The sequence below is a fragment of the Ictidomys tridecemlineatus genome, chromosome 13 (genome assembly GCF_052094955.1).
Source record: "Ictidomys tridecemlineatus isolate mIctTri1 chromosome 13, mIctTri1.hap1, whole genome shotgun sequence".
Lineage (NCBI taxonomy): Eukaryota > Metazoa > Chordata > Mammalia > Rodentia > Sciuridae > Ictidomys > Ictidomys tridecemlineatus.
Genome location: NC_135489.1, coordinates 99,517,342 through 99,588,595, shown reverse-complemented (window position 1 = coordinate 99,588,595; position 71,254 = coordinate 99,517,342). Strand labels below are relative to the sequence as shown.

General features: G+C 48.6%; 1 protein-coding gene across 1 annotated transcript; it reads left to right on the top strand.

The window, feature by feature from the left end:
- The first annotated feature begins 17,454 nt into the window (after positions 1-17,454).
- Ror2 (receptor tyrosine kinase like orphan receptor 2) lies at positions 17,455-63,967 on the top strand. Its single transcript, XM_078029841.1, has 9 exons — positions 17,455-17,500; positions 17,887-17,988; positions 37,529-37,816; positions 38,688-38,718; positions 52,745-52,872; positions 55,161-55,475; positions 57,189-57,434; positions 60,152-60,354; positions 61,461-63,967. The coding sequence occupies exons 1-9, from the start codon at positions 17,455-17,457 to the stop codon at positions 62,904-62,906; spliced, it is 2,805 nt and encodes a 934-aa protein (XP_077885967.1). The 3' UTR covers positions 62,907-63,967.
- The last annotated feature ends 7,287 nt before the right edge of the window (positions 63,968-71,254 follow it).

Here is a 71,254-nt window from a genome sequence, read left to right as displayed (position 1 = left end):
CCTGTGATTCTAGTGGCCTGAGAGGCTGAGGCAGGAGGACCTCAGTTCTCCAAGGCCCATTCCACTGTCCTGAGGGGGATACCACCTTCTCAGGTTGAGAGGCGCTGGGCGCGGCTTGCTCAGGGGACCAGATTCTGCCTCCCGGAGGAGGTCATCCATCTCAGGTGGATGTCTCTTTCTCCTTGTCCTTTTTCTGTCTGGAGAACCTGAGTTCTTTCCGTTTTCACTCCTCCCTTTGAGCACAAGGCCTTGGGGTCAGCTAGAGTCTAAAGAAACTGGAAAAAGGATGAATGGAGACTTTTTAGACTATGGTCTGTGAACCTGCCCTGCAAACCTGACCTGGTGGACTGGTGTTCAAAGCAGCTTCTGGGAGCTGGTTCCAGAGATGCCGAGCTGCATGGAAGACTGCTGGGTCTCCTCTTCCAGGACTTGTGTTCAGTAGACTTATCCCAGTGTGTGTGTGGGGGGGGGAGGGATGGGGGTGACTATTGCTCCTCAGCCTCCCGGGCGTCCTTCCCAGGCCTAAGAATTAAACAGACATAAGACAGGTGCACAGGAACTTTCCCCAGAAAAAGGGAAACTTCAGAAAAGCAGTTAGACCTGAACACTCCTATACCAGGTTGGACAAAGTGGAGTGGATTGTGAAAACGTGGGAGACCAAGGGATTGGGGCCTGGGCAGTTAACCATGGAGAAGGGATTTTAAATTTTTCCAGGTGGACTGGGGAGATAGCTCAGAAGGCCCTGGGTTCCATTCCCAGCTCTGTAAATAAACAGCACGTAACAATCACACACGAAGCTCTTCCAGGCTTAAAATTCTTTACATTAAAAAATAATAATAATAATAATAATGGTGGGAGGAAAAGGGAGGGCTGGGGATGGTGAGATTCACCTTCTGGTGTTGGGGTGCACACACCCATAGAAGGCAGGGGGTTCCCCGAGGCCCTTGTGGGCTGCCTTGGCCCCGTGTCCTCCTTTCTGTGAGACTCTACCCTCCAGGATGGAAGTTTTCCAGACCTCTTCTCCCCGTCGACTTTTACATGGTGCTAGACTTGGCATCTCTTTCGGTAAATATTTTAAATGGGGCTGTGGCCCATTAAGGGCTCCTTGCTGTCTTCGATCCAGTGCATATGGAGGAATGGCGTGTTTGCATAAATCATGAGTCTCTTTGGAAACACGGCTGTGAACTTTACTGTCGTGCAGTGACTATGTGAAACCAGCTGGGCAGGGACTTGAAGATGGAGAGGCTGTGCGTTGGATCAGGCTGTTCCTGGGGTGGACGCCTGGTCCCCGTCCCCCCCACCCCACCCCCTCTGCTTCTTTCCGGCCCCGGGCTGTGCTTCTCTCTGGCGGCCGTTTGTTTTGTGTTTCAGATTTTATTGCGGTCGAGCTCAGCTACCCTCAAAGGGGAGGCCACGGGAATTGGTCCCCTCTTGGCTACAGGCCCTGTGATCCCCTCTTGGCTACAGGCCCTGTGATCCTTGACATAGTCCAAATTTCTGGGCACTTGGAGTCTCTTTCCAGCCAGTGACCAACCAGCTACAGATGCTTTGCCAACTCAGATGCTCTTTGACCTACAGAGAGGTTACATCTTGATAATGATCATAAACAATATCATTAAGTGGAAACGCATCAGATACAATCAGCCTACAGCGCCTCAGAGCTTAGCGAGGAGCACCTTGTAGAGTCCCCACCCCCACCCCCTTGGCAATAAATTCTTTCTTTCTCCCCCTTGGCCATCAAACTAACTGGGAGTTGCAGGTCACCGCTACCGACAAAGAGCCCCATTCAAAATCCTAAGTATGGTTTCTACCAAATTCTGACGGGTCGGGCACCACCATAAAGTTGAAAAATGATAAGTCAGACTGTTGTCAAGTCGGGGACGCTGATGCCTGCGATTCTCTACGAAGCCAGCACTTAGGAAGAAGCATACAGGGCTGGGGCTGTGTCCCAGTGGCAGAGTGCTTGCTTAGCATGCCTGGGGCACCAGGTTGGATTCCTAAAAAAGGAGGAGGGCTGAGGATGTGAGGAAAGCCGGGCTTAATTACTGGTCCTGCTCCACTTATCCCGTCCCTTCTCAGGCACAGTTGTCCTGGGTTTAGTGGTGGCAGGTCACACATCCCTGGGGTGGTGTGCCTGGTGCTGACAGCCCTGGGTGTCCCATGAGGAAAGAGCTGTGGCCACTGTCAGAAAAAGGTCACAGGGGTCCTGGGCATTGCTGGTGTCTTTCAAATGAACTGTTGCAGGAGGGAAAACGCCCAGGAAAGGGGAACAGACTGAAGAAAGGGGCGTGTGTGTCAACTCTAAGGAATGCGAAGACGACCATCAAGAAGGTTTCACTGAAGCCCCTCCCCCCCAGGGAGTGAGGGCTCTTTATCCTCATTTTGCACTTAAGGAGACTCCCCCGCCCCCACCCTTGGCCTGGGTTCAAAGCTGAGGTGGCAGAGGCAGGATTGGCACAGGGCCTCTCTCCTGGGGTGAAGGTGGGACTTTCCCAGCACACCACGTCCTCTGGGGTCTCAGCTTCCCTCTGTGAACGAGAAGAATAGAGCCGGGAGGTGAGAGCCGGACTGAATCACACCTAAATTTTATTTCAACTCTGAGGAGTGTGGACTGCAAACTACGCAGAAGATACCCGCGGTGGACTGGACCACGGCAGAGCTCCGCAGCCCCAGACCCGTGGACGCTGCCTGGGTGGGAGGGCTTGTACCATATCCCTGGCCCCCACCCAGGAGACGCCAAGGAGTAGAGGAAGTGACCTGCGGAAGGTGGGAAGGGAACTGGAACTTGAAACAGAGAAGGGTTCTATTACAGCTTCCTCCACCCCCCAGAGGGGCCCCGAGTAAGGAGAGAGCGAGGAACGGAGGAAGGGAGGGAGGGAGAGAGAGAGAGAGAGAGAGAGAGAGAGAGAGAGAGAGAGAGAGAGAGAGAGAGAAAGCTCTCTCCTTAACTCGTGTCTCTGTGGAAAGTCCTCATGAGCAGGCCCCCCGGGATGGTGTTCTCTCTGGGCGAATCTCCTACAGGTGATTTTCTGTGCCTGGTGTCCTCCGTCCCTCCTGTTTCCCTGACCCTAAGGTCCAGCAGCGTCATAGACACAGGGTCAGATTATAGCAGAAATGAGACCCCCCCCAGGTTGTGTCTGGCTGGGGTTTCCTGGAGGCAGAACAGGAAGCATCTCATAGCCAAGGAAATGTGAGCCCGGGCATCAGCCCCCCACCCGTGCACAGCCAGCTTGTGGTCACCCAGACCCGGAATCTCAGCAGGACACCTCATCACAGGCATCCATGATAGGAGCCCCAGGGTGGGAGTGAGGGGATGCGGGGAGATAGAAAAGGTAGAAAGGGTGTAAATGGGTTCTCAGGATTAAAACAGAAAGGGCTGGAGACAGGAAGCACATTTTAGGAAAGTACAGATCACCTGTGGGGAACATGTGCCTCACAAGTGAGCCCCTGCTGAGCTCATTTGCCTCTGAATCAGCTGCTCAACTTGCTGCAAGTCAGTGGGGTGTGAGTGGACTGCCTTCCTGGGCTGCCCCTCTGTGGACATTCATCAATGTTTTTGCAATAATAACCGAGATTCCCGAGTGCCACTTGGTTGTCAAGGCAAAGTGCCTTTACAAATACCCAGCTGAGGGCCCACCTGCAGTCTGGAGAGACAGGCAGGCGCATCTACCCTGCGGTAATTGCCCGTGACGTGATGCCATGATTGATTAATTTAGGGCTTCTGACTGGGGAAAAAAAAACCACCATGATTTATGAGTTTACGAGTCTCAATTAGGTAAAACAATGCATTGAAGAAATATCCTTTTTCAGAGAGGCATGGGGAATTAGTGGTGTCTGGCAATATGATTGCCAGCTTCATTCTTTCAGTAGATTCTTTTCCTTTAAAAGGAGACATTTAGAAGTGATTGGTCCAGAGAAAAAAAGTTGTTAGCAACGACCAGCATTTTTATGATAACCACTAACTAGCAGTGGTTTAAATTGGTTCCGTATATTCAACTTTGATATTACAATAGGTTCCCCCCCCCCAATACAAAAGCTTACATTGTCACTGAAAAATCTTTGCTTTTCATACTGCAGAAATCAGACATCCTCTTAATGGTACCTGGTATCTAGACATGGTGAATGGAAGATGTTCAGGAAATGGAACACGCGGGCTGTTTTCTCAAACTGTCAGATGTGCACGGGGTGGGGCAGGGAAATCTAAATACAAGACCTTTCATTTAGTGCAGGAGGTGTTTTAAGTTGTAGAATTCATTCGTATTTGAACACTCAGAACTGAAGTTAAATGAGGTGTCATTCACCCCCCCATCCTCCCACCACCCAATTATAAAGGGGATGCCTAAATGCACTAAAGTCTTTCCAACTGAAGCTTGCCACCTTTGCCTCCCTAAAGCCTCTGTACAGACCTGTTTCTTGTGGGACCTGCAGGGACAGTCAAGGCGTGCATGGCCAAGGGTGCTGTGGAGAGACATGCCACGGACAGGGGGTCCTCACCTGGCTTAATTTAATCCTGCTGCAAACCCAGTGACGTACAGTGGTTTCTGCAGTGGTGACCGGCATTGACAATCAAAACTCACATCTTCATTTTGAGGGTTAAACAAATGAGTTGTGGTTTAGCCAGTGCCCAGCGTGGGTTAAGTGCTCAAAACTTGTGATTGTTCCTGTCATTATTGTGCATTTATTATATGTCATTATCTGTTACATTTAACCATTGTATGTCTGTAATACAATCTCTTACTCAATTCGGGCTTGATTAGTATTTGGGTGTTTTCCTGATTTTTGCTTTGACAATCATGACTGGAACAAGTATCCTTAAGATGAGACTTCCGAAGTAGCTGCAAGATTAATTCCTGCCTCTGGAATTGCACACAGGTACCTTGTTGCTTTGGGTAGATGGCCCCAGGGTGCCACGGGGATTTTAGGAATTCTCATGCCCTGGGTCAGGTGAGAAATTCAGCTTCTCACCCTTTCCAAGGTGACAAACGAACTGGGGTCTCTCATTTTAATTTAGCTTTTTTTTTTTTTTTTTTTTTTTTTTTAGCTCTGCGGTTTTGAGTCTTTTCGTATTTCTTAGCCATTGGAATTTATTTTTATTCAAACTTTTTGTGTCCTTCTGCTCTCTGAATTGCATTGTTGATCTTTTCCTCGTTATATGAACAGAGAGCTTTGTACTTAAATCTTTGATCACTTAGAATTCACTTTTTCCATGAAGTGTAAGACAGGATTTTAGCTTAATTTTTTCCCCAAACAATATTCTGTCCCAATCTTCTTTTTGGGAGGGTGAGGGATGCCAGGGATTGAACTTAGGGGCGCTTGACCAGTGAGCCACATCCCCAAGATCTCTCTGAGTTGCTTAGCGCCTTGCTTTTGATGGGCTGTCCCAACCTTTGATGGAGCCATCTTCTCATTATAAAATATCCATCTTTTTGCCTTAAAGTTTATTTTGTCTGAGATTAGTGTAACCGCTCCAACTTTCTCACGGTGGCTCTTTTCGTGACATACCTTGTCAATCTCTTGGTATTTTTGAACCTGAGGTCTATCACATATGAGCAGCATACGGGTGGATAGTGTAAATCCAGTCTGCTGATCTTTGGGTTTTTTACCTTTAACATTATTTACTTTGATGACCAATATGGTAGATTTTCCTTCCACTGTGTTTTTCACTGTTTTTGTGTGTGTGATATGTCTTTTTTATCCTCTATTTCTGCCTTGTTTTGTGTTACATAGTTCCTGGTTTTACTTTCTTTTAAAATTCTCTCTTGTGTGTTTTGTTATTTTCCTAGTGGTTGTGTCTTAATTTTAAGTCTGATTTAAAAAGTTTTAGATTAATACTAAATTTCAGTAGTACACACAAGTTAACCTCCACACTATCTTCATTTCTTCCTCTCTCCTTTGAACTATTAGTGTCAGACACAATGTATCTTCATGAGTTCATCAACCCTCAATTTTATAAGTAGAGTTTACTGTAGGAGTCCTTTAAAACAAACAAATGAAGAAAAGAGTTACGGAAAACATGTGTATGCTATCTTCCACAGTATCTTCATAGTTGCTCTTACCAGTGCTTCTATTTTTTCCTCCATGGGACTTACAATCCTTGTCCCTTGTTCTTTTGTTTTTTTCTTCACTATTTCTTACAGGGCAGTCTGTGAATGACAGAGTTTTCTCCTCCTCCTCCTCTTCTTCTTCCTCTTCTTTTTCTTCTCTGAAGAAGAATTTAGTTGGATCTAGAATCCTTGGTTGATAATCTATTGTTGTCATCACTGTCACCTCACTAGTTCCTGGTGAAGAGCCAGCTCTCCATCCTACTGGGGAACCTTGTACCAGATGAGTCACTTCTCTGGCTATTTTCAAGATGCTCTCTTGGTCTTCTCACAGTCTTCTTTGCTTATCATCTATGTAGTTATAGATATCTTAGGGTTTAGCCTACTTGGAGTTCCCTGAGTTTCTTGAATGTGTAAATTAAAGCCTATCTCAGATTCGGCAGGTTTTTGGCTCTTGGTTTTTCAGATCTTTTTTCTGTCCTCTCTCCTGTCTGACTGCAGTCCCTTTACATACGTGTGGTACTTCTTTTTTTTTTTAATTAAAAAATAAATGACAGCAGAATGCATTACAATTCTTATTACATGTGTACAGCACAATTTTCCATATCTCTGGTTGAATATAAAGTATGTTGACACCAATTCGTGTCTTCATACATGCACTTTGGATGATGATGTCTATGACATTCCACCGTCCTTGCTAATCAGCAATAAAAGAGAATAAAATCATGGCATTTGCAGGCAAATGGATGGCATTGAAGAAGATAATGCTAAGTGAAGTTAGCCAATCCCAAAAAAACAAATGCCAAATGTTTTCTCTGATATAAGGAGGCTGACTCATAATGGGGTAGGGAGGGGGAACATGGGGGGAATAGATGAATTCTAGATGGGGCAGAGGGGTGGGAGGGGAAGGGGGGGCAGGGGGTTAGCGGGGGATGTGTTGGCACTTCTTGAGGGTGTCCATAGATCTTGTAAGCTCTGTTGATTTTTCTTCCTTCTCTTCACTGGATAATCTCCATTTCTCTGTCTTCTAGTTGACTGATTCTTTCTTCAGCCTGCTCAAGTCTGTTGCTGAGCCCATCTAAAGAATTTCAGATATTGTACTTTGAGTTCTTAGAATTTCTATTTGCCTCTTCTACTCCTTTTATTGATATTCTCTGTTTAGGAAGATAAAAATCATTGTAATTTCCTATAATTCTTTTGATACCCTTTTCTCTAGTTTTTTGAACATATTTATAATAGCTCATTTAAAATCTTGGTCTGTTAAGGTCAAACTCTTGGCCCCATTGGGGACATTATTTTTGTTCAGGAGTTTTTGGGTTTTTGTTTCAATTTCTTCCCTTCCTGTGGATACGTCTTACTTTCTTGTTTGCCTGTATTTCTTGGGGACACTCTAGATGATAATAGAGTAACAATTTGGATAATGAATTGCTGTGCTTGCTTTTCCTTTTTTTTTCCCCTTCCCGTTTTGGTTGTTGGTGTTTTTTGTGTTTGCCACTTCCCTTGGCGAGTCCTGTGGTCTCTGTATTTACTGTAATGTGTGACCACTGAGCTGCTTGCTAGATATTTTTTTAAAGTCCCTTTTATTTTTAAGCCTGGATTCCTTGGGGCCACATCTGGGTGCGTGTAATTGTCTGGTTAGCCAGTCGTCGATCAGATTTCCTTACACGCCTTTCCTGGAGCCTTTGGCCAAGACGTCTGCATTAGACTCGGGCAGTTTACAAAACAGCCTTCCTTTTCACTCCCTGTGGCACAGGGCCTTCTGGTCACCAGGGATGAACAGTGGCTGCTCCTCCTGTCCCATGTCACTCCAGGGCCTGTGCAGGGTCCTCTCTGTGTGCAGCCTCTCCCATCCCCGCGAACCTGTCAGAGCATTTGAGATTCCTTCTGTCCTCTGATTCTTTAAGACTTCCTTTTAAATTCTGGGCCTGGCTCACGTTTACTGCAGGAGTTGTCCCAGCAGCAGGCAGCCAAGGTGTGGCCAGCAGTTGGTGGCTGTTTGGGTAATGCCACAGGGGTATCTGCCCCCTGCCACCTTTCTCTTTCCCAAGCCCCAGCTGAGCTGAGTCAGATATCGAGATTCCCCAGGATGCTCTGAGTTTGGACAAAACATTGCCCGTGCTGTAGGGATGGTACTTTGAACAGAGCATCAGAATCCTCAGGTCTTCTGTCCATCTTGCAAAGCGCGTGACCTTTGGCTACCTCGCTGCTGAGCTGGGAGGGAGGGGTGATAGAAGTTGCCCGAGGTAGAACCTCATGGATCTGCCATCTGATCAAGGTTCGCTGCTTTCTCCTGGATGGATGGCTTTTCACGTTCTTCTGTAGCTGCAATGAATTCTTAGACTTATCAGATTGTTGATTTTATGTGTCTTCCTATACTTTTGTCTTTGAAAACGGGGAGAGAGTGAGTTCATCCTGCCTTCACTCTACCATTCTGGAAGTGCACTCTCCAGTATGTTGTCGTTGGAATCTGGTGTCGATCACTGAGCGAAATGTATTGGAGATGCTTCCATTCTGTGTGTGTGTGTGTGTGTGTGTGTGTGTGTGTGTGTGAGTGTGTGTGTGTGTGTGAGTGTGTGTGTGTGTGTGTGTGTGAGAGAGAGGGAGAGAGAGGGAGGGGAGGAAGGAAGGAAGGAGCTCTGGATTGTGATAGCCGTGTGCCTCTGGAGAGAGGAGGTGACAGCACAGATGAAGTGACTTTGGTGCAGTGGGTACCCTGTCACCACCAGCGTTAGCTCATCTGTCAGATGTTTCTCTAGTGCCTGGTGCGTGCTGGACACAGCTCCAGACTCTGCCATCATGGTGTTTACTGTCTTCTGATGCAAGGTAGAGAGTGTACAGGTGCTGCACACACGGTGCTGCAAGTGGGCCAAGGTTCCTTAGTGAAGGTGGCCAGGGAAACCTTTGTCTATGAGCTAAAGTGGACTAGAGGTCCAGAGGAAAGAGGGGCACCCGCTGGACGTCTGCAGAAGAGTTTCCAAACTTCCAGGGTGGGAGGGGCCAGGAATTAGAGACAGGAGGAGCAGGGGCCAGGCCGGGGGTCCGTGAAGGGCTCTGGCTTCAGCTCTGAGTAGGTGAGAAGGTCGTGGGCATCTGGACATTCGTTCCTGCAATCACTCATGCAGGGAGCAACTGTGGAGCCGTGCCCTGATACTGGGGATGGAGCAGTGAGCAGAGAGACAGGACAAGATACGCAAATGGTCTCTTAGAAAGTGGGACAAAGTCAAACAGGGAAGCAGGTCAGAGTGGTCAGGCGAGGACGGTGAGCGTGTTTGTGGAGGGCAGTGTTGGATTCTGAATAGGGAAGGGCCTGGCTCCAGGGAGTAGCATCGTATGATGGAGCTTTGTAAAAAATGTGTGCACCTTGTGCCTGAGTGTGGTTTAGTTGACAAATGTGCATCCGTGGTGAGTGTGTGATTTGAGAAGTTGAACATCGGTGCGCCCACCTCGCCTGCAGCCTCTCCAGCACCGAGTCAGGAAGTCTCCTCCTTTTCCTTCCCCAGCCGGGACCTGGAGGTAGTATAGTCCACCCCCACCCTGAGCCAGCTTCTGCCTGTCCTGGAGCTTGGTCAGTGCTCTTGTGTCCGGCTTCTTCCCCTCAACCTTCCGCTCACCTGTGGGAGTCACAGCGTCTCACCCCTCGGCTGCTTTAAGGTTGGGGAGCAGGTCCGGGGCGGGGGACAGACTTCTGGAGGTGGCTGCGGAAATCCTGCTGAGTCGGGGCCCGGCATGAGAATGGGGGTGAGGAGTGGATTCTGGAAGCATCTGGCAGATAGAGCAAGCAGAGTCACGTCTGTGCAGTCGGGTGGATGCTGGGGAACGGGTTTGCGAAGGGGTTGGCTTGGTGGTGGACAGTCAAGTGCGATTTGTGTCTTAGACAGGAGTGGAGGAGGGAGCGGGCGGCTGGGTCATGAGTCGGGGGAGCTGTCTGGTGTGGAGGGAAAGCGTGGGGATTGTGAGTGTTTTGACGTCATTTAAAGCAGGTCACCCAGGGGTCGAGGCTGAGGAGAGAGGGGGAAAGATTTCCAGAGTAGGAGAGAGGCCACGTGGAGAAACTGTCAGGGGAAACGGAGGCAGGTGAAGAAGGCCGTGAGGTCCGTGTGCCTGTGATTCGGGAGCCCTGGGTAAGCGTCCAGCAGGATCATTACCAAAAATGGTCAGGCAGGCCGGGCAGTCCAGCTGCACATCCATCTCCTGGGTGTCTGCAGGCCTGAGGTGCTGCTGGTCGGAGGCAGGGAGTGGCCCTGGTGTAAATATTATGAGAAAAGGAATGTGGACGGAGAGGGGGAGAAACCCTGCTTCTGGGAGCCTTGGGGCCAGGGAGGGAGCGTGAAGGAGGGCCGCACCTCAGCTGATGGGCCGGAGGGTCTGGGGCTCAGGTGGGGGCATCTTCCTGACGTCAGACGTTGGCGTCAGGAAAAGGGAGTTTGAGGGTCTTGGGGTCCCGAGAAGCTTGTTGGCAGGTCCCCTGGCGCCAGGAAGACCCAGTCCCTTTGACTTTTCTAACTCATCCAGGGACCTGTTATTCTTCCTCCGAAGGCACTGTAAGATGAACGGCCGTGTTCGCTGCAGCACGATTGTGTGCTGTCCCTCTGCTCCCCACCCCCCAAAAAAGGTATTTTGGAGTCCTAACCTCTTGGGTCTCAAAATGTGGCCTTATTTGGAGGTAGGGTCTCCACAAGCTGAAGCAAGGTCATTAGGGTGGGCCCTGACCCCCTGTGGCCAGAGCCTTTGAGAAGACATGTGGACACAGGGACAAACAGAGAGGAAAGATGACATAGAGAAAGAACAGGAGAAGACAGACACCCGCGAGCCACAGAGGCCGGGAGCAGATTCGCCCTCCGCCTGGGAAGGGACCAGCCCCGCCTGACACCCTGCTCCTGGGCTTCGACCTCCAGAACTGGGAGAGACCAACTGCCGTGTCCTAAGTCACCCGCTCTGTGGTGCTGTGCTATGGCTCTCGGGAAGCTCCGACAGAAGCCATTTGATGTTTAACAAATCACTGCAGCCACCTCCCACAGCATCAGACGCTGATCCCTCATGGTTTGCTGCCAGGAGTTTTGAATCTATCCCACGGGTGGAGCCCTTGGGGGAGGACGCAGCCAGGACTACCAGGGCCGTGACATGGATCCCTGGTGTAGGAGGCCGCTGCGAACCCCCTCTGGCTTTATTCATCCTCAGCTCAGACTCTGTGGTGCATCCCGTGCCCTCCGCTGGCCCTGTTCAGAGGGACAGTGTGTGCCACTGGGCCTCAAACACCCCCCACCCCCAATGGAGGGAGCTTTCTTTATTGCCGTAGGAGAGTGCAGTTTCTTTCTTTCCTTTTTTTAAACGTCTTTCTTTCTGACCATCTTTCATTGATTGAAAAACTTCCAGAGCTTCAAGGTGAAAAATGGACTCTCTGTAGTGGAGACATCGGATATTCAAAAGAATCTTCCAGGAAACCAGATGAAGGTGCCATGGACTTGGGGTACTGACCTGGCGTGTGTGTCCACTCTCTGCTGGTTTGGGTGCAGAAGTCAGCAAGCCATATTGGAAGAGGCAGGCCTCGGGGTCCTCCGTCCGGGAAGGACTCACCTTTCCAGCTGCAGCTGGTGGGGGTGGGGGGTGGCCAGGCCCACTGCAGCTAGCTGCCCAGGGCTGTAGAGGCGGGAAAAGAGAAAACCCATGAAAGACTCCAATTCAGCTGCCTTAGGGGCCTCTCTCCCCCTCAGCCAAATACTCACTTGGCCCCCGACAGTGGGCTTTTGTTGGGGGTCTGGGGCCGTCAGAGGCAGAAGGTAGAAAAGCGTTATGAGGGCAATAGCGGAGGAGTTGGCTGGTGCCTGGATTCATTGAAGCTTTAATATGTTTGCTGTAGCAGCAGGATCAAAGCCAAGGCTAAACCGGCGGGAGGCACTGGTTACTCCATGCTTAGTTGTTGAATTTCATTTTATATTTCCAAAGCAGAGTCAAGATGGTCCTTTAAGGAGTATAGACCCAGAGGCTAATATTTACTCAGCTCAGAGTTAGACATAATGAAAATAAAAAATTACAAACTGTTAAGACCACTACCAATTAGATCCTGGCAACTCACCTTGAATGCCGCGTGGGTTTCCAGCTGGCAATTAAAACACACATGGAATAATGTTTTAATAGGAGTATTTCCCCAAACATTATCGGGTTTCTCTAGTATTGACACACTCTGCCTGGCCCAGGTCCCAGACTCATGGACTCACCTTTTCAGGACTTGATATGCTGCTGGGTAACAATTATCATTTTTTTCCCTGAACTCTTGCATTTCCAGCATCAGGGCTGGTTTTGATTTGACACGATGCTGAGGTAAGTACTTGTTCTGGAGCACCTGACTGGTACTTCAGTTGCAGGCAGACAGGTGGATGTGCTGCTTCCAGACAGCCCTGCCCATTATCAGGGACCTCCTTGCTCCCCAACAGGCTCCTGGTTTTCCAAAGGTTCAGCCTCCTGACCTGTGCTCTTTCTTGCACATCCTGGAAATCTTGGGACAAACCAAATCTGAGAAGGCCAAGCTTTGGCGAATAGAATCCCCTCACTGATTAAAAGGAGACGGCTTTGAAGGTTTCCAATGTTCCGTCTGCAAACTGCATCTAATGACATCACAGTGAGCACGCTGGTTCAGATCCACAGGTGAAGAGATTCATGGATGAAGAGTTCGAATAGCAAAACGTGATTAAAAGGAGCACCAGTCAAAAACAGAGTAACAACATGGATTCAAGTCCAAGGGCATAGGTTGAACTTCCTTAGTAAATTCTCGCTGGATTGTCTGTCTGTGGTGAATGAGAGTGAGATTATCATATTACTAAAGAGTGAGCCTGGGAATCAGGATGCACTCTCTTGCTACTTGGCAGATATTAATTTCTCCTATTGATTCCATCAGTCAAGAGGCCACATGAAAGGTTCACATTAAGAGGGTTTCCTTAAGGGTTTTGCTCGCATGGTATACAGTGTCTATTTATGAAGAAAATGTAGGCCCAACACTCCAACATGTCAGCTTAGGAACTGATTTCCTCCACAAGACTCCCAGAGTGCAAGAAGTAAAATTTAAAAAATGGATCAGTGGGATAGTGTCAAACTGAAAAGCTTCTTCACAGCAAAGGAAGCAACCAAGAATATGAAGAGAGAGCCTACAGAAGGGGAGAAAATCTTTGCCACCTGCATCTCAGATAAGGTGTTCATTTCCAGAGTATTCAAAGAACTCAAAAAGCTTAACATCAAAAAGAGAAATAACCCAATCAGTAAATGGGCAAAGGAACTAAACAAATACATGAAAAAATGTTCACTATCTCTAGCAATTAGAGAAATGCAAATTAAAACTACACTGAGATTCCATCTCACTCCAGTCAGAGTGGCAATTTTCAAGAATACAAGGAACAATGAATGTTGGTGAGGGCGTGGGGTAAAAGGCACACTCATGCGTTGCTGGTGGGCCGGCAAATTGGTGCAACCACTATGGAAAGCAGTATGGAGATTCCTCAGAAAACTAGGAATGGAACCACTCTTTAACCCAGTTGTCCCACTCCTCTGTATATACTCAAAGGATGTAAAATCAGCCTACTACAGTGATGCAGCCACATCAGTGTTTGCAGCAGCTCAATTCACAATAGCTAAGCTATGGAACCAACCTAGGTGCCCTTCGTCAGATGAATGGATCAACAAAATGTACATACACCCCACAGAATGTTTCTCAGCCGTAAAGAAGAATGACCTTACGGCATTTGCCAGTAAACGGATGGCTCTGGAGACTACCCTGCTAAGTGAACTAAGCCAGTCCCAAAGGCCACAGGTCAAAGGTCTCTGATGTGTGGAAGCTAACTCACAATAAGGGGGGTGATGACAATAGAGGTTCAGTGGATTAGACGAAGGGGAATGAGGAGGGGACTGGGGATAGGAGTAGGAAAGACAGTGGAAGGAATGGGACACAACTTTCCTATGCACATGTATGAATACACCACAGTGAATCTCCACGTCTTGTGCATCCACAAGACAGAGTTCCTAATTAAAGTAAGATATACTCCATGTTTTTACAAATATGTCAAAACAGTCTCTACTGTCATGCATAACTAAAAAGAACAAATAAAAGAAAAATAAGAGAACGGATATCGCCTTGCCAATGACGATTAGTATAGAACTTGGCTCTAGAGACGCCCACATTCTCCAGAGTATCTTGTTTCTGAGCCCTTCTGGAAGGTTGTGTGGATCACTGAATGCCTGTCTCCAACCCCAATTAGTCTGGGTCCTTTCTGTTTATTTGGTTGGCATTCATGCTTGGCTTTGGGGCATTTCTAATGACTGTGTCATTAGGAGGTAAGGTTTTTGGAGACAGGCTGTTTCTTACCTGTGAGCTTTGTTATGGGCTGGAACAGGAAGATGGAATGTGCAGTTTTCCCACTTGTTAACATGTGACATTAGCCTGGTACCTGGGTCACACCACGTTAATAAATCATTCTTGACCAAAATCCATACTACTCATATTTCCTTTTTTAAAACCTAATATCCCCTTTCTGACCCATCTTGGATTCCACATTACACTCAGTCTTTCCTTCAAGGCTGTAATGGATGTTTTCAACGCGGACAAAACTATACATTCCGCACACTCGCTTCATAATAACCGGGCGCACATATATTTTTGTTTCATATTAAATGCTTCCCTCTCTTTAGACATCAGGAAACCAGCAGGAGCTGCTGCACCACCAGTTACCATGTCACTCTTCCTGTGGTTTTCCAGCATATCCAGTGGAGGGGGACATCGGGAATGCTGTGCACATACACCTGCCAGTCTTGTTGACATATGTGGTCCCCTATCAGCATCTCACTAAAATGAAGGGCATGTGATTCACCCAGAGCAGTGTCCTCCTCTTCAGAAGATGCATAAAGAAGTCCTGGGGAGCTAAGACAGATAGGTCTGCTCTCAGACTCTGTTCTCTGGCAACACGGAGGAATCCATGTCTTTCTGTAGCCCTTCAAGGTGTGTCCAGCCAGTTACGATGGATGCAGGCTTTGCTTCATGAACTTGTCATCAGCCAGGTGACTGTTCCTGTAGCAGGGGAAAGCCCAGTGGCCTGTGAGGTCAAGAAGCCCCATCCTCTCCACCCCCATGTGAGGAAGACCCTCTTAAGACCCCCAGTGGATTCCTTTAGGAATGGCAGATAGTTCAGGATTCTACAGACGCTGTGTTTTTCCTGTTTGTCCATACCCATGATCAAGTTTTAGTTTATAAATCAGGCACAATAAGAAAATGACAGTTACTAATAAAGTAGGAAGTTACCACAATGTGTTGTAATAAAAGTTATGTGTCTCTCTTTTCTTTCTGGAAATATCTTCTTGTACGGTATTCACCCTTCTGATGTGAGATGTGAGATGGCGGCTTCATTTTTCAGGGAGCCAATAATAACAGAACCCAGTTTTGCTAGAACCTAAGGTTTCTGTTCTCGGGATCTTGGTGATTTCACACCAAGATCACATTAAACACACCTGACTTGCAGAGGGAATCACGCTCGGCCTGTACATCCTTTCGTATCTAAGTCCCAAAGCTGGTGGGGCTCCGGTATCAACTTGGAACGTAACCTGTCATTCCAAATATGATACACTCCTTTACTCAAATTACCAAAATCGTTGGCCTTAGGGTGGCCCAGGAGGCTGCAAGAAACAAAATCAGACCCCAAAGCAACAGACCGTATTCCTAGAGACTCCCAGGGTTGATAGCAGTGGTGTTGCATGTGCATGCAGAGGCTGCACCTGCCAAGAATAAAAGCAGCAGGTGAATCTCCTCCATCCCATCCACAAGGAGCGTCCACAGGGAATACGCCTCTGCTCCCAGATGAGAAGCTGACCGAGAAGCGCCTGGAATCTGTTCCACCGTGGACTTGGGATCCTGGAGCTTATTTTTCTTCGGGGCCTATATTTATTTGACTGCCTCCCACCATTTGTCAGTTTCTAAGCAGTGAGTGCTTTTTATGCCTCCTTTCGACCTGTGTGTATATAGTGCAAGTATGTTTGAGTTTATGTGGTCTTTCTACATTTAAACAGTGCTGAGTGCCAGTAGGTGTAATATGCCAATTTAAAACTTCAAATCTAAACTCGAGTCCTGTTTCTTGAGCAGAAATTTGTTGGCTGCCTCGAAGGGCTTATACTTCTGTCTCGGTCTTAATGACCAGGACCACTAGCCCGACCCCCTGAACGCAGCACCTGCTTCCTCAACCTGTTGTACGATGTAAGTGGATGCAACTTTTAACTGGGGGAAGAGGTGTGATTGCCCTAGAAGAAGTATATGGTTTGGAGGAAGATTATAGGGTCCGGGATGTTTTATTAAAGATGGCCCCAGAGGGATGTTTGTGCCAGAAGTGAAAAGTCCCGGGTCCCCTCCTGCCCATCAGGTGAGGAGGGTGCTTTCTTGAGCCCCATGGGGCAGGGACCAGAAGCACCCAGAGGACCAAGGGACTAGTCTGGAGGTCCTTATTTAGCCAGACGGTCTGAAGTTGTGCCTTCCTGGTTCTCTCTGCAGACCATTTGCCCTCATGGTCATATACGGAGCTCTTCCTACAAACCCTCCTCTTACAGAGGCGTCTCAAAATGCCCAGAGAGTTGTTAATTATGGGCTCTCATTTATTAGCCAGATGGAATCACCTGTGATAGAATCAAAAAATTGTCTCTGATATATTTTTAGAAATTGTGATAAGTACACATGCCAAAAAATTTGCTGCGTGAACCATGTTCAAGGTACAACTTCACGAGCTTACGTGCATGCGTGTTGCTGTGCCACCGTGGCCACCACCTGTCTTCAGGAATGACTTCCCCAGATGAAGCTCCGTCCCCATTAGACAGATCCCCGTTCCTGCTGGCCAGCCCCTGGCAGCCACCGTCCTTGGCTCTCCGTCTTGGTGGACTTGACTGCTCTGGATACCTCATGGCAGTGGAGTGGCACACGACCTGTCCTTCAGTGCCCAGTGTTGTTCTAAAGGGTCGTCCCTGCTGTAGCATGCGTGAGGGTCCTCTCCACTTTAAGGCAATGAGCATTACCTGTGTCTGCTGTTCTCGGACGGGCTTTTCATAGCACAAACCCAGGTCCATCCTGGGTGTGGTCACGTCACCCCTGACTTTAACCTTTCCACCCACCCCTCAACCAGTGGGACCCTGCCAAGGTCAAGGTACTGGGCAAGGCCAGAAAGTCAATGTGAGTGGCCCGGGCAGGTGGGATAGGAGAAGAGTGCATGAGGCAGCTTCCTGGGCATCCGCCACCCTGCCCACCCTTCTCCCGGGACCCTGGGATTGTGGGCACCTCACTGTGCATATGTGAAGCTGAGTGTTCAGACTAAGTCTGTGCTTGTCGCTGTGTCTGGGTGCACCTGGGGTGGCTGGAGACACACCCAGTGGTCTCTGTAGAGTGGGCAGCTGGGGTTAGATGGTCATGGACAGTTGTGGAATCCATCCTTGCTGGGCTACTGCTGGTGGGTCTGGGGTAGGGGAGGAGAATGAGTCACTTCAGAAAGTCCCCAATTCTGACTTTGTCCCCTGATTCCCAGGAAACCCCATCTGGGGGGCTGCTGAATCTGGCTGCAGACGTGTGTTGTTTGCCAGCCAGCGCTTTAATTTCTTCGGTTCTTTCCCCCTCTCCCCTCTCTCTGGGCCACACCGAGGGCTTCATACTGCCTGTGCTGTTCTTGGGATTAGCTTGGAAATCCCTTTTACTACTGTATCAGATCCGGTTCTGTGAAAGCCCCATAGAATTCAGCCCAACGTCTGATCCCTCCACATTTTCTACGAACCGTGGGTGGGCGGCTTTGCTTGAATACCTGTCTTTGTCCTGGCCTCCTCAAGTGGACCTGTGTTTAAGGAACCTCTCTGTTGGCTTTCCCAGGGGAAGTGGAGGTTCCAGATCCGAACGACCCTTTGGGACGACTTGACGGACCAGACAGCCCTCTTCCTACTCTGAAAGGTAAGCTTGGGGAGGGGAGGGCTCTCTTCAGGTTTTCCAGAATCTCCTACGGACAGCGGTGGGTCTGCCTTTCCCTTCCAGCTCTGCCTGTGTGTGTCCTGGCCCAGTGCTGCCCCCCGTTGGCCGGCACACGGAATGCCCACCCTGATTCCTGGGTGACGCACAGTATTGGGCGCTGACAGGGGCTGGTCAGAAGCCCAAAGGTGGGAGGGAGCAGAGGAAGGAAGGAAAGTGTGGGCAGACGGTGGTCAGCTGTGGAGTCAGAGCCCTGGGGGCCTTGAGGGACTGGAGTCCAGCCTTGGGAGCTGGTCTCTTGTCTTGGCCACCAACGAGCCTATTGAAATGCATCTGCCCTCTGCATGAATTTTCCCAGTGAAACGGTCCAGAGGTGGGTGGCCCTCTCCACACTGCTGTCCTGGTGGGTCGTGCGTCCCTTGTCGCCTCACACTCTCTCAGAGGTTTGTGGTGACACCATGCTCCCCTGACCCGCCTCGAAGTCCTTGTGGGTGTGGAGAGCTGAGAGGACACAGCAGCCCGAGTCGGCAGAGGCGGGCCAGTCGTCTGAGGAAGTGCTGCCCCTTTTGACCCCTACCCTGGGGCGTGGATTCTGACATTGGAGGGAAGACCATCAGGTTATTGTAAAATGTCATCTCGTGAGTAGCCCTTGATCGGTCATCTCGGTCAGCTGGGCCTTCCGAGGCAGAATTCCCCGCTGGTTTTCCCCCTCTTCTGCAGCCCAGACGTCTCACCGTCAGGAGTTCTCCTGGTTGGCTCTGGGGGCGGGCTCCCTTCCCGTCTTGTGGAGGGAGCCTTCTCACTGTGTCCTCACGTGGCGGACAGAGAGGAAGTCTCCTCTGATTTCTCTTCTTACAAGGACACTAGTGCCACCATGGGGACCCACCCTCAGGTCCTTGCCTGAACCTGAGCACCTCCCAAAGACCCCGCCTGCAGGTACCACCGCGGTGGAGCCCAGGCAGCGCCTTCCAGAGCCCAGGGGACATAAGGACTCGGCCTGGAGGACGTCAGAGCGCTGCATCGTTTCTGTGTTACCTGCAGGGCAGCGCTGAGACCCACAGTAGTTCTCAGCCCCTGCACCTTGAGAAGCCTGTTTGCTCCAGGGACCTGCTCGTCTCTGAGGCCAGAGACCACCAAGGCTGTGGAGTCAGAGCAATAAGGACTAGACCTACCCCCAAAGGTGCACCTCCACATACGGCCCCCAGAGGAATTTGGGAATTAACTTGTCAATTCCTGAAATTTAGGGGGGGTACACACACCCAAAACAGAGCACCTCACTGTTGCTCTCCAATTGCTCCCCGGGGCATGTTGTCTGCATAAGATCAGGTGTGTGTGTGTGTGTGTGTGTGTGTGTGTGTGTGTGTGTGTATGTGTGTGTATTTGTGGAGTTGGGGGATCAAATCCGGGCCTCACACACGCTGGGCAAACACACCTCCACTGAGCTGTATCCCCGGTCCAGGCCTGTTCTGAATCGAGGGAAGGCAGAGGTCAGGGTAGAGCTGGTCTCTGACATTGGAGACTTCTCAAGGGGGTTTGGCCATCTGGGGGGTGTTCAGTGGGGTGAACGCATACCACCCCTTGCTGTCCGTGCTCAGTGGCCATGGCCCACCTGGCAGGCCCAGCTGTGTATAGGGGGTGGCACTTATTAGAAGAGGGAGCTCCGGCCTACCCAGCCCATTTGCTCTCATCTGTGTGAGCCTTGGCCGGCATTTCCACCACCCCACGAAGGGCTGTGACCTGAGGGCTGTTGAGCCCACGGCCCAGAACTCCATTTCCCAAGGAAGGGGCAGGTTTGTTTTGTTTTTGTGGTGCTGGGGATGGAACCCAGGGCCTTGTTCATGCGAGGCCAGCACTCTACCAACGGAGCCAGATCCCCAGCCCCAAGAAGCATAGTTTTTTGATGGGTAGGTTTTCGACTCATCTCCCAAGAGCCCGACTCCACCCCTCGTAGAGATGGTCCAAACACCTTGGCTGGTCGGTCTGTGTGGTCAGCTCTGCACAAGGTCCTGGGGTGTGGGGGTCCCTGCCTGGAGGAGGTGGCAGGACTGCAGAGCTGACGTCTGAAGGGAAAACCATTCGGTCATTATGAAATGTTATCTCGTGAGTAGCCCCAGGGAAGGGATCAGGAGTGGGGAGCTGGGAGGCAGGTGGGGTCCCCAGTACTGGTCACTTAGTGAAGAAGGCAGGACAATAAATGTTTCCTGAACCTGGGAAAGGCACCAGCTGGGCCTCGGTGCCTTGGAGACACCCAGGGGGAATGAGCTGGCTTCTGGGAGAGTGGTCATCGAGGTCAGAGGTCAGCAGGGCCTGGCCCTGTGCTGCTCTTGAGGGCACCTGTCAGCCACAGTGGCTTCTTCAGCTTGGCAGTCACAGGAAGATGACAAATCTGGCTTCTCAGTCACATCAGCTATGTGGTGACATGGCTAGACCCCTCCCCACCCCTCTAGGCAGCACAGATCTAGAACATTCCAACCTCACAGAGAGGCCCGTCAAGTAGCCCCCTGCTCCACCATACACAGGCCTTCAGGGTGCAGGGGTACTTCATATCCCTTCCTGTTAATGCAGTGACAGGAGCTGGCCTGGCAGTGCCAGGCTCATACTTGTATCTGACTGTTAGTTTTTGAAGGCGTCTGGCCTGGTGGGCGGTGCCAGGGATTCATTCAACTTCATCCAAGTGGTGGAGGATGCATTTGCTTATGGAGGTGAAGAAATCACTTTGGGCTAAGATTTAGTGGAGATTTTTATTCCCCTCTAGCTGCAAGCTCCACATGGAGGAGACAGACTCACAGCCTGCGGGGGGGCTTCTCTCACCCCCCTTTTGGTATTTGAGCACCTTGTCAAGCTCAGATCAAGGTGCTTCCTAATGAGTTCTTTTTGACGGGGATTTGCTAGCCTCCTGACTTTTTGTTCTGTTAGCCCAGGAGGGACTGGGGTGAGCGGCCCGTGCACTTCAGCATGTGCAGTGCCTCCTGACTTTTTGTTCTGTTAGCCCAGGAGGGACTGGGGTGAGTGGCCCGTGCACTTCAGCGTGTGCAGTGCTGAGAGGAATTGGGATCACAGTTTGGATGTTTTATCCTGAGACCTCTCCAGGGCAGAGACACTGACTGCAGGAGGCAACAAGTGTGAGTGTATGTGTGTACGTGTGTGTGTGTGCGTGTGTGTGTGTGTGTGTGTGTGTGTGTGTGTGTGTGTGTGTGTGCAAACACATGCCTGCTTATAAAAAGGAAGCACAAAGAGAAAAGAAAGCACGCAGAAGGCTGGGTTGTGCTTCCTTGCAGTATAGTGCAGCCTTGGCTTTGCAAAGACATGGGCCTGGGTGGAAGGTGGCATCTCCATCGTGTCCTGGAGCCAGGCTCTGGCTCAGTCTCCAGACGGGAGTCCCCAGCCCTAGGAAGGACAAAAGGCCTGGCTTATTAGCTCAGACAGGCACCGGACAGCAGTGACGGCTGCTGCTGTCGTTTGTGAACACCACCATTCTGATGACTGGGGGGTCCGTCGGTTTGCGAGGGTCAGCACCTCAGCACCCCCAGCGGGACAGGACCCATAGGAAGTGGCTCCCAGTTGTCTCGAGGGACCCAGCCTTCCCATGGCCACCTCATTCTCTGGTTCTCTAGTGTGATATTTGGTCCTCGAGGGTTATGGCTCTTGCACAAAAGGAACCTCACTGTCCTTGTTCACTGTCCCCTCCCTTTTACTTCATATCCCTTCCTGTTAATGCAGTGACAGGAGCTGGCCTGGCAGTGCCAGACTCACACTCCTATACTTTTTTTGTTTGTTTGTTTCAAATTTATTTTTTTATTTTTTAAACTATTATTATTATTATTATTAGTTGTTCAAAACATTACGAAGCTCTTGACATTTTTACATTTGATTCAAGTGGATTATGAACTTCCATTTTTACCCTGTATTCAGATTGCAGAATCACATCTCTTATACTTTTTTGCTCAGAGAGCCTCTGGGAATGTCACTGTTTGCCCCGTGTGGCTTAAATCAGCTATTTAAAGTAAGAATAGCTGAACATACCAGATTAGCCATTTCTTTTACTACCCTTTATGATGCATATGTAAACCACAGGCAGGTGAAAATGACCTGGAGACCAGTCTCTGCTGGTGATACGACAGCAAGTACAGCCTGAGAGTCAGCGGTAAAAAGTGATCATGTGCAGATGCATCGTGCCAGTATTCATCATGGAGCATACACAGTCAGCCCCTGCTATCTGCAGGCTCTGCATTTGTAGATTCAACCAACTACGGACCAAAAATATTTTTCAAAAGTTGCATCTGGCCAGGTGCAGTGGCGCATGCTGTAATCGCATGGCTCAGGAGGCTGAGGCAGGAGGATTGCAGGTTCAAAGCCAGCCTCTGCAACGGCGAGGCACTAAGCCACTCAGTGAGACCCTGTCTCTAAATAAAATACAAAATAAATATGGCTGGGGATGTGGCTCAGGGGTCATGTGCCCCTGAGTTCAATCCCCAGTACCTGACCCGCTCAAAAACACAAAGTTGCATCCATACTGAACACGGACAGACTTCCCCTTGTCATACTGTAAAGGATACAGGACAACAGTTATTAACACAGCACTCACATTGTATTAGAAATGACCTAGCGGTGGTTTAAAGTAATGGAAGGCTGTCCATAGTTTTGATGCAAATACTAGGCCATTTGGTACGGGAGACTTGAACGACGTGGATTCCGGTATCCAAGGGGGCATCCTGGAACCAATCCCCTGGAGGTGCCAGGGGATGATGGTGGTTGGTAGGTGGTACGGGCTGAAGGAAGGCAGGAGATGGACTGAGGTGATGGGTGGGGGAAGATCCCGGAGCAAAAAAAAAAAAAGGTACAGAAGAGAAAATGAGCAGTAAGGATGCTGTGATTACAGGTGAAAGGTTCCCTGTAGGTTTCCGTTCGCCAAAGTCTTGTCGTTGTCGGGACTAAAGCCAGCTTCAGGACTCCAGTCGTGGGCTGACGTGTGAGTGGGTGTTGGATAGGAATCTTGTATGTTAGACATGCAACGTGCCTGCTTACATGGGCGCAATTTATGATTATTATACTACCTACAAAAACCTACCTTTAGCCTAGAAACTATTGGCTCTTGTGTTCCAAGGCTGTATTTTAAATGCATGTGTAATGCAGCCCGTGTTCTGTAAAACCAGGACTTTGGAATGTTTGTGGGAAGGGGATAATTCCAGAACACCACAGGGTGGTGTGGAGCTGGTCTGGCCCATCGTGTGGCCTCCTGTGTTCTGGCTCAGCCAGAGTACACACAGGGCACTGTGTTGCCTGTCTCCAGGGCCAGTCATGTTCACGCTGAGACCAAGGGGAGTTCCTGACATTCCCCGTGTGAGCACAGGTTGCAATTATAGGTGATCCCAAGTGGATTCTAAATAACAGGGTAGGGAAACCCGTGCTTCACTTGCCTGGTGCTGACCAGGCTGCCCCTGCTGGTGGTTACAGGTGGCGGTGACGTGCTGAACAAGGATTCCTTCCTTGGCAAGAGCCAGAAAAGCAGTCAGCCGAGGTGTACAGCGTTGCCACGGAGATAAAGCTTGTTGCTCTCTGTTTACTAAGCGTCAGTTTCCCGATTCATGTAGGACGTGAGGACTGATGAGCAAATACGCCGGGTGTTTCAGGTTTATTCTGGAACTCTTGGAGCGTGTGCGCTTGTGTGTGTGTCTGTGTGTGTGTGTCTTTGCACATGCATGTATTGTGGTGGTTTCTTAGCACAGAGTGAAGTCTTCCGAAGGCTAACCAGGTAGAAAATGAAAATAGGATCCTAATTGCAAACAGATTCACATGACGTCTGTTGACTCTGTGATTGGGAACTTGGATTTGGCCTCTACTTAGGAGTCTGGGCTGCTGAGCCTCCCAGCTGAGCCGCCCCCTGGCCACTCACTGAAACTTTCCAAGCTCTAGTTTTTTAATCTTAGTCCCCAGTGCTGTCCGTGGGCTGGTTGTCCCCTAGGAAGGAGAGGGGCTGCCTAGAACAGGGCACGTCAAAGCACCCAGACCAGAGCCCGAGAGGTGCCCACTCATCTCATGGGAGTCTGAGGCAGGCCTTGGCACTGACCCCCAGCAGGCAACCCAGAAGAAAGGGTACTGAGGAGTGTTCCTCTCCTGCTGGGTGGGCGTAGGTACATCCACCCCTGATGGATGTAGCTGATCCCCCATTTTTTTTTTCATTTTGACAACACTAAATACAGGCAAGGCTGAAACTTACCAGAGACCCCAAGGGGAACTTGAGTGCTAATCAGGGTGAACAGGGGACCATGGCACGGCTGTCCTCTGCCGTACTGCCCTGGTTCTTCTTAGTAATCTCCCTGCAGAGGTTGCAGATTAAGCGGAGTCAGAACACACGGAGCTACAGTGTCGGGAAGAACAAGTGCCGTGGAAATGAACAGGGACTCGGCATCGTCGGTGTGTTGTGGGGGTGGGGTACCCAGGTGGACATGGGGGCTTCCAGGAGGATGTCTTCATCTCTTTGGCAAGTGTGGATTGCAGGCCACCAAGTGCCCGGCCCTGGGACTCCCTGGAGTAGGGGAGAAAATGGCTTCGTCGCCCCATGAAGCCAGGTCTGGACGCTCATCTCCCAGAAAGACCAAGGTCTTGTCCACTCAGGAGGTTGAGGGGTGGTAGGAAGAGCGACAGGCTCATCAAGGGGAAGAGATTCTTCTCTGGGAGTAGCTGGAGATCTCCCAGGATCTCGGGTTTCACCTCTTTTTGTCCCTTTCACGGCTTGGTGTTTCTGGTTCTGTGTCTTTATTTACTTTTTGGTACCAGGGATTGAACCAGGGGAGCTTAACCACTGAGCCACATCCCTAACCCATTTTTGTATTTCATTGAGAGACAGGGTCTTGCTGAGTTGCTCACAGCCTCTCTAAGTTGCTGAGGCTGGCTTTGAACTCACAATTCCTCCTACCTCAGCCTCCCAAGTGGCTGGGATTATAGGCGTGCCCCACCGCACCGTCGTGTCTTTATCCTTGAAGGACAGAGAGACCAGGCAAGTCTAGGTCAGACTAACTGTATGTCCTAGGTCTGGACAAACCATTTTTCAAATGATCCGCATGTCTGCACGAAGAGCTGAGTGTAAAATCTGACCCAGCGGTTAAAATGGAACCCAGGAGAGAGGTGTGACATGAAGATGGACGCCAAGCGCCCTCGTATTGTCCCGTCTCCCGTGGTCTGTGTGTCAGGCCTGGGTGGGGAGTCGTGTTCCAGCAGAGGCTGCCTCTGGTCCCTGGAAACAACCTGGGCGGCCATCACCACCGCCACTCACACGCCAGAGCTGGTCTCTACACAGAATGCTGTGTGACCCCCAGGATCAGCGAGCTTTAGGTCAACTCAGCGCCAGCAAAGCAGCAGGTTTACGTAGGCGGATCCCCAGTAACACCTCCACCCTCTTAGGTTCTTCGGGACACACTGAACTGACAACAGAAAAGACATCACAGAAAAGCAAAGTGGACGCTCTGAATCCCACTGAGATCTCGGAGCTTATGGCCCTCTTCACAGGGGAGAGAGGGGAAAAGCACAGGCAGTTTGGGGGAGAGTAAAGGAACTTGGAGAAAGAACAGGCGAGTGTCTGTCTGGGCGTCCGTCCGTGGGTCCACCTCCAGCCTTCTCTCCTGGTTGAAATCCCAGGGGAAGAGACTCCCGTTGGAGGACCATCCTCACAGATAAGGCAGCTCAGAGAGAGCCTTTGCCTGGGACTGAGGTCCTGCACGCCTTCAGGCCGACATGGCTGGCCAACCAGAGCACGCTCTGTGGTCCCCTTTCCTACTCTCAGTAATGGGTTGACTTTGGTGCCGACATGTTCTGTTCAAGAAGCACCCCACACCATTAGGCACTCAGTCCCGTCCTTGTGCAAACATCATAGAGTCCTTGCACAAGCTAAGACGGCTGCGGTGTCACCCATGGAACCTCATGGAACCGTCTGGTCTGTCATTGACGGTTGTCCAGGCAGTAGAGGGCTGTACTTGACTAGTGTCATTTCCTTTAGAGACCTACATTTCTTTCTTTTTTTAAAGGATAGCTTTTCAGGGTTACTCCTAGATCTGCAGTTTCTTTGAATAACCAGCTCAAAACATGCCAAAGAAACTAAAATATTTTGGCATGGCCCATTCTGGTTCCCAACATATCTGGGGATGGTACGTCCTGAGCCCCGACGTTGTCAACATCTCAATATTGGGCGGTTCAGTCTCTGCACCCTTGGGCTCACCTCATGTCACCCCTAAGAAGGCAGGGACAATGGATAGATGGTGAGGAGGCAGGGGACAGGAGACCCAGGCAGACACGTGGACCCAAGGAGGACCTCAGCTCTCGGAGGTGCTGCAGAAGGTGGGTCCGGCTGGGTCTGGTGGTGACCAGCCTGGATGACATGCTCAGGAGGCAGAGGACCCCATGGGGTCCCGGGCTAGCCCAAGTCTGGGGTGCGCCAGGCGGGAGGGGGAGGATACAGGCAGAGTCAGTGGGAGAGGGGCAGGTGGCCCAGAGCTGCTGTCCAGGTGGGTGCTGCTCCCGGCACCTGTGCTCACGATGGCTAGGGGTGACCACGAAGTCCTGCTCCCCGAGGAGGCCCCGCAGGAGCCTGGCTTCAGTCCGTGTGTAGCACAGGTGCCCCATGTGCGCTGTGTGCTGGGCAGCTCTGGAGGAGGTCAGACACACTGAAGGGTCCTGGGGCGGGAGATGTTCCGGGGAGCCCAGAGGAGATGGCTCCAGGTTCATGTCAGGGTGGTCCGGCCCCAGGGGCTTCTCTAACTGGTTTGGCCAGGGAAGAGGTCTCTGAGAGAGAAGCCTCCAGAGCAGTATGACGGTGAGCCCTGCCCCGAGGTTCAGGGAAACAACCCCGATGGGTTTGCTGGTTTGCTGGTTTGTTTTTAATCCTCCCTCCACTCCCCACCAAATCTGGAGAGCCAGCATCTTCAAATAACCACCTGAGAGCTCCCTGGAATCAAGCAGTGGGCTGCAGATCCGGGGCGCCTCTCAGGACCCGCATCTGGGGTTCCGCCGTCTCCCGTCCTGCAGGAAGTCACGAGAAGCCCAGGAGCTTGAGCAGGGCCTGCTGCCACCAGCTGCCCAGGCCGTGCACCCCAACGTCACTTCCCCGGGGAACCTGTGGACTGGCACTGAGCAGAACCCAGGCCCACGTCACCCTCCTTTGGGGACGGCAGGGGGTACATTTTATGTCTGTGGACCCGGAGCTGAAATCCCTGGCTGACCCGGGAGGGAATGATGGCGTGGGTGGAAGTGAGGCCTCCCTGCGGCCAGATCTCAGGTCCTTGTCGGGTCCAGGGTAGCCTGCCCTTAGGGTACCCACGGCCACCAACCCAAGCAAACCTTCTCCTGAAGGGTTTCCTAACTTCCTTGGGACAAAGGTTCCCAGGTTCTGAGCCTGCAGCCCTTGGGAGAATGAGGGCCAGGTCGGGAGACCCCGTGGTGCACCCTGGAGACAGTTATTCCTCGTTTAGCTATGAAATCGCAGAGCCCTCTGGGCTGTCTGGGATCTGGACAGAACTCAATGGTGTTGAAGGAAATTTCACCTGGCAAATGGGAGACGCCAGAGCAGGCACCGGGGTGGCTTGGGCAGGCTGTGGGCGGGGCACACGCTCCTGAGGGTACCCTGAGGTGTGCAGAGGCCCAGGTGGCTTCTCACCGTCTCTGCGGGGGTTCTCTTTACTTCTCACTTCCTCTGTCAGCCTGTCCCTCCCAGGAGAAGAGGTCTGACAACATGCCCTCGGCTGGGGGCACAGGACAGCGGGCCGCCGGCTCCCTCTGGCAAGGCCCTCTCCCCACGGTTCAGATGTCAGGCACTTTACCTCATCTCTTGGCCCCTTTGCCCTTTGTCCCCCCTGCCTTTTCCTCCGTCTCTCTGACTCCCATCCTTTCTGATGCTCCTGTTCTGCAGCGGGGTCTCTGCAGACCCCTGCACAGCTCGGCAGGAGGCCTGAGCTGAGGAGACCATGGCTCCCCCCGCGGATTGATTGATTGACCTATAACCTTTTCCCCTGGGAAAAGCCGCTTCATGTCCTCCCTTCAGCTCCCAGGCTCGCTTCTCAGTTGCCCGTCGGGAGATCTGTCTGTCTTGTTCCCCCCAACCCAAGCCCTGAGACCTCAGACCCCTGCACATAGGTTTTTGGTTTTGTTTTTAAATCTCCTTCCCAGACCAGTCACTGTGGCCTGGGGAATAAGCAACTTGACCACCTTTGTGACATCGGGACGGTAGGTCGTGGCTCTAGTTGGCTTTTTCACTGCTGTGGCTCAAAGGCCCCACAAGGACCGTTTTGGATGAGGAAAAGTGTACTTGGGAGCCCACGGTTTCAGAGATCTCAGTCCGCAGAAGGCCGACTGCATTCCTCAGGGCTCCGGGTGAGACCGAACAAGGGGTAGGGGAGTGTGGCCCAGGGAGAGGCTCACGTGATGGTCAGAGAGCAGAGAGACTCCACTTGCCAGATGACAAGTACATATGTATGCCAAGGTCACGCCCGAGACCCCCTCCTCCAGCCTCGCCCGACCCACCTTCAGTTCCACTCAGCTCATCCCTATCAGGGGATCAATTCACGGGTTGAGTTGAGGCTCACAACCCCATCATTTCTCCTCTAAACCTTCCTGCACTGACTCACACCTGAGCTTTTGGGGGACAGTTGTGATATAATAATCACGAGTCATTGATCTGACTGTGATTGTATGGGAGACGGGGTGTGCCTTGGCTGTGGGTGACAGGATTCTGTGACCCTTGCCTCTGGGCTCAGCTCCGCGGTCCAGAGCTTAAAGGTGGCTGCACAGAGCTGGACGGGGCACTGGGGAGACGAACCCCTTGACGCTAGTTGTCAAAGATGCATCGCTATTTGGAAGGAGAACTTTTCAGATCAATTAAAAGGAAAGAGTCTGTTCCTGACGTTGGGTTCACGTTAGTGAAATGCTCGGTCAGCCATGCCTGGCTCCTTTTTAGCCTGTTAAATTGTCTGGAGAGGTTTGGGGCCGCTTTAAAGGGATTTTTTTGTGAGCTAGTGGAGAGCTTGGAAATTGGTGAGTAGAAACCCCGTATCTTGCACATAAGGGAAACGAAGCCAAGAGAGGTTAAACGACGGGCTGTAAATTAAACCCAAGAGAGAAAGGAATATGGTGCTGGGCCTCCAGAGAGCGCACTTTATAGCTTTCATTTTTGGCCTCGAGAGGATTGATGATGGCTAAAACCAAACTAATTTGGCAGCCCTCCCACTTCAATTACTTACACGTGCTCAATAAAATATGAGTGGAAGACGTAAATGCTTATATGAACTTGCCGGAGAGATGGAGAAATGCCCAGGAGCCAGGAAGAGAAAGGAAGCAGAATTATAAGTAACAGCCTTGGGCTGCCAGCAGAGACCACTGAAAGTAGCTCACGACATTTTCAGCCTTAGAGAATAGCCTGATTTCCCTGGGTCCTCAGGAAAACTTTATAGGAGACAGGGAGTTGGATCCTGCAGGTGGCACGCAGTGAGGACCAAGAATAAGAAGTGATGTGGCCATGTGGCCCTGGAACTGATGTGGACCATCACTGGACTCCAGGGTGGAACAGCTACCGATAAACCATAGACGTCAGAGCAAAAGGCTAGCTGCAGAAAGGTCAGACGCTCTCGTGCCTTGGAGTTGGAATAACTTCCAGAACGTCAGTGCTGTTCTTGAGAGGTGATGCAGGAATATTGAAATCTGATTGAGATTCTTAAGTAAGAAAAATATCTGAAAGTTATTGCTTTCACTTGGAATTGGATTTGTCAGGCTTCTTTCAGGGAGAAGTGATGGGTGAGGTTAAACATCAAGTCTGAGTTATAGGCAGTAAAGGAACTGACCTCGTTTTGCACCTTATTGTAAGGCCTCTGAAGTATCATCCCTGCTACAGAAACTGTTATGCTAGACTCAGCTTCACCAAGAGCCCTGGGTTTTGACACCCACCCAGAAGGGAGTCCTTAGGGTCCCGAGACCTCGTCGACAAGCCTTCCATGCAAACACGGGCCTTGAGAGCGGCAGTCCTCAGGAAGAGCTTTGAGAACACGTTCAGTGATCAGCCCAGGGAGGTGAGCAAGGGGCTTGTCTTGACCCTGGTTTGCCATGGAGATGCCGGGCAAGTCTTCCCCGTGAGGAATCAAACTTGGGCCCACTCCTCTGGAAACTCGATGGGCATTGCCAGAATGTTGTGGGAGATCCCAAAGCCAGAAAGTCAACATAAAACTTGGCACTGCCTACTGAAGGGACCCAGTCTTCAGGGATTCCCCCAGAAAAACCAGCCCTACCGCGAGAAATCACAAAGCACGCTCAGGAGGGCCAGGACGAGTGGTGAGCCAGCCGGCGGTGAAGTCGAAGGAGTAAAGCAAAAGGAGGGAATGGGAAGCGCACAGAGGAAGAGGCAGTGGGGGACTGAGAAGGAACCACACCTCCGGAAGCCAGAGACACAGTTCATGAACGGGAAAGGTGACAGACAGGTGACAGCGCAGGCGATAGGTGAAAACAAAGGATAGGGAGTATGAAAGGTAGGTGAGTGTGTAGAAGAACCACAGAGGGGACATCAGCCTACACCTAGAGGAAGATTTCAAAGAGGAGGTAAAGGGGGCGGGGGAGAGGCGATTTCTACGAGATGTTGATGAGAGTGTGGCTGAATTGGTAAAGAGCGTGAATGTTCCCCTTCACGGCCCTCGGATCTGAGGAGGCTAAAATTAAACATGAACTTACAGCTGCTGGTAGAGACTTCAGAAAGACAGACAAAGGAAAAAATGTTTCAAGTGGCCCGAGGGGAGGAGTTTGATTACCTACAGAAGAACAGTAACTGGCAAGACCCCCGGGGTACTGCCCCCAGAAGCCAGAAGACAGCAGTGTTCGCTGTGAGTCTAGGATTCTGTGTTCTCATCTACTCTTCAAACGAGAAAGCAACAGACATTTTTAGGGGAAGACTAAAAATGTTCACAGATTCATCCTTTATCCAAGGAACAGAAGTGATTTAGGAAGAGTTCAAGAGAACCGAGGAGAAAAGAGGAAGATGTAAGAAGTATCAGGAAAGAATTCATAACGAGATGGCACATCTCAATAAGCTCTAGCAAAAAATCCACAATAACAGTTACCACTGAGGCCTTGAAACACAGTGTGATTAAGAACTGAGAAGTAGGAGCTCAGAAGCCAGTAAGCGCGTCTGTGTGGGGTTGGGAAGAGGGAGAGAGAAGCAGCAATTACAGTGCATGGCATTTAAAGGTTATGGTACTGGGAAGCTTTGTCCAATTAGACACACCTATAAAAAGATAGATTGGTCACTGAAGTGTGAATGTCAAACAAGTAAAACAGAAATGGAGAATTTACAAAAATCCAGGAGAAAGTAGAAAGGGAGAATTAAAAAGCAAAATGAAAACATTAAAACATAAAATTAATTGGTTAAAAACCTCCTAGAGGATAGGAAAGATAGAAGAATACAACAGTCACTAGTACGGCAATATGTGTAACCGATGTGATTCTGCAGTCTGTATACGGGGTAAAAATGGGAGTTCATAACCCACTTGAATCAAATGTATGAAATATGATATGTCAAGAGCTTTGTAATGTTTTGAACAACGAATAAAAAAAACCTCATAGATTAGCTCACAAATTCATATATTGACATGTAAAACTGTATGCCATTCATAAAATTCATGTCTACAATTATAAACAATAAAATATTTAATAAATAAAAGTAGAACTATGTTAACCCAAAGTACCTGAAGTGGTTATTTTAATATCAAACACATCTGATTTTAGACAAAAACTTTGCATGGTTATCTAAGGACCAAATGATGTAATAAAGATGAAGTTGGATGCACCGAGCTACATAGTTTGCAACATATCAGCACAACTCAACAGAATTACTGATAACTATTTGACAAATGGAGAATCAGTGAACGCATACCTCAGGGTAACTAGCATGTGAACATATTAAATTTTTTGTAGAAATATGGACAAGTAGATCTAATGGGCATATATCAACCCTGCAGTGAGCAGTTAGAGAAAACACATTCTCACCTCGAAAATGTGGACCGTTTATTGAGTTGACATCCATTGGGCTGTTGAGTCAATCTGAGTCTCATCAAAGAATTGTTTGTGTTGGCCATGTTTTTAAAAGCACTGTACTTCAAGTACACATGAATAATTTGTAGCTAAGAAGAATCACAAGATAATTGATGAGATATTGGGTATGATCAAACATATGAAGATTTAATTATTTATTGGGCTGGGCCTAGTGATGCATGCCTGTAATCCCAGCCACGTGGGAGGCTGAGGCCAGATCACAAGTTAGAGGTCAGCCTCAGCAATTTAGCGAGGCCCTAAAGCAACTTACCATGACACTAAGGACAAAAAATAAAAAGGGCTAGGGATATAACTTAGTGGTAAAGTATCCCTGAATTCAAGCACCACATAATAATAATAATAATAATATGATAAATAATTTATTGGACAGCTAAAACGTCAAAGGAACATTTTACATTTCAGTGGGCATGGTGGTGCACAACTGTAATCCCAGCACCTTGGGGGCCTGAGGCCGGAGGAGCCAGGGCCAAGCTTAGGGCCAGCCTCTGCAATTCAGTGAGACCCTGTCTCCAAAGAAAAAGGTGAAATAAAATGAAGGGCTGAGGATGTAGTTCAGTGATAGACTGACCCTGAGTTAAATCCCCAGTTCTTCCCAAAAAAAAAAAAAAAAAAAACAATTTTAATGCATACACTAGAAAAGGAAAAAGACCAGAAACTATCTAGAAGTTAGAAAAAGGGCAACAGAGTGGAGACATCAGCAGATGGTTACAGAAAGAAAGTCTCAATGATTAGTAAACTTTCCAAAATAAGCTCACGAGGATTTCTTAAGGTGCTCACTGAAACAGCAGTGAGTTCCTATTTCATACTCGTCAGATTGGCAGACATTGTAAAACCCCCAACACCAAGTATTAGCAAAGTTATGGGGAAACACTGTGATATTACATGTTGTTAGTGGAGTGAAAATTGTTTTAAACACTTTTGAGACTCAGATAAATTAAAAATTTCAAGACCCCATAGCTTACCACTTCCACATCGCCTTTGAGGTTGCCTTGCACATGTGCATACAGGTGGTGCATCAACACCGTTCTAGCAAAAACATGGGAATGACTTCTTATCCCTGGATTGGGAAACGGGTAATGAAATTGTGGTTATATGGTGGACTGTTATACCTTAGCTGAAACATGTGAGCTAGTTCAATACAGAGGATTTTGAAGGACAAAAGGCAAGTAGGAAAGGTGGATCTTTGGGGGAAAATTTCTCAAATGACAAAATAATTCAAATATCTGTTGGGATGATGCATCTTAGTTCTGTGGAGAGAGGGAGAAATAAGGCTTTGTTTGCATTCTAGAGTTTTAAGGGTTCTAAGTCAAATGTGGTAAAACATAGCCAAGAAATTTTGATATTGTTTGTGTTGTGTATCTCTCATGAATTTCTTTACAGTTGCAGCTTTCAGCCTGTAAAACTTTCAAATGGCAAAGAACATTGAATAAAACAGGCCAAAGGAGATACGGAAGAGTAAGAATTTTGACAGCCAAAAGGCTATGTTGGTATTAGAAACAGGTGATCCCTTTGCAGAACAATCTAAGACAATCAGCCTGGAAACTATTATAACTAGGAAGATAGCCTGGGAAAAAGAAAATAAAATGTATGGGGCAGGCATCCTAATGGCCACCTGCCAGGTTCTCCATTTCCGCCTTCCTGGAGCCTGTGAGTACGTTACTTAGCACAGGAACTAGGTAGGTGTGATTCAGGATGGTGAGATGACAAGACTGGGTGGGACTACCCAGGTGGGCCCAGTGCAAACTGAGGATTCTTATAAAAGGGAGGCAGGAGGACCAGGGTCCATGGTGGGAGGAGTACTGATGGAAGCAAAGATGTAAGGAAGGGAACTGGAGCCCAGGGACAAGGACAGTCTCCGGCACTGGGAGAGGCCAGGCCAGATGCCCACCGAGAGCCTGCAGAAAGGTCCAGCCCCGCTGACACCTGGATTTTAGGGTATTTGACCTCCATAATTATAAGATCATAAATTTTTCCTGTCCTATTCTATTACATTTGTGGTCATTTGTTCCAGCAGGAGATTTAGTACAATATTTGCTGTCTCACAGTTTGCCTATAAGCCTTAAACCATGCAGACAGAAATAACAGAAATAAAACCAATTCCTAATAGTAAGGCAAAATACAAAATAGCTAAGAATGTGCCTGAAAATGAGTGTGAAGATCTGTATGAAGAAACTTAAGGTGAAGTTTTTCCAAATAGATAAGAAGGTATGGAATAGAGACATAGATGGTACGAACAGTCCCAGTATTGTCCAGAGGGTCATTTTATACAAATCATCTGTGGATGCAGGTCTTGCTCCACAAAAGTCCTGTTTGTAAAATGGAACTTACTCAAGTGATTCTAAATTTAATTTAGAAGAGAAAAATAGCTGTGCAATGGAGAAAATTGCCTCCCACACCCAAATGCTGGCTGTTCTTGGTGTCAAAACACATTTAATTCATCATCACCCAGCAGGTGGGATTCGGCTGCAGCAGCAGGCTGATAGGATGGTGGCGGGAAATGAACAGAGCTGGATTTAGATGGGACACCCGGGGAACACTGTCTGTGGAGGTGACTTTTGGGGAGAGACCTGATCCTTGAGAAATGGCAAAGATCACCAGGGAAAAATCATTCCTGGCCCGCTGAGCAACAAGCAACCATCTTGGTGTGGTTTAGGGAGAGCAAGAACTCTTCCTTCAGGAGCCATGGTACCATGGGGGTAAATCATTCTCCATTATTTACCTTCCTGATTTCTCCTAGAGGCTCAGTTTTACTCACTTACCTAGGGAGAGAGCTAGACATTTATTGTTACCTAATTCCTGGCCCCTGGTTTTGGTTCTGTTGACTTTCCAGTGGAACTTGCAGGTAGCCGATTCCAGGTCTAGGTTGGCACTCGGGTGCCATCCATTCTGCCTTGTCCATGCCTCGCTGGGCAGACCTTCTATATGCACTGCATTAGTACCTCCACCCCCACGTACAACTGCTAGCCATTTAGGAATATTCTTCTCAAGTCCGACTCTGAACCTTTTCTGTCCAGAAAGCGGTGAAACCATGTGTTGAGATGGGCAGCCCAGATTCTATCAGAGTATCTGCTCATGTGTTCAGATCAGGTTCGATCTTGTGTTTGCAAAGGTGCAAAGACGGGGTGTCCAGTAAACAGGAGATTTGGGAATGCAGGGTTCCCTGTGCTGCTGTTGTGTGGGTGAGCTACTGAAGATGACAGATCTAGAATTTTATCGTGAAAATTAAGGCGACCATTTCTTGGCATTGTCCACAGCATTATGATTAACTTCCAGCTCTGTGCCATTCATAAAAATTATCTTCTACGACCTAACGAAGTGTATTAGAAAGGCTGGCTAGGAGAGTCAAGGGTGGAACCTAATGATGTTGTTCAGAATAATTGCAAATAGTAATTGGTACTAATTAGTGACTCCCCTGCAGACAGGCACTGCCCCTGTGACTGAAGACCACCCTCGTCTTGAAATCTACAGCTGGGCTCCATCCTCAGCCAGCTCCTTCCACCCACCACCTGGGGCCGGCAGCCATTCGGCAATGCTTCCCACACATGGGGGGGGGGGCTGTCAAGTTCCAGTTAAGTCAGTAACAACAGAAAATGCCGTCTTTCAGCTTCATTAAAACAGAAAGGATTAGGGCCATCCAGAAAGTAAACCAAAAGATTCAGAACATGGACACACAGCTGGCCCTCTGTGACCCTAGATTCCACATCTGTTTATTCAACCAACCACAGATCAAAATACTTTTTAAAAATTGTGTCTGTTTTGCACATACAGACTTTCTTGTTGTTATTCTCTAAACAATACAATATAATAACAATTTCCATAGCACTTACTTTGTATAGGGTATTATAAGTCATCTAGAGATGATCGAAAGTATATGGGAGGATTGTGCCTAATATGGGAGGATTGTGCATGAGTTAGATGCAAAAACTACCCCATTTTATTGAAGGGACTTTACCATCCGAGGACTGTGGTAGCCCAGCTGGTCTCGGAACCAATCCTGGAACAGATACCAGGGAATGACTGCCTTTATTTTAAAGGCATTTTCAGATTGCTGTATTGCATTGATTTTGTTTGACCTAAGGTTCATTTCCTTGTGATCGATTGTCTCACACGAGATTTCCTTACGTGTTAGGCAGTTTTAGTTTGCATGTTTGTCTTGAGTACCTCCTTGTCACTGACCACACCGTACAGGTGTGTACACACACATACATGCACACATGCATGAAGACACATATGCATACATGTGCTCATACATACACACATGAGCACCTACCCCTCCTCTTCTGTCCCTTGTATCTCTTCTGTCCCCTCTGGCCTGTCTTGCCAGCCCAGAGCTCCTACCCTGGTTTTACTGGGGTCTCCACCTTAGAGGGCAGCGTTTCCAGTTCCCCTCTGGGGAATGCACCTCCTGCCCCCTAGCCAGGGCACTTTAAGGCCCTGTCTTCCCTGAAGTATGTGAACCAGGCCTGGCTCCTGCCTGTATCAGACCTGGGCATCATGGAAGCCTCCAGTCCCCTCAACCTTGTCATTTCTGTTCTGTTTACAGGGCAGCCATGATCTGGTTTGGGGGGTTCTGTCTTTTGTCACATATTTTCTTTATATATTATTGTGCCTTTTGCTTCATCGGGTGTGAAATTTACATGATATTGAGCAGCCCTGGTGAGATTCAGGGTTTGGAAAGGGGGACACAGTTGAGCCTCATCACATGCAGATTATGAATTTGCAAGTTCACCTGGTGGCTAAAATGTACTTGTAACCCCGACATCAGTATTCCTGTTCTTGGAGTGTCTCACATAGATACCCAGGCACCTTCCCAGCTGAGGTTGTACCTGTGGCGCTCTGCTTCTCGTGCTGTGAACTTGTTTCCTTTTCTCGGCCTGTTTACTATCATTTGAGTGTGTGTGTGTGTGTGTGTGTGTGTGTGTGTGTGTGTGTGTGGTTTTGCACTTTTTGTTGGTGATTTTGCTGCTTAAAGGGCCCCCAGGCATAGTACTGAAGTGCTATGTACTGTGCAAAAGCACAATCAAGCTTCCATGTGCCTCCCAGAGGAAATACGTACGTTAGAGAAGCCTCATTTGCACACAAGTTGCAGGATGTTGTCCTTGAGTTCAGTGTGAGTGAATCGACACTCTGTATTAAAAAAGGAACCTTTAAACAGAAACACGTGTAAAATGAGTTTTGGATCAGTTGATTGACAAAAATGTGGCCAGAGAATCCCAGGAACCTGACCCTGTGTTTCCCCGGCAGCAACAGCTCCTGTTGCCTAAGTCGGTATTCAGTGCGACATCGTGGAATGTAATGTAATTACTGGCGAGAACTGGAATCCACTGTGTGTGTGTATGTGAACAGGAAATGGAAACCTCCCCTCACAAGTAGTTCACGTAGGGGCCCCCAGGGCGCTTCCTTCCATCTCCCACTGATGTGGCTTTTCCGTAACCCCTCTGCTTGGCAGGTTACTTTCTGAATTTTCTAGAGCCAGTCAACAATATCACCATTGTCCAGGGCCAGACAGCGATTCTGCACTGCAAGGTGGCGGGAAACCCACCTCCCAACGTGCGGTGGCTGAAGAACGATGCCCCCGTCGTGCAAGAGCCGAGGCGGATCATTATCCGGAAGACGGAATATGGCTCTCGACTGCGAATCCAAGACCTGGACACAACAGACACTGGCTACTACCAGTGCGTGGCCACCAATGGGGTGAAGACCATTACCGCCACCGGGGTCCTCTACGTTCGGCTGGGTGAGTCGGACAGCAAGGGCATGTTGGTTCGCAGAGAGGAAGGCTCACAGCCACCGAGCGAGAGATGGGTTTGCGATTTGAAACTGCAATACACCAGTCAACAGGAGAGGAAGTCAATAAAGCCATTCCCTAACGCCTTCCCCATTGAGCGCAAACCTGACTTGACCTATTATCCATTGACTAGTAATCACAGGAAGTAGACGCAGATGGAGTGTCCATAAACATGGAGCCCACAAGGTGCAGTCATTCAGTGGAAAGGCCACATCGCAGCAGGTCAGGTGTCCAGGGGGGGCTGACCACACTGCAGATGGCCGGGAGAGTGTCGGACAGGTCTCAGCTCACTTGTCAGTCTGTGCCAAGGTTTTGTAAAACTGTCCGCACCTCCCTGCCCATGCACACCTGGCCCAGGTGGGGCAGGAGGACTGGGAGATGGCAGCTCTGGACTTCTGTGCTTGTCACCCGGAGTGAAGGAACTAAATGGCAAGAGAGAAGGTATCCCATTAGTCATGGTTGTGGGGCGATCCCAGGCTACGCAGGCCCCAGGCCTGTCCTCTAGGCCCACACCACTGCCAGAACAGGCTTTGTGTGTGAAGTTTAGGTGAGGAGCGAGAAGGGACAGCAGCAACTCCGGAAAGAGCCCCCAAAGTAGCCACCTAAGCAGAAAGCACCCCTTTTTGTTTTGTCTTGTTTTTAATGATTTCTGGCATCACAAGGGTGTCCTCATGAGCTGAGCAGAGCCTAAGGCCCGAGGACTACTGGCCACAAATGAGCCCAGGGGCGCCCACCGAGTTTACGGTCGGCATGACTTGAAAGCAGTTGTATTCTGGAGGGTGAAGTATTAATAACCTGGCTTTTTGCTTTATCCTTTTAGGTCCAACACACAGCCCAAATCATAACTTTCAGTAAGTATCTGTTTTCCTCCAACCATTTTCCGATCCTCTGAGGGTTTGGTTATGGAAGAATCTAGGTTTTTCAATCCAACAGACTCCTCCTGTCTTTGCTGAAATTCCAGAAGTTGGCCGGGCAGGACACCAGGATAGCAACATGCTTGTTTAGGTTTGGGAAACCTTGACATTTTCCATGTTTTCGTGTAAAGGAAAAAAATGTCATAAAAAAAGATTGTTAATTGCTTTCAGGGATTTTGACCTTTCGGGACAACTGAATCAGGTATAAACACACACACCAGATTGCCAGGACCTCCTGGTGCACAAGGGTGTTTGCAAGCAGGGGCAGTTCTTACTGTGAAATCCCAGCCTCACCCGTCTGCAGTTTACTTTTTTAATTTGTTGGCAGTGGTGGGGATCCATCCCAGGGCCTGGCACATAGCAGGCATCTCCGTTACCGAGCTACATGCCCAGCCCCTGCAGATGGAGGTTATAAAGAGCAGGGCACTCTCTACTGCCAGGGTCTCAAGCCCACCGTATAAGTGAGGAGGCTGAGGTGCACAGCCAGGCTCCCATCCCCTTAGCCAGCGGCTGACTGAATCTGGCTTTGGATTTGGGCCTCTTTCTTCCAGCACAATGGCTGATCGACTGCCACTGGATCAGGAGTTCTCCTCTGAACTGCAAATGCTGTCGTGATGGACAGGGAGAATCACTCGTTTCATTTTCTGTGTTTGAGGCAAGGAAAGACTCAGTCCCCTTCGTTTCCCATGCAGCCACATTGGACAGCCGTGGCTTCACATTCGTATGTTCTGATCAGTGGCATGAACCCTGTGCTGTCGATGACCTGCTCAGTCTGTGCTGGTTTCTGTTTCCCTGGGGCCGTGTTGCGAGTGCGGGCAGCCCACTTGAGAAGGTCCCTGCTGAAACCTAGTGCTGGAGCGGATCCTAGTGATCGTTCCTACACAGGGTGATCAGGCAGCAGAAGTTGCATCAAGCACATACTGATGGGCTTTGGGGAAAGTACAGGTCATTTAGAAGTTATGACTTTTTCTCTAATTTATGTCTTTACACTTAGATATTTTACAATGGATGTATTTTATTTATTATTACAAATATATAGTAGGGACTGGGGATATAGCTCAGTGTAGAGCACTTCTTGCTTAGCACATGCAAGGCTGTGGGTTCAATCCCTAGCATTGCAAAAATAAATAAAAATAGCATACTGTTAAAAATACAAACTGTTATGATTTATGTGCATTATAACAATCTGTAACAAAAATATGTAAATATTTCACTTAGAATTATAAAGCTGATTTATTATATAAATGTGAAATATTTTCATTTATAGATTACATTATACATTTATATAATTAAATATTTGTATGAAATATTTCACTCAACTTTTATATTAATTTCCTTCTCATTTTAAGTTTTGGGTTAAATCAGCACATTCATGTCAATAATCTGGGCATTTGTGGTATGGTGAAGCTTCTTCCCTTCTCAGAGTGGACCAGACTAGGGTGGGTTTTTTTGGGTGGGGGTGGGGGTGGGAGATGGCATATGTAAATGTACCTGGAGAAGTACATCTGCTCATTTCTTTTGACTTTAGTACATAAATGACATATTTATTGAGCAGTAGGTATTCTTAGATATCTTTCCATTTCAATGTATTTTAAATTTCCCTGGTGATTTATTTCCTTCTTTCTGAACTTGTACACACAACATGTGATCATTCCGGTAGTGATGGGCATTTCCAGTGTGCCCACCAACAGTGCGCGGTGATTTCCCTGGCCATGTGCCTTGAGACCCGAGGATGAATTTCTCTAGGACAGATTCTGAAGAGGGAAACACACTGTTCACGTTTCTACATGGTAGTCCTTATCTACAGCTTTGCTTTCTAAGGTTTCATTGCCTTCGGTCAGCTAAAGTCTGAAAATATGAAATGCAAGATTCCATAGGTGAATAATTCATAAGTGTTAAGCCATGTGTCATTCTGAGTAGCATGATGAAATCTCATGCCATCCTGCTCCCTCACCTGGAGTATGAATCATCCCTCTGTCCAGCACCCACCCTGTACCCACCCATTGGTCACTTTAGTTAGCCATCTTGATTATCAGATTGACTGTCATGGTTTCACAGCGCATAGGTTCAAGTCACCCTAATTTTACTTAGCAAGAGCCCCATGGCACAAGAGAAGTATCATTGGCAATTCGGATGTGCCAAAAAGAAGTGTGTCTTTTTTAAGTGAATTGTTGAAATACAGAGAGAGCAAGAAACCACATTCACATAAATTTTATTATAGCATGAAATGGAAGATTGTTATGTTTGTCCTTTTTTATTATTAGTTGTTGTTATTCTTTTACTGTGTCCATTTATAAATAAACTTTATCACAGGTATGTATATGAAAGAAAAAACAGAATATATAGTTTATGGTGCTATCTATAGTTTATCGTACCAAATGAGGATGTGTACATAGCATATGTATGTGCATAATTTTCAAATAAACTCCTTAACCTTTTCCTAAAGCCCTTGCATCATTCAGCTATAACATCAGAGAGTTCTGATCACTGCACTTATTTGCCAGCATTTGGAGTGGTCAGTCTTTATAAGTTTAGCTATTCTCTGGATGTATTTCTCACAGATAAGGGGAGACTACTATAATCAATACAGACAACAACTGTTCACAGGTTACTTTCCTGCATGGCATAAGAAAACATGGTTCTCTTTATCTTCCGTAAGATGATTTCCAAGTTTGTTAATTTTTGCTACTTTGAAGGATGAAATAATGTTATCTTGCCTACTTTATTCTCCATTCCCCCATTACTGAGGCTGAGGCTGAGCCTGTGAATGTGAAGTTCTTGGCACTGATATCTCCCATGTCTCACTTGCCTCATGGTATTTTCCCTTTATGTTGTCTTTTAATGATTTTAAATAATTATTCCTATCTTATTTCTTAGTCATAAAGAAATTAAAACTCTTTTGTTCCTTATAAATAATTTATGGCTTTTTCTTATTATACCTTATTGGAAGAATGCCCCAATCTCCTTGAAATATTCTGACGGTGTTTTGGTTGGAATTGTAATGAATACTATGTAAATTTGGTGAAAACTGAAATCTAAATTGAATTTTCCTATCAAGAACCACTTCAGGTTTTAAAGCATTCTTATTTTCCTAACAATGTATTATGAGATATTTCAAATATATGAAAACAGAAGGAACTTTATACAGAATGTCCATGTACCTGCCAGACATGTCCTAATATCTACATTTTACTCTGCTGACTTTCTCTTTCCACCTACTCCTCCATCCAGACCCTCAGTCCATCTTATTTCTCATTTATTTCACAACGTGTTGCAATTATTGTACCCCTACCCTGAAATAGTTCAGGACAGATATCATTCAGGAGTTTTATATTTGTTCCCTATTCCCATTTCTACTTTTTTAGTTCAAGTTTTCATACAATAGAACATACAGATTTTCAGTATCACCAATAAGAGCTAACAGGCACACAAGCCTCTGCAGTGAACCCCTGTCCCAGTACAGAGCATTGCCGTGCTGGAAACTTCAGCCACGGGACTTCCAAATCACTCCCCTCTCCATGCACCCGCCATACTGTTGATTCATTTATTTTTTCATGGGTGAGTCTTACCTATTCTAGAACTTCACAGAAGCGAATCTTGAAGCCCGTAGCTGTGTCGGCCTGCCTCTTTCACTTAGCACGATGTTTCTGAGATTCACCTACACTGCAGCTGTGACAGCGGGTGATTGCTGTTCATTGCCAAGTAGTTTCCATCTTATGAACGTGCCAGTGGGCGTATCCAACCTCCCATGGAGGGACACCTACACACGTTATTACAGTCTTTGGCTGTGTCATGCAAGATTTTCATGGGCGTGTATTTTCATTTCTGCTAATGTTATCTAGGCATAGAATTGTTGGGTTATGTGCATGATTTTTAAAGAAGTTCCTAGACCTTTTCCTAAAGTCCTTGTACCTCACTTTGTGCTTCTACCAATAGCCTTCAAAGCTCTGGTCACTACATAAAAGAGTAGCTAAACTTCAGAAGACTGACCACCCCAAGTGTCATTTACATTTGGGCCGGTCAGTCTTCTTAAGTTTGGCTACTCTCTTGTGTGGCGGTCCAAGTGATCTTTTATATCACTCTCACATCTTGTAAAACTAATATTTATTAGTAATTTTTTAATGTTCAGATTCAGGTTGAACATTCCTAATGTGAAAATCCAAAATCTGAAATCCTTTAAGATCCCAAGCTTTTCGAGCTTCTTGTCCAGTGCTCAAAAGTTTCAGAATTTGGAGCATTTTCGGTTTTCAGATTAGATAGGCTCAACCTATAAAGTCTAGGCAAATATTCCAAAATCCAAAAAAACTCCAGAGTCTGAAACATTACAGTGGTAAGCATTTTTTGGATAAGAGTTCCCAACATGTAAATGTATTTAAGCCTATGAAGTTTCTTCTGAACATCATTCTGGCTGCATTTCCCTGCCTCCAAACAGTTATTTGGGCTTATTTTTTATTGCTTTCTGATTTTTTGTTGTATTATTTTTTTCATTTATATTTATTTTTAAAATTTGCTCAATTAGTTATGCATGAGAGTAGAATACATTTTGACATATTATACACAAATGGAGCACAACTTCTCATTCCTCTGGCTGTACATGGTTCAGTTCCTTTTAACACTTTTTGCCCTGAATTCAGTTTTGAATAAATAGCTATTCCTACTTTCTTTTTTTTTTTTTTTTTTTTTTGCATTTGCCAGGAATCTATTTTACTAACCTGAACTACTTTAAGAAAAAAAAAAAAAAAAAAGCTCAAACAAAATCACATTTTACATATTGTTCTGTGTAGGTCTCCGTTTAGTGTATGCAACTAGATTTTGGGGAAATGTTGGAGAGGACGATTTTCCAAAGTAAAATTCCACATAAGACAGGGCTCATTTTATCTGATACTCAGTGTTCAGATCTCTACGCCAGTGCCGCTTTTAATTACACGTTCACTGCCTGCAGACACAGGTTAGCTCTTGTCGATGATGCATGACCATCTCACAGTGGGCCTCTGTCCCACGTCTTCTTGTCCTTGAGGGTGAGTGTCCTCCCAAGACCTCGGTCTGAGGTAGAGTCGCAGGTGGCCACCTTCCTTCCCCCCAGGAATAGCCAGACGGCCTCCACAGAGGCTGAGGGACTCCGAGTCCTGGCAGCAGTAAGTGAGTCATCATGTCCCCTGACTCTTTCTAGAACACAGTATCATCAGAACTTAATATCTTCGCCAGTGTCTTGGGCCATAGGATGATTTTATGTTAGATTCATGTTAATGATGAGGTTGAACACCATCTTTTTGGTTTAATAGCCACTGAATTGTTTGCTCACACAAAACCTGCCCTCATGATTTGCAGATTCCCTGTTTGCAAAGTTCCTTCCTTCCTCACTGTGGTTTATTTGGAAACTCAAAATCAGCATCCGGGGTGTTTCCCTGGTCATTCATGGATATGTGCAGAGTGGTAAAAAAAAACCCGAGTCACAGCACACACTTTGCCAGCTGAGGTCACACGGCAACACTCCTTGTTTTAGTTCTCCGATTATAAACAGATATCCTCTTTGTGGTCTATTTAGTGTCACGTTTTTCATGTTTCCATGCTTTTTCTTGGTGATTTCCCCGGCTAAAGTGGCTCCCGGGCTTGGTGCCAAAATGCTGTCTAGCCGTCCGAAGCCTGAGAGGGCTGGGACGTGCCTCAGAAGAAATACGTGTGCTCACAGCTCTGTTCAGGCATGAGTTATAATGCTGTTGGCTGTGGCTTCGATGCTCACCCGTCAGTGATACATATATTAAATACAGTATCTTTAAACAGAAACACATTAAACAAGGCCGTGTACTATTGATAGGTGGAAGGAAATGTTGTGACTAGAGACTTGTAGAAAATTAACTGTATTCCCACTGTGAATGGTGGCTCCGTTTCTGCTAATTCAGTGTTTGTAATGACTTTATAGAAACAAACTACCAGAAATAATCAAAATAGGCTGTGTTTGGTCCATTTTTTTTTCCCATTAGGATAGTTCCCTTCTTGTTATTTCTTTGTAAGAGTTTTAGAATGTTATCCAGATATAATTGCATAGCTTTTGCTCCATCTAGAATCGAGTTTTTTATGCTGATAGAAGCTAGTATCCTACTGTTATACTTCACTGTATACATGACCTAATACCTTGGCACCATCTAATGATGATCTCATCCGTATTATTAAATTTAATACCACTTTTGTTGTAGGTAAATTTTCTATACGTAGGGTCTCTGTTTTGTTTTGTTTTTAACTATAGCTTTTGATCATGGACTGATGTTCAACATTCTGACATTTAGTATATGTTGCCGCAGGTAACGGAAGGTACCTCACCTACTGCTAAGGGCTACATTGTGCCCCCCACCAAATTCATTAGGTTGAAGTCCGATCCCAACGTGTCTCCGTATTAGAGACACGGTTGGAGCCCTGATGGGATAGAATCAGTGTCCTTACAGAAGAGGAAAGGACATGAGATCTAACCCTCTCACACCTATCATGTGAAGAACTTGTAAGGCAGGAAGGGAGCCCCTACCAGGAACCACACTGGCCAGCACCTTGGGCTTCCGGCATCCAGAAGTACGGGAAACAGATTTGCATTGTTTCCGCCCTCCCCACGGAGCTGATAAATAATACACCTGTCTTATTACTCGACCATTTTTCTAAATTTTCTGGACTGTTATTTGCCTTCCACTTTTCCATGAGAGTTTTATGTTTTTACTTTTTAAAAAAATTTTTAGGTGTAGACGGGACACAACACAATGTCTCTTTATTTTTATGTGGTGCTAAGGACCAAACCCGGGTCCTGCCTGTGCCAGGCGAGCGCTCTACCGCTGAGCCACAATCCCAGCCCCTATGTTTGTACTTTTATAGGAATTGCAAAGAAGTCTGTTGTCTCTGAGAGAACTGGTGTTCTCTGTAGTTTGTGGTTTCGTGATGATTTTTCTCTGTTTCTTTTAAAAAAAAAATTGTGTGATTTTCTCCATCATCTCTCCATGGCATATCTTTTCTTATATATGTTATAGGTGGCTCATTGCTTCTGCTAATGATAACCTTATCTTTCCTTCCCACATTTTATTTTCAAGTTTTGTGTTGATGTTGGCTCAAAAACACATTGAATTTTACATACTGATCTTGTATTCTACAACTCTGTTGGATTTTTTCATTTCGTTAACTTTCTGTAACATCTTTTACATGTTTTTCTCCGTGGGGGAAGTCAAGTCTTCTACAAGTAATAGATATATGATTTGGTTTTTCTAAGCCTTAGCTTTTATTTCTTCTTGTCTTATTGCGTGGCCTAGGACTTCCAGCATCTTGTCAAAGCGTATCTTTTTCTGTTCTTCTGTTTATAGTTTGTTTACATATTTGTTTTCACTAATAATGAGAACCCTTCATTTTTACATTCACTTTTCCAGAATCAAAGATGACAGTGTAGATTTTCCACTTTTATGATGTTAATGTTCTGTTACATAATAGAGTTCCTATTTTTGAATAACTAGACTAAAACCCACTCAGACTGAATTCTTCTGATGCCCTGCTGGATTCATTTACTGACTTTGTGCTGGTCGATGACTTTCTTAGAGTAGTTAATTTATTTTTTATTTGGCAGATAAAAACGATAAACACACACACACATATAATATATACATGTAAAAGTGGAGTTGTAAGTAGTAGAGCATGCACTTAAGTTTTCACAAGGCCTTGGGTCAATCTCCAACTCCTCCCCCCCACCCCTGCCAATGCATAGGTCTCATATACTCATCATTTTTGCACGGGTATATGGTGAAAACACTTAGAATCTACTCTTTCAGCCATTTTCAAGTTTATGGTATATAGTTATTAACTATAGTTACCATGTTATACAGCACATCTTTTGAACTTACTCCATGTGAATTTCCAAACTGAAATTCTGTGTCCACTGACCCACATCTCCCAAGTCCACCCTATCCCCTGGGACCACCCATTCTGCTCTCTGGCAAATGGCTTTATCACACAAGGACCATCTTTGGTTAGACACCCTGTAGTCTGAGACATCAGCTCGTTGGAGTCATCTTTCGGCAACCGTGATTTGATTTTCTTTTATGATCACGTTGCAGATCGATCCCTCCCTTATAATGGTGTGCTTATGACATGGCTGGAAGTTCACCAAAGTGAAGTCGGAGGGAAAATAATGAAATGAAGGCACTGAATAATCCACAGATTCTCTACTTCATCCACTCTGTCCTCTGCAGTGACTCCTCTCTGGGGCCATTCCCTTAGCAAATGTCCAGTGGTTCTCCTTCTTACATCCTTGGTCAAGTGGAGTGTCCTGTCCGTGGAACTGGAGAGTTGAGTCCATGACTAGTAACAGAGTCGGGTTTACCCCTGTGCACAGAATGGCAGCACAGGACGCAGTGCTGTTGGCTCTCAGAGAGGAACACGAGTGGATGACACGCTGCCCTGTCCCTGCCTGCCACCGCCCTCACAGGCCCACACACGTGGGTGCTGGCCACGAGTCTAGCTTCAGCGTATGTGCGTGGGAGAGCTGAGGCTGGGTGTCCTGGGAGGTAAGGAATTTACCTTCCATCTGTGTTCCTCTGGGGGTGTGGAGGGTGTGTATACGGAGAATAAAAGAAAGGGTGGTTTCCCCACTGATGCAGGCTCAAAGAACAGGGTTGTTATGACTTACTCAGGTGGTGATCTGGGCAGTGTCCAGGGGATTCACAGCAGGCTACATATGTGGCATTTCACATGTTTATTCTGCTCTGTTTCAAGTGGCTCATTGTCACTGGGATGGGCCCGTCCACACGTACTGCCTGCTGAGGGGGCAGGGTTGGGGGATGCTCTCCGAATCCTCGACATCAGAACCCCCGCCTTCCCTGTGTCGTCCTGGACCCACCCCGAGACCCATGAGTGTGTGCATGCAGACCGTGCTGCTTCTAGAGTGCCTGCTGTCCTTTTGAACAGTTAAAGTCATCCTGATTCTTGGCCTCTGGGAATCACCCTCTGTGGGGCCATGTCCCGATCCCTCTTGTTCTTTAACTTAATAGACATCCAGCAATTCCAAGTCTTCCACCCTTCTCTACTCAATGACTCACGACCCTGGAATCTCCATTTCCAACTCCAACTTATATCCTCATCTCCAGGCTCCTGTATGGAACCACATAATGAGCATCTCCATGGGCATGATTCAAAGGCCTTGCCCGTACCCAGAGCATTTGAACAGAACTTGGGTGTCTTCTACTCCCAGCTCCTTCCCTTGCTATTTTGGGGGAAACTGTCATAAGCAGAATTCAAACTTCATCCTTAATTACAGAAAAGTAGCACTATCAACAGCAGTTGAAACTTCCAACTGTCGTGCCAGTAATTAAAAGTGACTTCAGGAGAAACCAAACTGCCTTCTAGCTGGTAAGTGAACCCAGGCAGAAGACCGACATTCCACATTTGGTGTTAAAATCATCAGGCCATCCGCTTTATCAAGTTCAATTCAATTCGAACAGAGGTTGAAGCAACAGAGAAGCCAGACTCATTTTCTTTCTCAGTGCCACCTTGTCATGATAGGTTCTGTTTTTTGGAAAATGTAACTCTCCTTGAATCCCCTAGTGAATAAAAGATGCCCCTTAATACTTGAGTGTGTGTTGCCTTATAACTCAACATTTCAAGTTCAGAATATATTCCCTTCATATTCTACTTTCCCCAGTTATCCCCCTAATACTCTTCAGATTTCCTCCCTAGCATAGGACATTAACCATGCTGGTTTAGTGTCTTGTAACCCAGAATCATTCCTTGGCCTTTTGTGGCTTTATCCTTCCAGGATAAATCATTCCTTGGCCTTTTGTGGCTTTATCCTTTATCTGGGGGTGTGTGGTGTCAGTGTGTTCTTTACCAGTGAAGTTGATTTTACTCATTTGGGGGCAACTCCTTTCTCATTATATAGTTTTACTTCCTTGTGGAATTAAAAATAATTTATGAAAAAATCTTACTAGCACTGGGTTCGATTCTCAGCACCACATAAAAATAAAAAAATTAAAAAAAAAATCTTACTAGCATTTTATTGGGGTGGTATGGCACTTTGGGGAGAATTGTCACCTTAAAACTCTCGAGGTTCCAGTCTCTGAAAGTGTTTCCATGTGTTCAGGTTTTCTTTTCTTTATGTGATGGTCTGAAGTTTCAAGTGTGGAAGTCTTGGTTATCTTCCGTTAAATCCACTCCTAAGTATTTGTACCATTTTCCAATGTAGAGTGCAGTGCGATTAGGTATGATCGGTTCATTCTGCTGTCACATCCATCCAGTACTTTATCCTCCTCCCAAGTACTTTAAACTCCAGTGCTTTATCCTCCTCCCAAGCTGAAACTCTGTCCCCATTAAGCACTAACTCCCTATTCCTCCATCGTCCCAGCCCATGGTAAACACCATTCTATTTCCCTCTCTGTGGATTTGACCACTATTTCAGGTAGCTTTTAATGTTATTGCAAGTTCTTTGTGTCTATTATGTACATAATGCATGTGTGTATATACATATGACCTGCAGTAACATTAAAATATCAGTTTGCAAATGAAATTTATATATATAAATATATATGTACAAGGGTATATAAATTGTATTCGCAAATTCTTGCTCTCATAAATATGCTATCGCTTCTTGTAGATTGAACTTATCCTGTGGCCTTGCAAAATCCATATTAGGTGTACTTATTTTTAAATATATCCCTTGGAAAAGTCTGAGTGAATTATGATATTGTCTATGACTAAAGACAGATTTATATCTTCCTTTCTAAACTATATGCCATTTATCTATCACCTAAGTCTATCTAAATACCTATCATCAACCTACCTACTTACCGACCTGTCACATTTTTCTTATTGTGGTGCTCAGTACCAACATAGAAATATTGGACAGATGGGGCTGGGGTTGTGGCTCAGTGGTGGAGTGCTTGCCTGGCATGTGTGAGGCCCTGGAAAGATCTGGTATAATGATGCCACCTGCTTCACTCTTCTTGCTAAGGACTGCTTTGGCTATTCTGCATCTCTTATTTTTCCAGATGGATTTCATGATTACTGTTTCTATTTCTATGAGAAATGTTATTGGGATTTTGATTGGGATTGCATTGAATCAATGTATAGTGCTTTTGGTAGAAGGGTCATTTTGATAATATTAATTCTGCCTATCCAAGAACAAGGTAGATCTTTCCATCTTCTAAGATCTTCTATAATTTCTTTCTTTAGCATTCTATTGTTTTTCATTGTAGAAGTCTTTCATTGACTCCCAAGTTTTTTTTTTTTTTTTTTTTTTTTTTTTTTTGAGGCTATTGTAAGTGAGGTGGTTTTCCTAGTTTCTCTTTTCTGAGAATTTGTCAATGATGAACAGAAATGTCTTTGATTTATGGGTGTTAATTTTATATCCTGCTATTCTGCTGAATTCATTTATTCTAGAAGATTTCTGGGGGAATTTTTTAGTTCTTCTAGTTATAGAATCATATTGTCAGCACACAGTGATGATTTGAGTTCTTCTTTCCCTATCTGTATCCCTTTAATTTCTTTTGTTTGTCTAATTGTTCTGGCTAGAGTTTCAAGAACTATGTTAAATAGAAGTGTTGAAAAAGGGCATCCCTGTCCTGTTCCCGTTTTTAAAGGGAATGCTTTCAATTTTTCTCCTTTTAGAATGATGTTGGCCTGGGGCTTAACATGGATAGCTTTTACAATGTTGAGATGTGTTCCTGATATCCACAGTTTTTCTAGTATTTTGAACATGAAGGGGTGCTGTATTTTGTAAAATTCTTTCTCTGCATCTATTAAGATGATCATAGGATTTTTATCTTTGAGTCTATTGACGTGATGAATTTCATCTATTGATTTCCTATGTTTAACCTACCTCACATCTCTGGGATGGCGACTATATTTCAGATATGGTTTTGTATTCGATTTGCCAGAATTTTATTGAAAATTTTTGCATCTATATTCATTGTAGATATTGGTCTGAAATTTTCTTTCTTTTCTTTTCTTTTTTTTTTTTTTTTTTGATGTGTCTTTGTCTGGTTTTGGAATCAGGGTGATATTGGTTTCATAGGATGTGTTTGGAAGTGCTTCCTCTTTTTTGAGGAGTATTGGTATTAGTTATTCTTTAAAGGTCTTGTAGAACTCAGCTGTGTGTCCATCTAGTCCTGGGCTTTTCTTGGTTGGTAGGCTTCTGATGGTATCCTCTGTTTCCTTGCTTGAAATTGATCTGTTTAAATTGTGTATGTCATTCTGATTTAGTTTGGGTATATCATATGCCTCTAGAAATTCGTTGATGTCTTGGTATTTTCTATTTTACTGGAGTACAAATTTTCCAAGTAATTTCTAAGTATCTTATGTGTTTCTGTGGTGTCCATCATGATATTTCCTTTTTTATCATGGACGTTAGTGATTTGAGTTTTCTCTCTCCTTCTCTTCATTAGCATGGCTAATAGTTTATCAATTTAATTTATTTTTTCAAAGAACCAACTTTTTGTTTTGTCAATTTTTTCAAATTTTCTTTGTTCCAATTTCATTGATTTCAGCTCTGATTTTAATTGTTTCCTGTCTTCTACTGTTTTGGGGTTGATTTGTTCTTCTTTTTCTAGGGTTTGAGATGTAATGTTAAATCATTTATTTATTGACTTTTTCTTCTTTGAAAGAATGAACTCCATGCAATGAACTTTCCTCTTAGAACTGTCTTCACAGTGTCCTAGAGTGTGGGAGCCACTCTGAATGGTTCGCATTCTCGAGATTTCAATGTTATATCAGTGTTCTCATTTACCTCTAAGAATATTTTAATCTCTTCCTTGATACCTTTTGCAATTTATTGTTTATTTCATAGCATATTATTTAGTCTCCAGGTGTTAGAGTTGCTTTTATTTTTTTTGTTTTATCACTGATTTCTGGTTTCATTCCATTGTGGTCTGATAAAATGCAGGGTAGTATCTCTACTTTTTTATATTTGCTAAGAGTTGCTTTGTGGCATAATACCTGGTCTGTTTTAGAGAAGGATCCAGGTGCTGATGGGAAGAAAATTTATTTGCTCATTGAAGGATGAAATCTTCTATATATGTCAGTTAAGTTGAAGTTATTGATTGTATTATTGAGTTCTGTAGTTTCTTTGTTTCACTGTTGTTTGGAAGATCTATCCAGTGGTGCATTTGTGCGTTTATGCAGAACCACCTGCCCAGCCGCGTCTCACCATTAAGGAGCCGTCCTGCGTCCCACACTCCTTCAACAATGCCAGGGTGTTTGGGTTTTGTTCTTAATTGAGAGATTAATTTGAGAGCTCTTTCAGGTGGACAGAAATGCTGAACAGAAAGAGAGTTTCCTGTTCTCTCCCCTCACCCTCCCCACAGTCTCCCCTATTAGTTACAGTTGATGAGCCCACGATGATACATCATTGTCAACTGGACTCTGTGCTCTACGTTCAGGGTCACTCTTTGTGTTTTACCTTCTATGGATTTTGACCAATGTGTAATGACCCCCGTGATGACCACGATAATTGGCAATAGTTTCTCTGCCCTAAAAGTTTTCTGCCTGCCTTTGCCCGTCCCCCCACTTTACCTCTGGCAACCACTGGTCTTTTTACTGATTTCAGACTTCTGCATTTCCAGGGTGTCATATCGTGGGGATCACACAGTATGTAGCCTTTCCAGATTGGTTCCTTTCATCAGTAATGTGCATTTCAGTTTCCTCCCTTCATGTGGCTCAATAGCTCACTTCATGTTAGCACTGAATACTGTTCCACTGTCTGGGTGCATCCATTTCTGTTTGTCCAGTTGCCTCCTGAAGTGCATCTTAGTTTTCTCCAAGTTTTAGCAATTTTGAACAAAGCTGCTGTAAATATTCATGTGAGTTTTTGTGTGGACTTCTAAGTTTTCAGCTCTGGGTAAATACTAAAGGGCAAAATTCTTGGATTGTAAGATGCTGGATTTAAAAATCAAATCATTGGGAATGTTTGAAATCTCCTGCTGCGCTGACGGACCTTGTGTGCTTTCACCAGGGATGACTACCAGGAGGACGGATTCTGCCAGCCTTACCGGGGAATCGCCTGTGCACGTTTTATTGGGAACCGGACCATTTATGTGGACTCTCTCCAGATGCAGGGGGAGATTGAAAACCGAATCACAGGTAGGAGCCACAGACGCTTCTCATGAGACATCGAGCACTTGAAGGTCATCTCTCTGCAGGCAGCTGCCACTTGTGCATTGTATTGTTCATGGCTCAGAGAGTGAATCTCTCTTTTTTCTCACTTGCTGGGTACTCTAAAGGAAAGGGGTCTGTGTAGCTCACAGATTCAGAGGCTGAAAGTCTAAACTGCATGATTCCAGCTCTGATGAGTTCCTCTTGGCTTCATCACATGATGAATGGCAGGCATCAAGATGGGAGGATATGCAAGGAGGACCGATAACATATATAACAGGAAGCCAGAATAGCCCAGGGGGGCCCAGGGTGAGATCTAAGGAGAATCCTAAGAGAACTACCTTGGACCCTTCTGAGGGCCAGTGGGTTTGTTGCCAGCAAATCTAATGCTCTCCCACTAAGCCCCACCTCTTAGAGGTCCCACCACCTCTTATCTGTCAACCTGAGCATCCCTAATCCAAAAATCCAAAATATTCCAACACCTGGAACTTTTTGAGCACCCACATGACACAAGTGGAAAATTCCAAACCTAACTTTTGATGATTCAGGGCACACAAACTGTTTTGTGCACAAAATTATTAAAAATATTTTGCAGAATTGCTTTCAGGCTATTATGTGTATGTGGGTGAATTTTATGTTTAAAATTGGGTTTCCTCTGGATGTCTCTTTGTGTGTATGCAAATACTCCAGAATCTGAAAACATCCCCAAACCAAAATACTTCTGGTCCCCAAGCTGTGCAGATAAGGGGCACTAGAACTGTGGACACTGGATTATGTCACAGAACTGAAATGGGTTATAGGGAATCATGTTCTCTGCCAGCCTGCTCCTGGACCCATCACTTCCCGGCCATTATATAGGCTCTGTGAGCATTTTCACTCCACCAAGTGGGGTCTCCGCCAATCACTTGACTGAATGGGCTCAGAAAGGACTGAGAGGCCTCAATCACAGGTTGACAAAGGTCCTGAACAGGCTGCAGGTGCCCACAGGGGTCGTCCAAGAATAAGTGGGTGGCAGCATCGCCACCTGCTGGCTACAGATGGCACTTCAAGTAAAAGTCCTGGAGCTGGGGGGCCCCAGAGACTAAATTCCGTCTTCTAAGTTCTCTCCCAGTGTTGGAGGGCACAGTCTCCACACGGTGTGAAGGCAAAGGGCGCTGTCCTCAGCTGTCCAGGACCATTTATATAGACCAGTCTTTCTAGGTGAAAGGGGGGTGGGGATACAAGCCCAGCCACCCAGGCCCCATCTTTTCTCCCCCTTCTCTCACCTGGGGTTGGAGGGATTGGTGCCCGGGGAGGAGGTACAGATGGCAGGGGCCACCTGGGGACGAGGGTCAGGGAGCTGCGTGCAGGCAGGTGTCGAGGTGCAGACACGGGCTGAGGGGGGTGGGGTGCAGCCCCTCACCGTCACTCACTCGGGCCTGGCTCTCCGCAGGGGCCACCTGGGGGAAGGTCAGGGAGCTGGGTGCAGGCAGGTGTCGAGGTGCAGACACGGGCTCAGGGGGGTGGGGGTGCAGCCCCCCACCGTCACTCACTCGGGCCTGGCTCTCCGCAGGGGCCACCTGGGGGAAGGTCAGGGAGCTGGGTGCAGGCAGGTGTCGAGGTGCAGACACGGGCTCAGGGGGGTGGGGGTGCAGCCCCCCACCGTCACTCACTCGGGCCTGGCTCTCCGCAGGGGCCACCTGGGGGAAGGTCAGGGAGCTGGGTGCAGGCAGGTGTCGAGGTGCAGACACGGGCTCAGGGGGGTTGGGGTGCAGCCCCCCACCGTCACTCACTTGGGCCTGGCTCTCCGCAGGGGCCACCTGGGGACGAGGGTCAGGGAGCTGGGTGCAGGCAGGTGTCGAGGTGCAGACACGGGCTCAGGGGGGTGGGGGTGCAGCCCCCCACCGTCACTCACTCGGGCCTGGCTCTCCGCAGGGGCCACCTGGGGGAAGGTCAGGGAGCTGGGTGCAGGCAGGTGTCGAGGTGCAGACACGGGCTCAGGGGGGGTGGGGGTGCAGCCCCCCACCGTCAGTCACTCGGGCCTCGCTGTCCGCAGCGGCCACCTGGGGACCAAGGTCAGGGAGCTGGGTGCAGGCAGGTGTCGAGGTGCAGACACGGGCTCAGGGGGGTGGGGGTGCAGCCCCCCACCGTCAGTCACTCGGGCCTCGCTGTCCGCAGCGGCCACCTGGGGGAAGGTCAGGGAGCTGGGTGCAGGCAGGTGTCGAGGTGCAGACACGGGCTGAGGGGGGTGGGGTGCAGCCCCCCACCGTCACTCACTCGGGCCTCGCTCCCCGCAGCGGCCTTCACCATGATCGGGACCTCCACGCACCTGTCGGACCAGTGCTCGCAGTTCGCCATTCCGTCCTTCTGCCACTTCGTGTTCCCGCTGTGCGACGCCCGCTCCAGGGCACCCAAGCCGCGGGAGCTGTGCCGCGACGAGTGCGAGGTGCTGGAGAGCGACCTGTGCCGCCAGGAGTACACGATCGCGCGCTCCAACCCGCTCATCCTCATGCGCCTGCAGCTGCCCAAGTGCGAGGCGCTGCCGCTGCCCGAGAGCCCGGACGCAGCCAACTGCATGCGCATCGGCATCCCGGCGGAGAGGCTGGGCCGCTGTGAGTGCCGCCCGGGGCAGAAGGGGCGCTGTGTGGGCTTGAGACGGGGCTCTGAGCTGGCCTGTTGTCAGGGGACCCCGTCCGCCTGGCTTCTGCAGGGCACAGCGGCCAGAGCCTCGCCGTCCAGTCCCCCATCCCACGGGGCAGCCACCTGGTGGTAAAGAGCTAGGGATGTGAAGTCATGCAGACCCAGATCCACAGCCTGCTTGGATGCTGTCCATCTTGGGGGACTGGAGTGAAGTCCCTCTACTCCCTGGAGCTTGGGATTTCCTGTCTCCAGATGCGGAGTGACCCAGGTTTCTGCCACGGAAACCTGCAGGGAGGCTGAGGAGAGGCCCAGCCTCCCGGCTTCTGTGACGGTCCACAGCATCTTGGGGAAACCGTGGGCTCCCAGCCCTCTCTCCAGACCTCTGAAGCCGGTGCCCGGAAACTGAAGGTTTCTCAGCCTCACACAAGTTGGAGGCGTGGAGACCACGCACGGATGGTCTCCCCACCTTCCCAGCCTCCTTTCCCTGCAGCACAGGGCCTCAGCGGCGGAGTGGGGCACTTAATTCTTCTGAACCTGAGGCTGGGTGTGGGTGGCCCTCGGGGGTCTGTGGAGGACAAAGCCATGCTCCCACCTCCCCTTCCGGCAGCAGAGCAGCCTGTGGTCTCTGGGTGTTCAGTAGGCCCTGGCAGGTGGCAAGGCCAGTCAGGGAAGAAGGCACGGGGCAGGGAGTTCTGCCCACATCTCCAAGAACGTCAGGATGGTTGTCCCCATGAGAGGTGAGACCCCCTTTGCTCTCGGGCCCCAGGGAGGTTTTCGCTTCTGAGGAGTCTGGGGCTTCCAGAAGTGCACAGGGTGCCTTGCCAAGGTCAGGGTCCAGCATGTCCCTCATAACTCCTGGCCACGGGGCTTCCAGTGTGACCTGAGGGACTTGCTTAAACTCCGGTTTCCTCATATTCCATGGGGACAATAGCACTGACCTTGTGCAGCCGGAATGAAGATTAGGTGAGTTAATAATTAAATCCTAGAAGAGGGCATGAGATAAACACTGGGTGAATGTTCAACAAACGCACATCCTTAGCTCTGGCTCCTCCATAGACGCTGTTCTCACCGTGGCTGAGCCTGGCCTCTCCCTGGGTGGTGGAGGAGGTCTCCAGGTTGCAGGGCCAGGCCTAGGATTGTCCTCGCTGCTTGCATAGTTGTTTTTTTTTTTTTTTTTTTTGTACCAGGGATTGAACCTGGGAGCACTCAAGCACTACTTTGTATTTTATTTAGAGTCAGGGTCTCGTTAAGTTGTTTAGCACCTCACCGTGGCTGAGGCTGGCTTTGAACTTGCGATCCTCCTGCCTCAGCCTCCGGAGCCGCTGGGATTTGTACAGTTCAATTCTGCTTTTAGTATGAGTGAGAATGAGGTCGGTGTTGACATTTCCCAAGGTGGTTTCAGGGCCATGGAGTAACTTCTGACAGCTTTCCTTCACGTATGTCCCTAAGGGGCCCTCAATTTCATTTATGGGCTTAAGACTTTACTGAGTCCTTATTTTTAATGCTGCTTTTCTTGGACGATATGTAAAATCCTTTGGTCTTTTGGAAATTCCCATTTGGGCTCGTGCCGGCCAAGTAGGTTTGTTCCTTCCTGAAATAAATAGTTGAAGGAGGTGAACTCTGTGCCCCCAGGGTGGGCCAGTTCCCCGGGTGTTCGCGCCTCCTAACGCCTCTGCCTCTCTCAGATCATCAGTGCTACAATGGCTCGGGCTCAGACTACAGAGGGACGGCCAGCACCACCAAGTCGGGGCACCAGTGCCAGCCCTGGGCCCTGCAGCACCCCCACAGCCACCACCTGTCCAGCACAGACTTCCCCGAGCTCGGAGGGGGGCACGCCTACTGCCGCAACCCCGGAGGCCAGATGGAAGGCCCCTGGTGCTTTACGCAGAATAAAAACGTACGCATGGAACTGTGTGACGTACCCTCGTGTAGTATGTATTCTCTCTCTTTTTTTAAAATGTTGACTGTTGAGTTCACCTGTGATGAGAATGTTCTGTCTTGCCTCGGGACAGAGGGGACCACAGAGCCCCATCTTAACCATTGTGATTGTTATCTGATGCTGGTTGTGACATAAAATCAGATCCTTACGGGTGTCTTAAAATGGGAGAAGTCTGGAGAATGTTGTGCAGTAGCCCATAAGTTCAGCTCACAGTGGCAGCTACTGTTTGCATGCTGGACCCTTCCTCCATCCCTTTACCTGGATCCAGTCCTGGAATTCAGCTGGCATCTCTGTCCCTCCACGGACATTATCACACAATATAAAGAAAGATGCTCCCCCCGGCCCCCAGACCCCCACTCCCATCTTTGGGGCTTTTTCCCTGCTTCTGAGCTTTCACACACAGAACTGGTAGAATAAGGAGAAAATAGAATCCGTGGTCTCTTAACATTCCCTCTGAGCATCTCTGCTACATAAAAAATAGGAAAAGATTGTGCAGTCAGTGATGGAACTTCAGCAGTTATTGTCTACGTTTTGGTAGTTGAGTGACTGAACTCAGCCGGGATCCGGAGTTGGTGGGTTGGTGGGAGACTGTGGGGTCATGCAGATGGGTCAATCTGTGGAGCAGCTAAGGCTCCCCTGTGCCTGGACACCCCCTCCTGTGAAGCCCAGGTACTCCCACCCTACTGAGCAGCGAGTACCTGTTTTGAGTACGGTTTTGAAGCTGTGATTCGGTGGCTCCAGATTTATCATGGCTTTTGCTGAGCAGCTCAGGCGCCTCTTCAGGAATGTGTGTTCATAGTAGGAATAAACTGTTAGAATGAAAATACCAGGAGCTCAACCCTGATACAGTCCTTTAAATCTACTTCCTGCAAGGAAGGACGTTATTAGTGCCCATTAAGAAAAAGAGGCGCATTGTTTGATCTGGCAATTACTGGAATCTTATGTTGCAGAGGTAGCTGCATTTACAGGGCAGAGATGCAAGGACATTTCTTGCAGAAACACTCCCGAGAGCTAAATGCAAAAGAGACTAATTTATCAGTAGGAGGTTGCATGGGCTAGTGGAAGTGCATCCATATTGGAGAGTAGTACACAGCTCTAAAAGAACCCACGGACCTGTCCAAAATATTTGATTCTGTTCCAAAACCAGGAGCAGGAAAATACAGGTGACACAATTCAATTTAAAATGAAGTCTGGTCTCATGTAAAACACCGTATGAAACCACTGTTCCTGGATATCAGAATAGTTAAATGTCAGTGGTTTCACGTGGTTGAAATTAAAATACACATAGTAAATGGAGTATTAACCTATTAACAGTATGATAGTGTTTAATAGCATGTGAACCGGGCTACTAGGAATGTCTACTTCTTCATGCCACATTTCTGCAGTCGACTTTTTCCCCAATAAGCATGTGTTGTATTGGTAATTTTTAAAAGATCATCACAAGGCAGATGATGGTGTAATTGCAACGGCAGAGTTCTTGCTCCTGATTTTGGCATGAGGGACAGCTTGCACTCCTCATCCTAATAATGGAAAACAAACTGGAATCTCATGTCCGTGGGCCCTGAGGCTTCGGGAGCATCTGCCTCCTGGACACTTTGGGGGTGGGGGAAATTTCTGGGTGGGGACAGAAGAGAGTTTTGACTTTCACTTTATTTGATTTTTTTGTCTTATTTGGAGGGCACAGATGAGACTAGGTTTGGGACATGGTGACTTTTCCTAAGAGAGCACTAGACTACTCATTTGAGACCCGATCAATTTTTTCATAGATCATGTTGACCAGAAAGTTTTTGTTTTCTTCCAACGGGGAGCTCATTGCCCCTGGTCATAGAGCTGTTCAAGTGTGGGACAGTCATTTACCAAGCCAAGGGGTCAACACGGGACCCCGTAGTTCCCTGGGGATACAGGGAAGTACCTCGAGAGCCCACCATTCGTCACATACAGGGAAGGGCTCAGCCTTCTTCAGCCAGGCCACAGGCTCTTAAATGCAGTAGCCCTGAAGGGCCAGAGGAGGTGCTGGGCTGGAGGGCTGGGCCAGCAGCCCCAGGACAGCCAGCCCCCAGGACCCTGCTTCCAGTGGCCTTGCAGCCTGGCTCCTGTGTGCCCCGCTGCCACTTCCCACAAACCCTGTAGGGGGAGACAAAGCGCTGCTTTTCACGGGGAAAGAACAGCAGAAGTCTGTCCTTGAAGGCTTCCTACTGTTGGTGCCTCCTGGTTTTCAAGAATTCCTTTACCCTTTTTGCATATTGTATTGGGCAAATTCCTGGATTTCCCTTGGTCTTTTAAGTCAAATGCATTTGAAGTAGTATCCTAAAAGGCAATGTTAACATGATTCAAAAATGTTTAAAAAATCAAAATACTGAAGGAGGAAAAGGTCGTTTCTAATCCCACGTTTGAGCCAAGTTTGACCCACCACGGTCAAGGACATCGGATGCCTTTCCTAAGTCTCACCCAAATCAGGAGGGGAGGGGACCTTGGTGACAAATGTGATACTGCTCAATACCTGTTCCCACGGTGTCCAAAGCATCAGGAAAGAAAAGTGCTTGTTTCCCTGTTGGGTGGTCTGTGGTGGTTTCCACAGTAGGATGAGCAATATATTTTTTAAGGTTTGGTGTACAGTTTTGCTCCTTTGTGTAATTTGTTGGATTGTCCACTTGCGCTGACGTGTTTTGCCTGGGCAGAGAGTCACCACAGCCTCTTTCCCACTCGCAGGTCCCCGACACAGCAGCAAGATGGGCATTCTGTACATCTTGGTGCCCAGCATCGCCATCCCCTTGGTCATCGCCTGCCTCTTCTTCCTGGTCTGCATGTGCCGCAATAAACAGAAAGCGTCCGCGTCCACCCCTCAGCGGCGGCAGCTGATGGCCTCGCCCAGCCAGGATGTGGAGATGCCGCTCATCAACCAGCACAAACAGGTCTTTGCTCTGTCTTCTAACAAGGCAGCTTCCTGAGGCTGTGTCCTCCGGGTTGGGTCACCTGGGAGACCCGGTGTCTTCGTTTCCTCCGTACACAGCACATGATTTTATCTTGCTATTTTTTTCCTCTAAAATACATCGGGGTGTGTGTGTGTGTGTGTGTGTGTGTGTGTGTGTGGCTTTAGAATGGCAGGCATATTTGGAATTCACTAAGTATGAAGTGCACAGCTTCTCCCCCACAGCTAGACCAGGGCCCCTGGTGGTCTTCGCTGCTCAGGTGCCTCAGCTCTGTCCACAGGGCGACCTAAGAAAAAGGAAAAACACAACAGCTCTGCAGTTTGAGGCTGCCGGTGGCATTTTTAAGGGCTGGGACCCAGTTTCCATCCAGATTGGTCTTGCTGCCTTTGGTTCTGGGGGCAGCAGAGAACACCAGTCCTTTCATGTGGGCAGGAGGGGCCAGCCACCTCTGAGAGACGTCCCCGCCCTGACTGTCGCTAAATGAAAGGGAGGCAGGTAGGGGTTCTGAAACGCAGCAGGTGCCCGGCAGGTGCCCGCCTTCCTGCGGGTGCTCACCTCCGTCTCAAGCTCTGGGGGGCGCTGTTCCCCGACCTGGAAGGGCCCTTCGAGGTGCTCAGGAGAGTCGGCCCATCCACCTCTTCACCAGGGAGGTGCTGAGGGTCGGCCGTGGGCGGAGGAGGAGCGTGCTGTGGTGTGGCCACACACAGGAGGGATGTGGAGGCCGCCCACCGGGAGAGTCCAGGGCGGCTGTGGGAGAGCTGGCGCTCAGGCGCGGTCGCGGGACATGCGTCTGAGTGTGAGTGCGTGCAGACACACATGGGTGCACACACACGTGGGGGCGGAGGGAGGTCTGCAGTAGCACCTTGGTCACATTTTGGAGGAACCTGATATGCAGACGGGTTGGGACGGCGGGAGGACTGCATCAGAGCACGTTGTGGGTGGCCATGTGCAGGACGGTTAGCACCAGGGGGTCTTCTGCAAGGTGACGGTGGCACAGGGATGCTTCTGACCCCTCCCGCTCTCCCTGCTCCTCCTCTGCCGTTGGCCACGGCCAAAAGAGTTTGATTTGGGGCTTTTCTTTTTGACAGGCCAAACTCAAGGAGATCAGCTTGTCCTCGGTGAGGTTCATGGAGGAGCTGGGGGAGGACCGGTTTGGCAAGGTCTACAAAGGCCATCTGTTTGGGCCCTCCCAGGGGGAGCAGACCCAGGTGGTGGCCATCAAGACGCTGAAGGACAAAGCGGAGGGCACGCTCCGGGAGGAGTTCAGGCACGAGGCCCTGCTGCGGGCTCGGCTGCAGCACCCCAACATCGTCTGCCTGCTGGGCATGGTGACCAAGGACCAGCCCCTCAGCATGGTCTTCAGCTACTGCTCGCACGGCGACCTCCACGAGTTCCTGGTCATGCGCTCGCCCCACTCAGACGTGGGCAGCACCGACGACGACCGCACGGTGCAGTCGGCCCTGGAGCCCCCCGACTTCGTGCACATGGTGGCGCAGGTCGCCGCCGGGATGGAGTACCTGTCCGGCCACCACGTGGTGCACAAGGACCTGGCCACCCGCAACGTGCTGGTGTACGACAAGCTGAGCGTGAAGATCTCGGACTTGGGCCTCTTCCGCGAGGTGTACTCTGCCGACTACTACAAGCTGATGGGGAGCTCGCCGCTGCCCATCCGTTGGATGTCCCCCGAGGCCATCATGTACGGCAAGTTCTCCATCGACTCGGACATCTGGTCCTACGGCGTGGTCCTGTGGGAGGTCTTCAGCTACGGCCTGCAGCCCTACTGTGGGTACTCCAACCAGGACGTGGTGGAGATGATCCGCAACCGGCAGGTGCTGCCCTGCCCGGACGACTGCCCTGCCTGGGTCTATGCCCTCATGATCGAGTGCTGGAACGAGTTCCCCAGCAGGCGGCCGCGCTTCAAGGACATCCACAGCCGGCTGCGGGCCTGGGGCAACCTGTCCAACTACAACAGCTCGGCGCAGACCTCGGGAGCCAGCAACACCACGCAGACCAGCTCCCTGAGCACCAGCCCCGTGAGCAACGTGAGCAACGCCCGCTACCTGGGCCCCAAGCAGAAGGCCCAGCCCTTCCCGCAGCCCCAGTTCATCCCCATGAAGGGCCAGATCCGACCCATGGTGCCCCCGCCCCAGCTCTACATCCCCGTCAACGGCTACCAGCCAGTGCCCGCCTATGGGGCGTACCTGCCCAGCTTCTACCCGGTCCAGATCCCCATGCAAATGGCTCCACAGCAGGTGCCCCCTCAGATGGTCCCCAAACCCAGCTCACACCACAGTGGCAGCGGCTCCACCAGCACGGGCTACGTCACTACGGCCCCCTCCAACACCTCCGTGGCAGACAGGGCCGCTCTGCTCTCGGAGGGCACGGAGGAGGCGCAGAACATCCCGGAAGACGTGGTCCAGAGCCCCGTGCAGGAAGCAGAGGAGGAAGAGGATGGCTCTGTCCCAGAGACGGAGCTCCTCGGGGACAATGACACTCTGCAGGTGGACGAAGCACAAGTCCAGCTGGAAGCCTGAGGGGCACACAGGGCCCAGGCACCAGGAGATGAGACCCCACTGGGACCCCACAGGGACTTGGACCCCCTTTGAGAGGTCACCGACCACAGTGATCACCAGAGCCCAGGCACGGGAGGGCTGGTTTGCAGACTCAGTGACCGAAAATCCTGCACCTGTCTTGTTCGTTCTCTGCGCTCAGAGCTGCCCCTGGGTCCTCCTGTTTGTCTGGAGGCCACACCTGTGCCTGAGCTGGGCAGGGGCCCCAGCAGTGTGACCTCTTCAGGAGCAGGACACAGTGAGCCCTGTCCTGCCTGCATTCGTCCTGGTGCTGCATCACTAGTGAGCTGCGTACTCCCTGCAGAATCACAGGCAACATCCTCACTCCGTATGGTATACGGATCACGTCTTAGAAGTGTGGGGAGGACAGGTCTGTGAAGGGGTGGCAGGTGGTACCTCGGGCTCTGAGAGTCTCATCCGCCAGCCTGCTGGTTCAAGGATGGAGGGAGCGCCTTTCTCCCTGCTGCCTCCCAGCCAAAGATGAGCAGGACAGCATACTGCCACCTCCCAGGGTCCCAAGAAACAGGGGCTGCTGAAACGGGAGCTCCCGATATTCAAGCAAAATGTGCCTTTATAGAAACCCACACAATCCTGTATTTTTGTGAAATGGCTTTAATTATATTGCATGTGTGTTTTGCCCACTCTGCTGGAATTCAAGGGAAAATATTTCTTGGGTTTAGAATGTTCAAAAGGAAGCAATATTGTACAGAACGCAGTATTGTTAATTTTTTTTTTGTTTTTAAGAATCATGTACAGACCTTAAATGTAATTTATATGGTTTTTTTTTTTTTTTTTGGTATGCCGTTTTCATGGAAGTATTTTGAGCTTGAATCATGACTTAGTAATTTAACTGTTTACATGATCCACTTTGGGACGCTGGTTGTACCGTGTGGAAGCGAGGTCCATTCATTTCAGAACCGCGAGACCCAGAGGCCAGCAGGCACGCTGTCTCTCCCCGGCACTCATCCTTGCTCTGTCTGTAAATCCCACACCGTGGTGTATCCAATAAAGTGAAACGGAACCTTCGGCTGCGCTCTTCCAGGCTGGAAGGAGAGGGCTGTGTAAGGTGCCTGCAGAAGGAAGGAGACTCGGGGTGATTCTCTGGGCCCTTTCTGTGGATTGGGGAGGTTCACCTAGGACCAGCGACTCCAAGCTGAAGCCCGTGTAGTCGTAGCATGGAGAACCGATGGAAATCAATTCCATTTCTTTTTAAGTTGATTTTCAGTCACCCTGTGTTCATTGTGCACGTTGGTGAGGTTCAGTGTGATATTTGAACACACGCCTACAGCACGCGCTCACCCTCCCCTCTTCCCAGCCTCCAGTAACTCCCGTTTACCTTCAGTTGGTTTTCCCCTGCCGCTTCTGTTGAGAGCTCAAGTGTGAATCGGTAGCAGGTGATGTGAAGATGGTGGTGGTCTCTGGTTTTGAACTGCCCCTGACATTTTTAGACCTGGAATCTGACATTTTCTGGGGGCCCCACACAGGGCTGGGATATGGGAAGGACCGGGGGAAAGGGGTGAGCCTGGGGCTCTCCGCCCCCTCTTCCATCTGTAGTGCAGCTGGGTGCAGTGAGTAGATCCCTCGTGCCAGGGTGTCCAGCATCTTGACTCATTTTGACCTTAAGGTTTCTGCTACTGTAATAAGACCTTCCTCCCCCAGAGCAAGGCGTCTGCCTGAGGCCTCTGCAAGAAAACCCAGATCAGCAAGGGAAGAGCAGACCGGAGTTTTATGTGACCCAGAGCCTTCAGAAAAGAAGACCCAGAACGTTCGGGAGAGATGGGGGTTTTATGCTAAATTACTGGAGTGCACATCGGCAGGGGTGTCCTGCTGGGTCAGGATGGTCCCTGGGTCTGGCCCAATGGTAATGAGCTAGGGGGACTCCGCGAGGCCTATCTGTTAGATTCTTCTCTGTGCCTTCCGCCCAGGGATGTGGGGTGGGCATCTCTGCTCTGGAATGAGGATCCCAGGACCTGCTTCAGAGGAAGCCCATGGAATTCCGCGACTTGCTTCAGGGGAGAAGGGCAGGATGAGGTGGGAAGGCCCTCCGCTTCTGCAGTTTCCTCGAATGTCACAGAGCCACGTCGGGGGTACCCTGTCCTGACCTTGCTCTGCTGGTCCAGCACGATACAGGTCACAGATTCACCCCCACACAAATGAATTCCGTGTCTTCTTGTCCGTCCTAAGATCAGGAAGGAATAAATCCGACTGGGCTAGGAATCAGAACCACCGCCCTCAGAGGCCCTCCCTTGGCCCTGCATAGGGAAGGGGCGTGGGGCTAAATGGAGGGACTTCTCATTTCCTCGTTCTATTTCTGACTGGATTCACCTGGAGGGTTGACTGTTCAGTGCAGACCTGAGGTTGAAAAATGGGAATTGGCCCTTCCCTTGCTTTTCCACAAGCAAAGCCAGAAAACAAGGCTCCGTGCCACTTTGGCCAGCCTTGACTGTCCCCAAACATTAACTGGGTGCTCCCGGCTTCTGACAGCACGGTACAGCGACAGCAGTGGGAACTGGGCAGGTTTTTTTCCCGGGGAGTGGGGGATGCCAATAGAGCATCTCCTCCTGCTCACTCCAAATGTAACAGTGCGCGACATCTTTAGATGTGATTGGACAACGGTGGCTTAGTGGGGACACGCCAGAGCCATCGACTATAGAGTTGAGCTGCATGATTCAAGTAAATGTAACAGGTTTGTCCCCACAAAAGAGGGAAGTTTTCACAGCTGTTGAGTTACTTGCTTGTCATTGAGGGGGTTTTTGGGGGCGGGTAGGTATCAGGGCTTGAACTCAGGGGCACTCAACCACTGAGCAGTATCCCCAACTCTGTTTTATATTTTATTTAGAGACCAGGTCTCACTGGATGGCTTCATGCCTCTCCGTTGCTGAGACTGGCTTAAACTCTCAAGCCTCCTGCCTCAGCCTCCTGAGATCACAGCTTGCACCTAACGTCCGGCTTGTAATTGAGTTTTAAATCGAGGCATCGGACACCACGTATACCCTGGGCGCCCACGAGATCTTTTGATAAGCAGCAATTATTGAGACAGCCTGTCGTCACACTGCACAGAATTCAATGTACTGACTTAGGGTGCGTGACTACCCACAGACTCAGGAAGATGCTCTGCTGTGATCTCATGGTGAGATCCACTCGCTTCGTGTTTTATTTTTACTCTTTTATGCATCGCACAATGATCATACGTATTAACGGGGTACCGCGTGACGTTTCACACATGTATGTTGGGCAGTGTTTAAATCAGGTTACACACTTAACTCCTCAAACATTTATCATTTCTCTTTATGGTAATTACTTCCCAAATCCTTCTGGCTTTTTAAAATACGCAGTACACCATTCCTATCCACAGCTGCCACACTATAAAGAAATTTTCTTTCTTTTTGGGGGGGAGGTGGGTATTAGGGACTGAACCCGAGGCCTCACACCTGCTAGGCCAGCGCTCACCACTGAGCCACACCCCCAGCAAGTGGATCTACTCACATGTTCACGTTGGTAGCCACTTGGGGGCCGTTCGTGGTTTTGTGGTCATGTCTGAAACAAACCCAGGCGTTAGCTCCATGTGCATGTCTGTTCCAGAGACACTGAAAATCCTTGGAGGTGAACTTCCAAAAGGGAGCTGCGTCGAGGGTATCACTCCCGAGTGGTGTCCCTCAACTTCTAGCTGCAGCCCCCTCATCATTCCCCAAAGTCACAGAGACCTTAAATATTCAAAATCACTGGGTGCCCGGTGGTCAGCCTGGGAAGCCAAAGAGTAATGCTGTGTCCCCTTGGACTGTGGCCGGCCTGGTGACAGCCAGGACACAAGCCGCATTGCCACATGTTTAAATTAGGACAGTGGTGTTTTGCAGTACCATGTTTCTTCTTCCGTTTCCTTTCATTCACTTGGTGAATAGCAGGTTCGTTTCTGTCATTCAGGAATCTCTATCGCTCATTCCCTCAGCCTCCCTCCACCTTGAGGTATCACCTGTGGCTGATCCCTTAGGGATCTGCCCCGCTTCCCCAGGCAGAGACAAGCCAGTACCTCCAGGTGTTATTGCACGTGCCCTTTTACCTCTTTACACAAACGGCCGCCCTCCCTCCACAGGGGGGTTCTGTCGGTGGGAGGCATCTGGCCCCGAGTCCCATGGCAGCCGTGGGCCTTACTTGCTTTAACCCAGCGCTGGCAGCCAGGCATTTGTGTGACGTCCCCCTGCCACTGTCTTCCCAGTGACAAGCCTGTTTCTGTTTGAGCCGTTCCTGGAGGTGGCCTACTGGTGAGCAGTGGTGTGAGCCGTCATGCACATCCCTCAGGGGGTTGGCCAGCACACACCGCTACCCTGATGGAGTGGGCCAGGTCCCTCAGCCCTGGAGCAAGCCTCACCTGCAGGCCAGGTGTCCCCACACCTGACCACCTGCCGGCCAAGGGTCCCGGGGCCACAAGGCTCACCTTGAAGGGACACTCTTATGAAGCCAGGCCAGGTGCGAATTTCAACTCACTGTTTTATTCACCGCCTTCCGTAGTCTGAGGCTTTAGTGAAAACTGTCGCCCTGCGGGGGCAGAGAGACATGCAAAGCCGTCCCCTGGGCATTGGAAGGCCCTCGGGAATCTTCTAGAACCTGGGAGAGACCAACAGAAAGGAGCCTTCCTTTGAAACTCCGGAAGGCGACTTTAACCCTCCCCAAAGACTGGAGCAGCATCCCCAGAGCGGCAACAGCGACGCCCCACTCCAGGGTGGCCTCCAGCCTGCCCACCTGCTGCCGCGGTCCACGGTCCACCTCCAGATGATGCCAGCGCATGGGTCGGGTGAAAACCGGTCATCTGCAGGGGAAAGGGTGCCCACACTGGGGAAGGAAGAGTCAGCCTGCCTCTCTGGCCCCTGCGGCCCAGACGTGCCAGCCCTGTGCTAGAAGCACGTACCCATGTCACCCACGCTCTCCACGCCTGTGACCTCATCTGTGTACCACTTCCTGGTATTCCACTGTCCATCATGTGGCTTTGCTCCAATGGTGGTTCCATTCCCAGTTTTCTGAGGACTCTCCACAGTGCTTTCCAGAGTCGTTGCACCCTTCTGCAGTCCCACCAGCCACGTAGGAGTGTGTGCCTTTCCCCACATCCTCACCACCATGTTGTGACCTTTAGTGGAACTTCCTTGGGGGAAATCCTCTCTCTCTAAACTAACAGGCACGTGGAATCGCAGAATATCGATAAGAAAAGCCACCATGACTTTGGGATATGCAAAATAATTCAAATTAGGCTATGGGTGCCAACTCACTAACACGGAAATTGCCTGGAATGTTTGTTAGATTTCCCATCCTTGGCTCCCTGACACCCATTCTCAATTTGTTAGATGAGTTTCTCCCGTAAAAAAAGACAAAGATTGACCTCAGCCAGGCCTCTAAATTAACTGGCACCTGGGTGGCTTACAGGTGGGAATAGCCAGGTGTTCTCCTGCAGAGGGAGGGCCATGGATCCTGACGGGTGGGTGTGCATGATTCCAGCTGGGCTTCTCTTACGGGCAACACCTCACACTTCCTATGCCTGGACACCCACAGGGTGTTTAAACAGGATTAAAATCCCTGGGATCATGAATTTCTACTGGCTGTGTTAAAGACTCAGCCATGACTAATTTTTGAACAGCTTTACTATGCTACAATTTACTTCTGTAAAACTCACTCATTCTAAAGGCACAGTTCATTGATTTTAAGTAAACCTGCCTATTGTGCAGCCTCCTTCCCGATCTAATTTTAGAACATTCTCAACTTCTCACATAGATTCTTCATGTGTTGGACACAGTGGTGCCTGTTTATAATCCCCGTGGCTCAGAAGCCTGAGGCAGGAGGATCTGGAGTTCAAAGCAAGTCTCAGCAATTCAGCAAGTCCTTGAGCAACAGTGTAATACTCTGTCTCTAAATAAAATACAAAATAAAATACAAAAAGGTCTCAGTAGTTAGGCACCCCCAGGTTGAATCCCTGGTACCAAAAAATTATTCTTCATGTCAGCTCAGGGCAGTCTACTCTGCTCTTTCCCTCTTTGGATTTGCCTTTTCCAATGTTTCACATCAATAGAATTACAGAAGATACAGTATTTTCCATCTGGCTTCTTTAACTTAGCAAAATATTTTCAAGGTTCATCCATGTGGTACACGTGTTAGAGACTCATGACTGAATAGTATTCCATTGTATGGATATACCACAATCTGTACCATTTCACCCATTGGTGGACTTGTGGGTTTTTCCATTTTAGGGCTGTTATAAATAAAGCTGCTAAGAAAACTTGCATATGTCCATATGTGGGAGCCAGTTTTCATTTGTCAAAAGGTAAAATATATCAAACAATATAAATGTCTAATTTACGTTTATTTGTGATTCTAGAATTGAATAACAACTCATTCTAAGTAGACGAGTGTTCCAATGAGCTGGACTGAGAAGTTTGGCTTCGTAGGCAGAAGAGGGCTGAAGAAGTCAGAAAAGGGAACAAAAAGGGATTGGTCCTTTCTAAGTTTGCTTCTTGGCAAAGAGTCGAACAGAAGCACTTACCATTCCAGCTAAAACTGGCAGGTCTGAGGCTTTGTCTATCACCCCTCACTCTTCTGTTCCCTTGCAAGGTGAGGTGGCGCCGTGGTGGTGTGGCGCTTTAGCACAAGTGACTCCATTTTGGTCAGCTAGGGCCCGCTGCAGTGGCTCAGTGCAGACCCCTGGGCTCCTGTGTAGTTTAACTCATTTCTTTTGGGTAGATTCCTAGAAGAACTTGGCTGACCCATGGCGAATCATGGACTGTCTTCTCTGGGGTCCTAGGGATTGGACCCAGGAGCCAGTGCTCGGCCACTGAGCCCCAGCCCCAGCCCTTCTTACTTTCTGAGACAGAGTCTCACTAAGTTGCCAATGGACTTGTGATCCTCCTGCCTCCCAGCCTCCCAGGTAGCTGGGTTACAGGCGCACGTCACCTTAACAGGCTTCAGTCTCGGCGGGGGACAGGGTGGTCCACCATCGACCCACACTTGTGACACAGCGCTGCGTAAAGCAGGAACGGGAAACCGAGCTGTGCTCAACTTCTTTGAAATAACTGTCGATATTTTTGGTTCACTTCTACCCTTGTCTCCTGGTGCTCTCTGTCCACGTGCTCACTTCTGCTCTCTGCTGGATCCCGCGTGCCTGGAGGGTCACAGGCTCAGGCTGCGCAGGCACCGTGGGCAAGACCCGTGGTCTCCGGAGGCAAGGAACACTCTTCAGGTAAATGTTCTTCACATTTTAATTATTATTCAGTAAGAGGGAACATCTAGTGACTTAGGATCGTTTTCCATGTGGATTCCATTAGCACAACATGAATGTGACCCTTCTTCCCTACCCAATCCCATGGACCATGTTTATTTTATGAGGGAAAGTGATCTGGTGATGCTCCGTTTATTATGTAGTTCCTAGAAATATGCATATTCATTGCACTCGAGGTATCTCTCGATAAATCTCATTAACTTGATTATCCCTTGGGAGAGTCTTTTGTTAAAACAACCTCACACATGCACAGACCCATCTCTCCCTGATAGAGAGAACCAGAGTGCTTACCAGGAAAGCCCTGTTTATGATGCGCTGTGGCTAATGCGGTTGTGGAGACCAGCACTTATGGGTTTAATTGTGGGTGAAATGCTCAATTCCCAATGCAGACATCCCCACAGGACCAAGCTGCTCCCGTGTGACATGATTAGATTACTCGGGGTGACAAATGCCAGTCTTTGCCTACTGGGAGCCTGGGGTTGCTCTGCGCAGGGGACTTGGCAGAGAACAGACAGACACACAGGGACAGACACACTGCTCATTTGTTACCAGGTAAAGGGGGTGAGGAGCCTCCGTGTAGGCTACAACCCACCACAGTGAGAGGAATCCATTGGCCCAAGTGGGTAGTTAAAAAATTCCCAAAGGGGAAGCCAGTCCTTTTAGTCAACCAAGATCCCTCAAAAAACCACGGAGGTTAAGAACCATCGGGAGAGGTGTCCTCAAAGTTGCCTGCCTTCCTTCGCCTACCCAGGGCTCATCACCCCCTGACCTGGTAACAAAGACGTGCAGGTTCCAGCCACAGGCTCACTTGTGCAAGAGAACAACCCAACAGAAGGCACAGGCTTTCACTATCACATATAATACAGCCCTGAAAAAGGAAGTTCTCGTTGGTGAGGTGAGAAACGCGGCATCATAGAAAGAGGGAGAAAGAAGTCGGCGGTGAGTGGTCTGGCTGAGCTTGGGAGCCCGGGAGTCAGTCTGGCCCCATGATGAACGGTGCTGGACCTTAGATCCTCTAGACAGAGCTGAGAGCCCTCCCCAAGTGCAGCTGGACTGG

Coding starts and splice junctions, on each gene's coding strand:
- Ror2 (XM_078029841.1), top strand. CDS start 17,455: ATGGTCATGGACAGTTGTGGAATCCATCCTTGCTGGGCTACTGCTG. Junction 38,719..52,744: donor AGCCCAAATCATAACTTTCA/GTAAGTATCTGT, acceptor TGCTTTCACCAG/GGATGACTACCAGGAGGACG. Junction 60,355..61,460: donor TCATCAACCAGCACAAACAG/GTCTTTGCTCTG, acceptor TCTTTTTGACAG/GCCAAACTCAAGGAGATCAG.